Source organism: Magallana gigas, chromosome 5 (assembly GCF_963853765.1).
Source record: "Magallana gigas chromosome 5, xbMagGiga1.1, whole genome shotgun sequence".
Lineage (NCBI taxonomy): Eukaryota > Metazoa > Mollusca > Bivalvia > Ostreida > Ostreidae > Magallana > Magallana gigas.
Window position 1 is genome coordinate 43,770,405 of NC_088857.1, and position 72,089 is coordinate 43,842,493.

Sequence of the window (72,089 nt, forward strand, 5' to 3'; positions counted from 1 at the left end):
ATCCAAAAACAATAACATTAAATGAATTATTGTAAATGAAATTTAAAATATAAAGTCAAAGTAACAACCAAGACTACATGACTGGAGATGAGTTATTGGCAATAATGGCCATGACTGCTTAAGTTATAAAAAAAGTATATGTAGGTATGAAAATAATTGTCACAAGGTGTACCCTGAGAACAGACGTACACCTTGGTGGCAAATCTTTAAACATAGCCGTACTAAAATTAAACCGTCCATATAATTAATACTAATACCGTTATTAGATAAGAAATCAACCTTTATTAATAATTTAGACATACCTGAATAAAGAAGCATATTTATCAACAATTCTACGTACATGTATAGTCGATTCAGGTGGTCTATTACAGGAGCCAGTTTTCTTACCTCAAAGTTTTATTGCTCGTTTTATTCATTCAGTCCATATAAGAAGAAACATACAGATAAAGTATTATCGAGTGTAGATAAACTTACCTGTAGCTGTTTGTCAGTGAAACTACCGGGAAAGTCCAATTTTATCTTTTGGCTTTCCATACAATTTCCTAAATCTATACATGAGATTTTCTTCTGGCTTGTTTCAGAGGATGATGAATCTTCCATCTAGCTTGCTTTAGTTGCTTTTCCTCTTTTATGCAATCTTCGTCTTTTCAGAGAATTATCGGTATGAACCGTTATCTATGAACAGGGGTTAGGGACCATAAGTACTGATAGTACTAAAAAGGCATGGTACGATTTTGCTCAAATTTTATTTTTCTGTTTTTATCATTTACAATGCTTTAGGAATGCACATGCATTTCTAATGATCGAATAATATTTTAGAGTCAGTTATAGAGGTATAAGCAAGATACAGGGCTCACAATTTCTTGTCATATTAACAAGGCTCGTGCCCTGTTTTTGTTTACATATGTTCAATATACCCGTAAAAAATCTTTTTCAAGCTGATTTGTCTATCTTCTTATTCATTGTAAGCATAAATAGTTTCGAACGTTTAACACAATCATTTCAGGTCTAAAACTAGTCTTTTCACTTCAACATTCAAAAAGCTTTGTTTACATAGCAAAGAATTGCATGCTCTGTAAGTCGCTTATATTTCAACGAATGACACTCAAATTGTGCGTGCCTATTAAAAATTCCTTACTGAAGCATTGTAAACATTAAAATCGGGAAAAGAATTTTTGACCAGAATCGTGACCATGCCCCTTTAAATGTATATGAGTATGTATATTCCCCAAACCTATATCTATTCAGAACAATGTACAAGAAATAATCATCATCTACTAGTTATTGATAAAACAAGTTACACGTAATATGGTATGAGATGATACTTATCGAGTCTTGTTGATTTGTGTTTCAATGTTATTCTGGTTAGATTTAGTATGGTGTTCCACTGAGGCCACCTCGACCTTCGCCTTTAGGGCGAAGAGGCAAGAGTGCAAAGTTGCAATGGCGAAAGTGAAAACTTGCGAAAGCGAAGGAGCGAAAGTGCGAAGATGCGAAGGTCGAAGAGGCCTAACGGAACACTATTATTTAGTGTTTATCATGAGAGATCTTTGCGTTTCTGTTGTGCTTTAACTGCACATCTCCCGGGTTTAATATTATTTATTTCACAGTTTAAACACTATTCTTTATCAAACGTATGTTCTTGTTAACTTTGAAAATGCCTTTTTTCTTTTACTAAACATGTCCTCACGTTAATGAAAATCGGTTTGACACTTCCTTGTAGGTATAATACGATATTTTTAAATGAGAGAATAAAATTGAAATTTTGTGAAGTAGGCTGAGCAATCAATAAATTAACTATCAAATTTACTTTAAAATTTGCATATTTTATCCGTAAAATTTTAGTAAGTAAAGAAAAGCTCCAAATATTTTAGGTTTCAAATTTTAATCCTTCCCTGACGGGAAAAGCGGAACGGTTACCCCTTGGTTATTTACACATTTCTGTAATTATAAACAAACCGATACATGTAACATTCATTTTCCCATTGATATCACGAAGCATTGGTGATGGTGTTTGAAATCATGAAATTGAAAACCTGATGAATACTTTAAGAATCAATTTAAAGGTTTGCAACGAAAAAAAAACCGGAATCCAAAAACAATAACATTAAATCAAATATCATTATTAGATAAGAAATCAACCTTTATTAATAATTTAGACATATCTGAATAAAGAAGCACATTTATCAACAAATCTACGTACATGTATAGTCGATTCAGGTGGTCTATTACAGGAGCCAGATTTTTTAACTCAAAGTTTTAAATGATTGCTCGTTCTATTCTTTCAGTCCATATAAGGAGAAACATACAGATAAAGTATTATCGAGCGTAGATAAACTTACCTGTAGCTGTTTGTCAGTGAAACTACCGGGAAAGTCCAATTTTATCTTTTGGCTTTTTTCCCTACAATTTCCTAAAGCTTATCTAATCTAATAATATAGTAACCATTCCTTTTTATGTAAAATTTTCTGTATAACGGCACTTTTTATTTTTTGTCTACATGACCTAATATTTGATAACAAGTGAAAATGATATTTGTCCAGATATTCTTTTTTTTATATTTGTTAAAGAATAAAGTGAAGTGAATAAGCAGTAAATGGTTTGCAGTCTTTCACAAATCAAATAAAAACCAAAAAGTTTAAACACATTTTTATCAAACGCACGACGTTCTTGTTAACTTTGTAAATATCTTTTTCCTGTTTACTAAACATGTCTTCCTGTTAATCAAAATCGGTTTGACACTTCCTAGTAGGTAAATTATGTTATCTTAAAATGAGAGAATTAAATCGACTTTTTGTGAAGTAGGCAGAGCGGTCAATAAATTAACCAGCAAATTTACTTTAATATTTGGTTATTTTAGCCGTATAATTTTATTAAGTAAAGAAAAGCTCCAAATATTTTAGGCTTCAAATTTGAATCCTTTCCTTTATCTTCATACAGAGGTCTTCTTGTTAAGGAGATTGATAGTTTAACTATGGCCACTACCATCAAGCCCTATTAAAAGTCTAAAACTAATGTATATCAGGTTTTAAGAAAAGAGAGCATGCATTCTTTGTCCATATAAGTTTAGCTTTTTCTCTCCATTTGCTAAAATAAAATTAAGGACGAAGGTCTCATGTGCAAAAAGTTAATGTTATATGCCAAATTGCTCAGATGAATCCAAATAATTGCCACTTTTTCCGTTTTTGTTGTTGTTATGTGTGCGAGTTTTGGAGGTTTCATTACTTCTGTTTCATCTACATGTATATAGAAATTTTGTTTATTAAATACTTTTCAGAGAGATAATAACACCAAAGGTAGAATTAATTTAAAAAAAAAATTCATTCCAAGAAAATATTAATCAGTCGTAGTTATCCGAAAGAATTTATTTGCTCAAAAATTAAAAAACAAAGTTTACATATACAGTGGTCGCCTTCAAAATGTCAACCACTTGCTATAAGTTATGATACAAGTTGTACATTTTTGAAGAATACTATTGAGAAAGAAATCTCGACAAAATCGTGGTTTCTCACTATCATCCAAGGACGTATATCTATGACCGTCCCAGTCGGCAATATGCATAAGTGCTTGGTATTGTAATTCTACAAAATTAAGACGGAGACAATGGATCACCTGGGTACGACCGACGGCGATGGGGGTGGTGTAGAGGGTAACTTTACCACAGTGAAACAAGCACGTACTCGTTCGTGAGGATCCATGTGCAATGGAGCAAAGGAAGCAGGAATAAAACCCCGAAACTCGTCATTTTTAGCATATTTTCTGTCAATTTGATGTTTTAATGCGATTATGCAATTCTGTTCTTCATTTTCATTTCGTTTTGACCGGTAAGATGTCAATTTCCTATCAAATGACCTCAACAATACTCAGAAAAGGAAGTTCCTTCGGGATGGTGTTCCAGTAACAAAAAGAACTAGGCCTAGTGTGTTGTCACCTCGTCTTTCCGCTATAACTAGGCACTCTAGACGCTTCAAACGAGTGAAGATGAGTCCTTGACCGATACTGAATGCTTCTAAGGTTCCTCTCACAGACGTCGAGTCATCGCTTCTATCTAAAGGTCTCAATTTCTGCCCAACACCACATGAGGTCGACAAAAAGGTTAGAGAGGACACCAGAGCATTTTTCCGAAGGCTCAGTTTAACGTCACGTCCTTGAACAAGAACATCCCCCACGATGAAGGCGTCGAGGCCTGCAGGGAGGTATAGGACAGTAGAACGATTCAGCAGCCGTCAACTGAATCTCTACTCAAGCTCCTTGAACATGTTCTCAAGCTAAACAATTTCATGTTTAAGGGCGAACATTTCATACAAATATGGCACACATATGGGCACCAAAATGACCCCCTCTTACACCAATATATTTATTGGAAGATTGGATCGCAACCTGTTCCTTAGAGCTGCTTTCAAACCTCTGAGCTGGTTGCGCTTCATAAATGATATTGAAGTGGGTCGAAAACCGAGACTGCCTTAATGACTTACCTTTGCCAACTTCTTCCACAACTCGATTTAATGCACAGTGGACATATCTGGTTCCAAAAATCTGTTATTGGTTACATCAGCTCTTGGAGATGGTGAAATAAAATTCAGTCTCCATACGAAACCCACTGATTCTCACCTCTATCTCCAGCCATCGACTTTTAGAGGAATTTCTAAAGGATTAACAACCCTTATCAGACGGATCTGTTCTTCTCGTAAAATCTTTGAAGAACAGAGCAGGATATTAAAATTCCATCTGTATATTCGAGGCTATAAAGCCAACACAGTCCAATCTGCAATTGATAAAAAGACATAAAAACCATTTTGCAATAGGAAGAGAAAACAGAAAAAAGCAGGGTTCCACTTGTCACTACCTATCACCCGCCCTTAAGAACCATAACAGCATCGTTACAAATAATCTGTCCATTCTTAAAGTTTACGCTAACGAAAGAATGACCGACCTTTTCAAGGATCTGCAAATGGCTGCGTTTAAACGCCCGAGGAACTAAAGGACACGGTAGTGAGGGCGAGAGTAGACAACCTGTTTTTAAAAAACATGTTCTGATGCCAGATGCCTTCTGTGCAAGCACAGCGCCAACACGGACAGCTTTAAAGGCCATATCACAGGTCGCACCTACAAGATATTTGGCAACAGGTCTTGCCGCACAGACAACTGCATGCATCTATCTCATCAGTAGCAAAATTTGCTCAAAGGAATACGTTGGTGTAACAGGTGACCTTCGCAGAAGAATTTTAAAATAACCATCGCTAAAAAAAAATCAAGGAGCCCGTTGGGAACATTTTAATATGAGTGGCCACATATGGGAAATCATGACAGTAGTGGTTGTTGACCGTAATTCTTATTGGACAGACGCGGAGAAAAAAAGTTCTAGATGCACAGACTCAAATCATTCAGACCTGTTGGCATGAACAAGGAAATGGACTTCATTAAAATAATAGTCAGAATGTTTATACATACATGTACCAGTATCTCGGTCGATATCTTTGTCAATTTCATCTTTTCCGGAAACAAGGTCATCCTTCAGCTTCTCCAGATTTCCTGACCGCTCCTCTTGCCTCATGAATGCCACTAAGCCACAGGGCCATTTCATACTAAAGACTGTGTCCGACTAAAAACCAGAAAATATCATTTACACAGAGTATATAAACAGGAGAATTGTATAGAATGAGTTTCAGAAAAAAACACCATCATCGCCAACATCATCATTTTCTTCAAACAATGCCTTTAACAGGCACGTAGCATCATTTTTGAAAAGGGGGGGGGGGAGAGGGGGTGGGGCAGACTCATCCAAAAAATCTTGACAAGAAAAAAAAAGGGAAAAAGTTACTTTCCAAATCCCTCAAAATCCTTCACCGGGGGGGACACTTTTAACTTCAGTGAACTTATTTTCAGTTCTAATTTTTAGTTTCTAAATTTAAGAAAAATCTTTACTGCCCAAAAAAAAATGGGGGGGGGGGCAGGTCCCTCTGATGCTAAGTGCCTGATACATAGGAGCCATCATATGTCTGTGCTTTCTGATGTGTTACAGCGTCTACGTTCAGCAAATATCACAGCAAGGCCAACGAAGTGTTCATTGGCGTACCCAAAGCTTGAATGTCTAGGACATATAGTGGGAGACAACAAACTGCACCCTCATCCCGACAAAGTCAAAGCTATTCGAGAGGCAAATCGTCCTGCAACGAAAAAACAGCTACGGTCTTTTCTAGGATTGGTAAATTTCTATAGAAAATTTATTCCGAATTTTGCTCAAATTGCACTTCCTTTAACAGATCTCACCCGGAAGTTCTCACCTAGCAAACTTCAGTGGACGGAAGCTCAAGAACTAGCTTTTCAAACTTTAAAATCCTCAATTACCACATCTCCGATTTTGAAATTGCCAGATCTTTCTATGGTTTTTATAGTGCAGACAGACGCATCGGATAGAGGACTCGGAGCAGTGCTTCTACAGGAAGAAGGTGATCACAAACTCCCAGTGGCTTACGCTAGTCGCAAACTCAAGACAAGTGAGGAACATTACTCAACCATCGAGAAGGAATGTCTGGGCATCATAGGGTCAGTGCAAAAGTTTCATAGATATCTTTATGGAAAAGAGTTCATCTTAGAGACTGATCATTACCCTCCATTTATCTAAACAAAACAAAGTTAGTGAATTCTAGACTGATGCGCTGGGCATTGCTGTTACAGCCATATCGATTCCGCATTATTGCAATTAGAGGAAAAAACAATGTTGGAGCGGACTATTTAAGTCGTCAGACGTGAGTGACAGTAGAAGTGAGTGTTTCAATGTAAATAAAATGATGAAATGAACAGTTTTATCTTGTTTTTATCTAAAAATAAAAAAAAAATACGTAAAAACATAGTTCATGTACATAAATTGTACATGAAAAAAAAATTTTAATTAAAGGGGGGAGGTATGTCACAATTTACGTCCATAATTACTTTCCATACATTTTGTGCTGCGTTTATAATGTTACTAATTTATTGTCAGAGTTGCTTTCCATAGTTTAAAGCTCCACTCAACTGGTTTTACTAGGCGGGTTCTTATCCCGTGCATTTAAGAATTCAGTCTGGGCGTAGCAATTGGAGAGAGCGGACGTTTTCTACCAGCTCCCTCATTTCATCCTTCATGTAACATATAAGTATAACTGACCAGAGTCCAACAATTCTGGGTAAGATTGTTTTTATTTTAATGAAACAGATTTAATGCCGTATTTATTCCTAAAATGGCCAGATAACCTTGTTTTATATTTTCCGTGAGTAATTTAGAAGTATTTTAGGTAATGTGTGATAATGAGTATTTGCTCATATGAAAACTATTAAGTATAAAGTAAAAGCATATGTTGTATGTATTTCAGAGTAAGGCGCGTAGTAGTTGCCGTAAAATAAATGTATTCATGTAGTACACAAGTATATGAAAGTGAAGTACGTGTACGAGTCTAGTGAATGTGTTAAGTAAAGTATATGTAGTGGAGTAGTAAAGTTATGTACAGCAAAATGTGCAAATATAAGTGTAAATGCAGGAAAATGTATTGAGTAAAGTAATGCGCAGTAAATTGCAAGTATGAGTAAAATAATGTTATCTGTGTATTTATCATTTCATTTATATTTCAGATCCCTTTTTGTACCTTAATCTCAAGTCTGTTGAAGAATTGGAAATTTATCTGTAAATTATCACCTGAATAAAAGCTACGTAAATCTATTGAACGTTATTATTTTGGAGCCGCAAAGCCACCCGGCGACACATACATGTACTATTAGTCCACATTATGTTCATCTCTCTCCTGACGAATACTTCTGCTGAACTTCTTTGATTGCCTAAATCTGATTAGGATATTAAGGTGGAATGGGACACCTCCATGTTGTGACGTACTACTTATCGAAATAAACAAATAAAATCAAGTTTAATTTTACAAATAGTCTCGTTCCTGTACCTACACCTAGCAGCCTAGCGCAGAGGGTAAGAGGTTTCACTACGAATCTGTAAGTCACGAATTCGAATCCCACTGGGGATTTTAAAATTTTAACTTTTCCAAAAATTATTAAAACGTATTTTTTTTGGGGGTAAATATTGTAAAATTTGAAAATTCTAAAATGGTGAAGGTATTCTATTATTACAATATACTTTAATCCACATTAATACTGACAGATGTCCCATACCACCTTAAACTAATTATATTAATCGGTATATTCGAGCATATTATTGAAAAGTAAAACAGCAATAAAAGTGACCTGGTAATATTTTAAATTATTTTCTAGGTAAAGAAAGTACTCTTTTCTTGAAAGGAACAAATACCCTGAAACTTCATCTAAATATTACAACATTAATGTACGTGAAAACAGGTTCTTAATTAATTTCTTTATGAAATTGTATTATAAATATAATTTTTAAAATCCTATGTTCATGCACAAATAATACCCAGAAGTGACCAGTACTAGTGTTTATTTGTTTGAGGAATAGTAACATTAAATGGTCAACTATTTCTTGTCAATACCGGTATATCAAAATTTATTTAAAATAGGAATATGAATAAGTTGATCATTCATAAAATGATGCTTAATTCGGTAATAATAGTTTGCATAATAAAAAATTGAAATAAATTATACCCTTTCTTTTACATAATTATTGATAAATCCTAGTTTTTTTTTGTCATAGGCTTTATAGTAATTTTTAATATGATATTTAAAATTGGTTAAATAGCATAAACTGATGTAAAACTTTACATAGCTATTTTTTTAATAAATAAGAACAGACTTATGGAAGGAGTCTATTCTGGTTTTCGACTTGTCAAAAGTAAATTTGATTAAGGTGGCTCTATACACCACTTTTCGATGACGCAGTACGCAAAAAAGTAAATCTGGAAACATTCATTTCCGGTACAGGCTGATTTAAACTGAGGTGAATTGTATGGGAACCGCTATTTTGAAAAATTTGTTAAATAGATAGATTTAATTTGATAATTGGAAAATTCATTACTTACAAGTAATGTGGTATGTGACACCTGCACGTTGTGTGGTATTATTTATCGAATTAAACAATAAAATCAAGTATAAATTTTTAAAGAGTTTCTTTAGCATCATCGATATGTTACACCGAAGCGCAGTGAGTTAGTGGGTTCACTACAAACCAGTAGGTCATGAGTTCGATTCCTGTTGAGAATAAAAAAAAATTTTAACTTTCCAAATATTTCTAAAACGTATTTTTTGGTTGAATACCGTGAAAGAAAATTCTAAACAGGTGAAAATATTTCAATTATAATATACTTTAATGCACATTAATATCGACACCTAACGGGGATGAGAGGGTTGCTTTGAATTTCTCTCAAGTTGGGATACATAAATCCTATTTGCCTAGTCAATGTTCCCCTTTATTTATTTGCCTTAGTTTTGCATTAAAGCGAATGTATTCACTTATACAGGGCAAAGTCTATAATGAAATATGTATGTATTTATCATTCCAACATTATATATAGGAAATGTTCTTCAACTCAGAAATGAAAAGTCCCCAAGGTGTTTGGGCCTTGGGACTTAAGAACGATAACCCTTACATGAGGAACTTTCATACCAAATAAAATTTAAAACATTTTTTGTGTTTATTTGCCATGGTTTTCATTCAATTTTTTATGTCACATTTTTTAAAATACATTTTCTTATAACATCAAGCAACTTTTTCAGATGATTTATCAGCAGAGTAAGAAAATATGAAAAAATATGTTTTGGGGAAATACTAAAAAAAATTGCAATAATAACATTTTTGAATGTTAAGAAGTGTTTTTTTTTTATGTGTCCGAAGGAAATATCCATCAAATGACAAAATAATTTCTCTCAATTTGTTGATAGCTGTCTTTTAAAAAAATATTTTACAAAAACACGAAAAAACATTAAAAAATTCTTTAAAAATACCTAGAGTATCCCTATCGTCATTTTAATATTTGATAAGTATATGTTTTGTTGTCTTCTATTGAAAATTGGAATAAACTGTGGGTGTATAGAGCCACCTTAAATGTTCATTACATCGAGATGAAAGGAAATTAAAATATCATTTAATTTTTTTACTATCATACAACTTGGCATAAAAATAGTAATCAACTTTCAGAATATATTAACAAGGACTATATTTTGGGCGGAACATTGGCGTAGGAAAATATCAGATGTTTATGCAATTCAGAATTGCTGTAGATTCACGAGTCTATTTAGCATTCTTAGAACAATAACATTTATATTGGATTTTTTCAACAAATGTGAACTAAAGATAATGATTGTTAAGCGCTCATTCTATAAATAGATGTGTGAAAAAATCACTAAAATCAGATTTTCTCTCTTATTAAATGGTCAACATATTACCTTTTCTATCAATTTATATCCTTATATAAAGTCTTCATAACATTAAAAATCAGAAATGTTTTAATATTGGAAGTATAAAAAATAATCAAAATATATTCAAATTATAAGAAAATTATAGGAAATGCAGGCTAAGCAATATCAATTTTAGTTTAAATATTTATTCCAATTTAGTAGAATAAGCTGATAGACATTCTAATATTCTATCATTTCATTGAAGAATAGAAACTTCATATCTGAAACAAATGTCTAGATAGCTGCAGATATCTATTTTTATCATCCTTTAAGTTGATGAAAAAAGGTAGTTACCTTGACCTGACTTTAATGCGTAAACAAGATATTTAATTATGATACAACTGATTAAATCAATTGGTTATATGATTGTTGATTGTGTCAAAATCTCATGAATTTCTTTATATAGGAAGTTTGTCTGATAACGAGAAAACTCCTTCCTTAATCAGATAAATGAAGCAACTATTTTTGTCCAAACCTTTGCTTCAAGGAAGAGATTTTAAAATCAGTTATTGCTATCAAAGACACTTTAATCAAGTCTGAGAATACAAACAAAAGACGCAAACACCCAGGTTTGGGCCATCTTCCTAAGTCTAGGGTTTCGGATCCGCTCCGCTCTACATGGGTTTGGTCTTCACACTATATTTCCTCTATAACTTCTATTTTTTCAGTAAGAAGAACTGTTGAAAAAAATCATTTTTTTGACAATTTATTATGTTTGCACTTACACTGATCACAAAATATTAAGTATCCCAATTTTACATTAAGTAAAAAAATGATGTCTCTCAGACAAAAAAGATCAAAAACTGAAGGACAACATCAACATGGGATAATTCATAGCACAGGATAATAGGACAACTCCACTGTCAGCACAGGATAATAGGACAACTCCACTGTCAGCACAGGATAATAGGACAACTCCACTGTCAGCACAGGATAATAGGACAACTCCACTGTTAGTATTTCAGTGTGTTAATTGGGCCACAACAGACAGAGAAAATAGGGAAGTCAATAGAGAGAGCAAGATTTATAGAATAGACAGCAGTGAAGAGCTTCATTTGCTTTTAATTGCACAATATGAGATGTAATCCTTCAAATACTAAAACGTTATTCAATTAATATATACAAAAAGGGCAACATTTTTATACTGGTCTCGGAGCTGGCAGTTAAAATACTACATGATACATGTAACAAATACATGGACATGATGTAGTGGCAATTTCTTCAGAGAGGAAATAATGCAATATCATTAAAAGTTCATGTACATATCTCTAAAACAAGACAATGCACACAACTGTTGTATTCATGTAGCAAATCACCTTACAATAATGAAGCATTGGTTTTTGAAAAAAAAAACCTTAATCAATTTCCTAATGCAAACAATAATGCAGGCTACAAATTCATATATAGCTTGCAGCAACAAATTATTCACACCAATGCCTTTTTCCCTGCATTCATATTAGTTCTTGCACACTGAAACTGCACAATAAGCCACATTGTTAATTAAATGGCAAATAGTCTTTAAAACAATTGCATAAATAAAGCACTAGCGTGCATGCTAGACGAGGAGTTCCTGGATCAATATCATGTAAAAACAACAATGAAGAAGTCCTCCTCAATCTGTTCTCCTGCTTCCATTTTTCTTCTATCTGTACACAACAGAAAGCATAGATCACTATTTTGTGAAAAGAACACAGTTATACTTGAGTGACCTGGTTTTCAACTTTTGGCTAGCCTTTTAATGCGTTCTAGCCTCATTTTGAGTTCTGACACATCGGTTGACTTGGAACCACTAGATGCCGTTTGGTTGTTGTCTCGATTCTCTGATGAGGACAGCACTGGCTTTACACAAATCTAAAATAACAAAAAATGATAATATTTATACAATGTGGTGATTCAAAATGGAATGTACAATATGATTGAATAATAAATGATACAACTAGAAAACTGACCAGTCAGGAAGGGCCCCGCTATGACAATTAATATAGAGAAGTGAAAAAAACTTTGAATTCCATCCTCTTAAGTTTATATTAACAATGATGAAAAATAAATGCCCGGCAGAAGATGTAAAGAACTGGAATATATAGGATCTCTTGATTTGTAGTTGGATATGATTTTCATCCAACAATTAAAGTGTTTTTTTCTTGAGCCTTAGTGAGGGGATAAAACACACAAGTTGGATAAAAATCATATTATACTACAAATCATATGAGATTCTATTTATCCCATGTTTTATACACCACAATCAATGTTTACACTGTTTATAAAACTCGTCATTATTTTACTTCATTATGCCTACGCAAATCCCATTGTAAAGTCACAACTGTGGAATATCAAAAAAATATCCAATGAGTCATATCCACGGGATAAAGGGGGTTATCATGGGATGAAATAAAATTTGTTAAAAAAACAAAGAATTGATACCGATGCAATGATACCTAGGCTTTAAATGCCTCAACTTCAAACAAACATCACTCGCAGACACATGTGTACGGTAATACATATAACAGATAAAGACAGACCTTAGATTTTCTGAAACAGGCAATAATCTCAGGGGATTAATTATCCAGCTCTCATCCATTTATTGAATTTAATCAGGGCTTACAGAAGGAACATTTTCAGGTACTATTCTTAAATTTCCTTTAATATAAACATAGCAACCAAAAACAACAACAACACCAAAACATCCATTAAAAAAGAAAAAAAAAAAGAATCAAAAAACTGATATCTAATAAATTTTTTTTTTTTTTTTAATTTATTGTACATGTAATTCATATATTTTTTTTATTTTACAGAATATAAGTATTTGGGCTAGAATGAAATATATTCTTTATCAAATACCATCCTTTAAACTGAGGGGTAAAAATATTAGGGTGCAGCTCATGGAATGAGAGTTTAATTTGCTTCAAAGCAAACATCAGTGCAGACAAAGGTGTTTATTAATCTCGATATAACAGATAGAGATAAGCCTCTAAATTTTCTGCAGCAGGCAAGATAATTAATCCCAGGGGATTAATTGTTCTGCTCTCTCATCCTTTTCTTTTAAATTTACAATCAGATTTTTTTTCCAGAAATGACAGAATGGGGTTATCTGATTACCTGTTAAAATTACCGGTAACAGCATTAAGGCAGAAAAAAATAAAATAAATAATTAAAAAATAAAATAACGAAAAAGGATATCTTAATATTAGAATTCAATAAAATTATCATAAATCATTCTGTACGGTAGTTTAACCAAATTAAAATATGAATATTATATTTTAAATCCTATTTCAAAGAATGTACACAATACTACACATCATTCAAAATTGACCTTAAGGTGTAATATCCCTCTGCTATTAATTTTGCCATAAATTTTTTAAAATATTTCATATTGATTTTCATCAAAGTCAATATCAATCGATTCACATGAAACAAATTTTACGTGATGAAGCGCTGCTATATTTTTCAAAAATTGATAAAATGTCTAATCATGATATGAAGAAAACTAGACATAGTGATTAGAAAAAACAAAATTTTACCATCTCAGCATAAAATTAAAAATCCAAAATGTATATGAAAATAATGTATAGTTATATACATTTTCAATTCATATTAGAAAACATAATGAAGCGCTGCGTTTTAGTTCAGAATAGCACTTTGTTGTATAGGTTTGCAACAAAAATTGCTTCAATCAGCAAGAGTTATCTTTCTTTATCATAGACTATTGAAGGTTTTACATACATGTTTTACATACAGTGCAAGTAAAATTGCCACAGTTTCTTAAATTTCAGAAAAGGTTATCTTTTTTAAATTTGGATAATAGTAAATGGATATATATATTTAAGAAATCCTAAAAATGTAAACCAGAGCATTTTGTTATGTAACACAAAACGGGGATCAAGTGAATAATCTTTCAGTATGATATCAATACAGGGATATACTGTCTTGAATCAAATGAGCTGAGATATTAGATTTTTTTTCAATTTGTTTTCCCATATCTGCTCCCTCAGAATAGAAAAGCTTTATTCAATTTTAAACATTTGAAATGTTATAAGTTTTAATTAAACGATTTCAACTAAGTCTAGAATTTGTAATTGTCTTGGTCACATTTTCCCAATTATAATTCTTTCAGCTCTGTGAACGAGCTATAGATAGAAAAATAAAAATATTCAATCCAAATATTCTCTGGCCTAAAACATCAAACATGTACCGTACATGTACTGAACAAGTACATAAAATTTAGTTATATTTAAAAAAAGAATAAATCCATCGGGAGGGGGAAGTGGAGAGGGGGAGGAATAGTCATGAAGATATTGCCTCATAAATACTTTATCATTATGATACATTTCTTGTAATATTTTGTAAAAGTTTTCTGTACTTTTTTGCCCCCCTGCTTCAAAAGAGCCATGGGGTTCAGTTCTAATTTTCTTTTTCTATCCTTGAATTCAAAAAAGTGTATCGCCTTCCAACATAAATTGGGACCATGCACCACTTCCCTTGTTGTTACATGCATTAATAATTGTGAGTTAACAGAAACAAAGTGATATTATTTTCTACAGAAGTTATCTCTCTTATCAGAGGGACATTCCACCTTAACTTCAAAACAAAGTTCATTTGCAGACACTGGCAGTGCAGTAATTAATCTCAATGTGACAGATAAAGATAAAGCTTAGGATTTTCTTCCTGTGGAAGGTTAATTAATCCCAAAAGGACAAATATTGCACAGCCTTCCATGTATATTATGATAACATTCTCAGCAGTTAACTCTCTTTGCCCGTTCATTCTCAGTCGTAATCTCTCTTTGCCCATTCATTCTTATGCATAGTTAGGAATCTACCCCACCACCCCAGCTCCAAACCAGAAGACATAGAGAACCAAACTTGGCATCAAAATATGTATTTCTGCCTACTGAACTACCATACCAAATTTGAACTTGATTGAGCAACCATAACAAATGTTATTAGAAAAAAACAGGAAATTTGTGGATGGAAGAGTGACAGACGGACGGACAGAAGGACAGAGTGATTACTATAGGGCACCCGCAAATCCTTGCGGGGCCCTAATAAGAGATTATATCAGTGTCAGTTTTTTGTTCAATAAAGTGGAAGCAAGTACATATACAATGTAATCAACAACAATATATTATACATATTTTAGATCCTTTAGAAAGGCACAAAGGAGAATGTTAAATTTCTGGTCTCTGAAGATTGTACATTTCCAAAAAAAATTGTAAAAGAAACTCGGTCATTAAAAACAAAATATGATACAACAGAATCACATGAAGCTTAGCCTTGATACTTTGTATGATGATTACTTATTATCTGTGATTTTGTGTAAGTTTTTGATGTAATAGTTATTTGACCTTGACCAAATAAAATTTGGTAAAGATCAATATACACCCTACAGATAGGACACCGTCTGTATCTGATGTTAGCTTTATAAATGTCTGTCAAAATTATAGATAATTAAATCTGATGTAACACTTTTTGCTATTTCTTTGAGTGAATTTAACATTTCCAATAGGTTATCACACTGATCACTAATCAAACTTCGATCATTTGTTAGTTTGTATACTGTGGTTTCATCAATATTCATTGAATACCAATTTTGGTGGATTTCGTTGTTAAGTTGATCCCCGAAATTAAATGTTCATTGAAGTGCAATTTCTATTAAGATTTTGTATTGATAGGGTCATTGGCCTCGAATTTACGTATCCTTGAAACTGTGATTTTCACTTTATCCACGAAAATTGATACCCTAGAATATTAATGAATCCACAGTAATCTGTATAATCTGATATCATACCTCCTCTTCCATCTCTCTATTTTCTTTTTCTACCTTTTCTGGCATGTCTTCTTTTTTTGACATATTTTCTTGTTTGGAAGGCTGTAAACAGATTAATTCTAAAGTAATCTAAATTCAGTATATAAATGTACTTGTAAATGTAATTCATCAATCTGAACGTAAATAGTTTGCTACAACAATTCTGAAATTCAAAACACAGAAAATCTTGACTGGTTAAGAGAACAAAACTCACATCTGCATTCTCCAGACCACAGTTGGCTCTGATGGTTCGTAACTTGTTCATGTAGAAATTGATGTCCAACTCTTCTGCTGATGTGGGAGCAGGTGTGGGCTTTGTCATCCTCTCAGTCATACCATAACCTGGAATCCAAACAAAAAACCATAAAAAAGGTACTTATCTTACAAAAAACCAATGCATTTATTGTCAATTCTTCCAGCCATTTCTCTTGTGGACAGCACATTTTTTTTCAATAATTGTAGAAACTTTTCCAGTATACATTACAATGTAATTGTAAATTCCTCTAGCCACTTTATAAATAACAGCTAGAACTTTCTATGATTGTGGAAAATGTCCAGTAATACATCCATTCCTGGAATGTAAATAATGGACAGTTCAATTCTTTTATAAGTGTAGAAACTGCCCCGTAATACATGAATTGTGAATTCTTCAAGCCATTTCTCTAGTCAACAACTAAATTCTTCTTTCCTTGATCAAAGACTCAAATGATTGATTCCCCCATACCATGATTGTTACTTGAATTCCCCTTTTCCCATGGATTTCGACCGAGATGGTTATTTGATTGATTCAGAACCCATGGGTATTGACCAAGATGGTTACCGGTAGTTGATTTACCCTGAACAAGTGGTTTTGAACTGAGAAGGTTATTAGATTGACGCTGTCTCCGTTGGGTTTGAACAGAGATGGTTATTTGCTTGCCCCTGTACCTGTGGGCTCGGATTGTGATGGAGCCCTCCCCTCCCGCTCCCTCTCTATATTCTTCAGGCCCCGCTCAATGTAGTTCTGGAAGTACTGGGAAGACATCTTCAGGAACGGGTCAAGGTCTGCCTCAGGGTGCTTCTTCTTGAAGTCGTACAGGTTGTTCAATCCCTTTGTAACACAAACAATACATTTATCATGTTTCAGCTAGTACATGTGAAATTTTCATGCAAAATACATGTCCATGCAATCTATTTTCATTTACTGACCTCAATGGTATTTTCTTTGGATCCAATCTTCTTGAATATTTCAGCTAACATGTCATGTGTACTTTTGTTTAACTTCTTAGGTTTTTGATGACTCTGCAGGAATAAACAGCCAAGATTTACACTTTATTTTCATTCCATGTACCATTACTTATGAAAAACTGCAGGCAAATTGTCAAATTCCTTGTTTCCTCATTCTACAATCCCTATTGACATACATGTAATTACCTTGACAGAATCTGTGTCATCAGAGGAACCATTCATCTCATTTCTTGAGTTTGGATCTTTCTTCAAACTTTTTTGTAAAAACATCTTAACTTCTGAATTCTCTGAGGCATCAATTAAATTCAGCTGACCAAGAATCTTTAAAAGAAAAATACCAAACATACAAAGACCATCTATAAGACATCAAAGGAGTCTTTAACACATTAAGCTGTATTCATAAAGAGGTCACATCCATGTATTTCATTTATCATTTTAATCATTATCAGAAAAAACAACTGCATAGCAGGTTTGTAATACACAAATGAAATACTCTCAATGCTTTTTAAATCCTATTCTGAATAATTTTCTAGAACTATTTGAAAATTTCCAGTTTGTGGAGATGTATTTTCTTTACCTTGATACTTTCAAGGTTTTCATTATTATTCCTCACCCTGATAAATATTTATAAATAATTTCTGACCTTGGAGCCCTTGAGCATGGCCAGTGTGTGTATCACAGTCTTGATAGTTCGGAGCGGCAGATCGCTGGTCCGGTTCTTCCACGTGCTGGTCGGGAAGTTCCTCAGGAACAAGTGAGTCTCTAGTAGAATTCTGTCTACAGCCAAATCATTGATGATCTCAGGGACCATCTTTATCATTTTCCAGATACACTGTCAGAAAAATAATAAATAGAACTTTCAAAAAATTGAACAAAAGACTGCTTTATAACAAATATTTGTACATACACCCCTTACATTTACTAATGGAAGAAAATGAATAGCAAGCAATAAACTTTTTGTGCATTACATTAAGTAACACGTTTTACATTTGTTTGCATACCTTTTCAGTTTAAAACTTTTGATAACACCTTAGTTAACATGACAGTGTAAATTTCATCATTTTGTAATTGACTAGAATATTTGCTAGCCTAAATAAAGTTGCATTAGATGCCTACCTTCATGATCAGTTCAAGGAACTTGGGTGAGCAGGCTTCACTGGACACACACTCCTGCAGCGATTTAATCAAGGCACACAGACTGTTGGTGTAGTCAGACTTCTCCATGATTTTGACGATCATCACATTGACGGACCGCACGACTTGCGGGCCATCATGTAGCAGACTCAGGCGCTGGTCAAGAAGGATTGTAATCAGGCTGTTAAACAGATCCTTTAAGATATCCTTAGATGTCTTTGTGGCCAGAAATGGATTTTGTGTCAACTGAAAAAGCCATCAAAAATGATTGTACTTGAATAGGACTGAACAGGATTTTAAGTGTAATTGAATAAATGGATAAATATGTATACATATGTAACAGTGTAATAAACACTTTAAATGCTAAAAAATTTCCACAATAACTCAACCTAATGTAAAAACGATCATGGATAATCAATACCTTTATTTTATAACTTATCTTCATTCCTGAATGACAAGACAACTAACTCTGTGTCAATTTCAAACAAAACTCAAGTACATGTTAATCCCCAAACTTCACAAATACAGTAAACAACTCTTTGTTGATTTCAATAGGCACGTACAGCAAGGAGAGTTCCCAGCAGGCAGCGGTAGAGGCGGACCACTTCCTCCTTGGGTACGTCATCGTTGTTCATGTGTGTGGACAGGGTCATCCGGAACTGCATGGAGATGTGCAGCATCAACTGATCAACATGGCCACCAAGCAGATGCGCTCGCTCCTCATCTTTCAACAGTTCATCAATCTAAAAACAAAGAGTTATATTACTGACTGCTTTTCCTTCATAAAAGACACAGGTTTGTATACAGTTCGATCAACTCTTTAACAGTATTTATTGAATGTTTTGTATACATTTCTGGCTTACTGTACAAATGTTTCCTACCTGAGCTAGAGCCTGTATACAGGTCAAGATATCAGTGCTGGTTATCTGTGCTATCACTACACCTATCGTGGCCGAGGCATCGGCCGGACTGACCCGTGTCATCGGGGAAGGATCCCTGGCCCGGCTATTGATAAAAATAAATGTCTCGTAAGATCCATTTAACAAGGAGGTTTCTGTAATCCAAAAATCTAAACATTTTCCACATGACATACAGTACATTGTGTTGCTCACTTGATCTTAGGCATCTCCACTGGTTTAAAGAGCTCATCCAGATCAAACTGATTCAGCTTTGGCATTTCCATCTCAGTTTTTTCAAACTCAAATGTTGTGAGGTAGGTCTTTTTCATGGAGCTAGAAGAGGCAGACTTCGGCAGTGCTGTGGCTGGTCTCTGGATCTGTGATCTGTAATAGAGAATGAAGTAAGTCTGGGTTGGGAATGGATGATCTGCACACGTACTAACTAGGTGGCAGATCTTGGGAAGAGAGGTTAGGAATGAATGATGTTTACGAGTACATTCTATGAAGAAGACCACACTTGAAATGGGGCTTGGGATGGATGAACATACAAGTACTTATAATGGAGGCAGATCTCTAGGATTTGGGTTTGGGATGAATGATCTTTACATGTTCTTACATGAAGCAGACCTCTGGGGCCGGGATTAGGGTTGGTTAATCTTTACGAGTACATGTACTTACTGTGAAGCAGACCTCTGGGGCTGAGCCGGTGCTGCTGTTTTTGGTCTCTCCTCCTCTTTTGCTTTTGGTGCTGGTTTATTTTTAAGTGATCTCTTTATTCTTTCATCTAACAGGCTCTGGTCCTTGTCATTTAGCTACAAGCAATAAATATTCATGTAATATGAGTAACTATAAGTACTGTGAGCAAGCTCACAATTGATACCCCCCGCTAAGATAAAAATCATAATGCGTGTATTTTTCCAATTGGATGAATCTATTTCACCATCCATTTTCTATAAATAACAACTGCTCTATTTTTTAAAACTGCTGGTCATAAGCAATATTTGCACTTTTTCTGCCAGTGACCTTGACCTTGCCCAAATGACCTTAGGTCAAGGTCATGACACACCCTTAGTTCATAAGCAATCTTTGTGTGAAGTTAGATCATTCAATGCTTCTCCATAAGAAAGATAATGACCGGACACAAATTTTGCACTTTATCTGCCAGTGACCTTGACCTTGCCCAAATGATCTTAGGTCAAGGTCATGACACACCCTTAAGTCATAAGCAATCTTTGTGTGAAGTTAGATCATTCAATGCTTCTCCATAAGAAAGATAATGACCGAACACAAATTTTGCACTTTTTCTGCCAGTGACCTTGACCTTGCCCAAATGACCTTAGGTCAAGGTCTTGACACACCCTTAAGTCATAAGCAATATTTGTGTGAATTAAGAACTTCCAATGTTTCTCCATAAGAAAGATATGGACCGGACACAAATTTTGCAATTTTCCTGCCAGTGACCTTGACCTTGCCCAAATGACCTTCGGTCAAGGTCATGACACACCCTTAAGTCATAGGAAATCTTTGTGTGAAGTAAGAACTTCCAATGTTTCTCCATAAGAAAGATATGGACCGGACACGATTGCACAGACAGACGGACGGACAGATGGACAAGGTGATTCCTATATACCCCCCCAAACTTCGTTTGCAGGGGCATAAATATAAACAGTTGTCTCATAAAAATCAACAATGTTTTGAATGTTATGATAGATAAAGAAATCCTTAGACACCCTAACAACAAATACTGTAATATATTTTTAAACTTTGCTCTGCCAAAATATTAAAAACTAAAATTATGTTTTTCAAAGACTATCAGCAATTTCTACAACCACCGACAATACTTACATCCATAAATGATAAGTCAAAGGCGTACTTAACTTGCATGTTGCTGAAATGCATGTATCATAAACTTGGGTATTTCTGTTCTTTCTAAAACTTACATTTCCTGTTAGCTTATAAAACTGGTTTTCGCCCACGTCCATGTAAGCTTGCACTGCGGCGTTCAGGGCAGCGTTTCGTACTCCGTTATCCCGATCTCCGATCTGACCGGCAATGTTTTTGACAGCCACGTTAGGACTGGGCTGACACACAGAAATACCATAGGCCTCAATTAAGTTACCCAACTCCTCAATGCATTCTGTAAAAATCAATGCAAACAATCCAATTTAATTTCTAATCTGCTTCTCTTTCACACTCTACAAAATCTAATGGCTGAAAACACTGCAGTGTAAGCATTAATATCATGTTATGCACTATTAAAAACTCTTCATAATACATGCAAATGAAAAAAATTGCCTCATATCATCACTTTTAAGACAAAAAAATCTAATGTCTAACCCATTCTCTGTTTGGCATTTTTGGATTTAATTCCATCCATGAGGAAAGTAAACATCTTGCTGACAGGATACAACTTGTACAGAATTTTTATAATACCCCGCACATCTTTTCTCACATTGTCCTTCGCATCTCCAACCTGCACAATAAGTGACGAAAACACAGATGAGAAATAATCGATGTTCCTCATCAAAATAATAATCATTAATTTCAAAATCAAGCCTGTATCAGGCACAGGCATCATTGATTTAGTGAGTTCTTCCCAAATTTGACAGAAAGATGGCTACCAATGAACAGTCTTCAGTACATGGACAATTCGATCAAGTCTTTAAGAGATGAATTGTGGAGGTACACAAACAAATAATTTCTGTTTACTGTCCACTGACCTTGATGATCAAGTAGGGGATGAATGAGCTAGCCTCGTACTCATGCAGACTGTAGTCCATCTCAACAAGCATGCTCAAGACAAGTCGCAGGTACTCGAGTGCCTTGTTGAGCATGCTTGGATTGGTGTCCAGAAACCGCACCGTGAACCACTTCAAAATAAGGTCAAGGTTACCAACCGTCTCATCAGGCAGCGTCTCCAGGCTCTGAGGAAAAAAAATCAGGGTTACAACTCTGGATCATCTGAGATTGTAGCATCTACACACATTCATGTTTGAGGTACTTTCACATTGTACATTTCTCCTTACTGAAAGGCTCTTAATTCACAAACTTAATTGTTGAAAATTATTGGAAATTAAAATCAAGGATTAAGATAGGCATTAAAACACTTTGAAAACACTTTTTACTACGACTATGATTCATAACATTGACTTTGGAAACTAAAACTAAAGGACTAAGTGCGGTTTTATGCAATTTTTGCCCCCCAAAATCAAAGTTTTAGAAAGAGCTTTAAAATAAGGTGAAAGATAGTTAAAATCATATTGAAAATAAAGGTGTAAAAGGTTATCACCACAGTGACGTCATAATGTAGAAATGACGTCATGAATATTGCATTATTTTGATAAATTGATGTTTTGTAGCAAAATATGGGTGTTTTCCGATGGTTTTTCGACTGGGAAACATCGAGCGCAGGCTTGCTCAAGTACCATTTTTTAGTATAATATGTATAACTATCTGAAGAAAAACATATGTTAAAATCGCACTTGAGCAGACCTGCGCTCTATACTTCCGAATGCAAAATATAGAGCAAAAATGAGAATATCTTCATTTGTTTGCAAATGTGCGGGAATTAGGTCATTTAAGTGACGTCATAGATAAACAGCGAGTGAGCAATGATGACTAAAATCAAGATTAAAGTTATAGGCATCCTCTTTACAATGATTTGTGAAGATTTCATTTTCATACGATACTATTTAAAAATTGGTTGAAATCGGGGGCAGATATTTGACCATACCGCACATAGTCCTTTAAAGACTGCATAAAACAAAAGGAGATTTTACTTGGATGCTGAATCAAGTTTAGCAGTAAGAGTGTGCTATTTTTTTCCAACCCTACTTTTGTACAGCATATGTACCTTGATGAGAATCTCTATGGCCTTGATGTGCTGCTTAAAGTCCACATTGAACATCATGTCCATCATGCCTTTACTAAAATTTTTCTCCATCTGCAGGGTAAGTTGTTCTACATATTCCCCAGTTAGTTGGAGAAAGTTCCACTTCAGAATCTAAGTAAACATATTCATAATATTAAACAAAAACAAACAATTCAAACCAACATTAGAACCAATCCCATTTAATAAAGGACTATATATGATAAGGGCCTAAAATGGCCCCCTAAAATGAACATCATCATTTTACTTTCATTCTTTGTTTTCTTAGTACAGATATGTATGTGATGTGTTTACATAATATTCATTTTGGTTCAAGTGCCCACAATTTAGAAATACGACATTGTAAAGACAACCTTTTCCCGCCATTTTTGCATTTTTAGCGTAAAACAGCTTGTTTTCAAGCAGTTTTTCCTTCCGAAAACAGAGAGCGCATTTTTGAACAAATAAAACATTTTAATCAGAGATGTATCTAGCCAAGACTAATAAGTGACAAAAAAAATTTCCTTGTTCAAGCATGCGCTCTATATTTCCCCTTCGTAAAAAGATAAGAAAAATGTCAATTTTTGGCTGATTTTGATTGAATTATAAAAATGGCGTCACTTCTTACGTCATATACTGCCAGTGAGTGCAAATAAATCAAATAAATAGATGAAAAATATATTTTATATCAACTCTTCTAAAAAATTAGTTAACATTTTATTGTACCCGAAACACTTAAAAAATGGCGAATTATGGGGGCCAAATTTAACTCTTATCATATATAGTTCTTTATACAAGTATAGTAAATACAAGTATAGTAAAGTGGAAACACAAGTGACCTTGAGACTCTTCTCATCCTTGAACCTTCTCTCTTTAGGCACGGTCAGATTCATCGGGGGACTAGTGTCCTCCTCTGTCTTCTTCTTCTTGCTTGGTGCTGGAGCCTGTAAAAAAGTCAAACAAAATTGTAATGGTTCATCTTTGTGGGGAAAAAATATTATCCACATAATTTACTTTTTTACAAATATTCAGCTGTTTAATGGGCCAACTTACAGCCTTAGCCTTTCCCCTGACAGTTCTGGTCTTGGTTTCTGTCTTGCCCTCGGCCCCTCCCTCTGATGAAGCGGTAGACAGGGGCCTGCTGGGGGCTGCCTTAGGCTCATCGTCCATGTCATCCATGGACACATGGACAGCTGCTGCCTTAGCCGAGGCTCCTTTCTTGGTCTTTGCTGGTTTCGCAGGAAGATTTGCTTTAGCTTTCTCGATAATAGCCATTATTTGATCTTTTGATGCAGGCTGAAGCAAACATAAAATAGTGCTCCGTGAATACCATCTATACAACCAATAATGAACAATGTACATGTACTATCCCATCCTGTACTAACCAATTCTCTATGATATCTTAAGCATTTTCAAGTGCAGACATCTATATGTTTTTTGCATCATCCAATAATTGCAAGTGAATTTTAATAAAATATCTCTTGCAAATTTTCTAGTTGAACTACCAGTAATGTACTAATAAAACAATGTCAATGTTGGTAGGGATGCAACTTGACAAAAAGAGTCTACTTAATCATGAATAAATTGGAATAAGAAAAATCAAATCTTGCTTACTAGTATTTCAAAATTCAATCAGTGATTACAGAGGTTTTCAAAAGAATACTTGACCGGGTATCAACTACTGACCTTTAGCTTGGAGCAAGCTCTAAAGACTGACTCATATCCAGTGTGAATCATGAAGGGAACGACCGCTTCCTGGGCCTTCTTTCTCACATCTCCATTACGATCCTCGAGGCACGTGAGTAGGTGGGGGATACACAGCTTGAACTCTGAGGGTAGAGGTTTGTGGCTGGGCAACTTCTCACTCAGCCAGCCTAGCAGCTGGAAAACAGAACCAATGTAACTTTCAATTAAAACAATGGCCATAAAAACTATAAAAAAATGTAATATTAACTCAATGAATTTCCCTGTAGAAGATAAATGTATCTTCAATACTAACCTCCTGTCTTAGGTTTGGGTTCTCCAGTTTGAGTGCATCACTTAATGTTTCCTGCTCCACCAGTGGAACCAAATTACAATTCTCCATCCACACATTAAGTGCAGACACTGCAGAAGCTCGCAGATTAGGCTACGATTGGTAAAAAGAAAATATTTGAATTTATTGTCATAATTTGTGAAAGGGGTGACTAAGGCCAAAAAAAATTAATCATTAGTTTCTCGGGCCAAAATTTTGAAATTTTGATGAGGCAGGCAGGTATTTTTTTTTTTTTTTAAGACAAAATTTACAATGACGCTAACCTATATTTTATGATTTATTTGTGTACTCATCAGCAGATATTCATCAAGCTGATACATTGGCAAAGTTTAAATATTTGTTTTAATTTGTTCTTTTTAGCTGTTTCTGTTTCCTTTTCAAAGGTTGAGTTTTGGCAATTGAACAAACATGACAAATGGTTTGTGCCCCTGCTTCCATTTGCGGCCCATCTTCCCCCTCCACAGTAACAACACATTAGTCTGAACTGAAATAGGGGACTTTCTATGGCATTTCACTTGTTGAATTTGCCATATAAAAATTTATCAAATAAAGCATTCATTTGGGGTTTTTCTTATCAATCTCCAGTGCCTTGAGGACAGAAATCAAGAAAAAGTAAATTAGTCATCATAAAATTCTCAAACAATACAATTGTCCTTTATTCCTGCTACTAGGCAATATCACAGAGGCTTCAATTTCTTAAGATAACAGAGAAATTTCAGTGGTAGTGTTAACAGGGACCAACCTAGAGCAAACTTTCTGAAATTCTCCCTCACAGAAAAATAGGGAAAAATTTGATAAAGCAGGTAGACTTCCATTCTTTGACAATGGCATAATGCTAATGATAATACCGTACATGTATAGAATATACAGATTCAATCTTAATTTGAATTGGATTAAAAGCAAGTAAATTAAAAATAAAACAACTCCTACCAAATTTAAAATCTTATCCATTTTTTTAAATTTAATTTATTAGGTGTATTCATACATTTTGTAGATGAAATGTTTCGTAATTGTGTTGGCTAAATGACAAATGAAATCAGTCTATGTGTTTCAGTGTATTTTGGAGGTATTAGTCCAACCCTTTGACCCAATTACAACCGTCTTATAGTTGGATCTGTTTTATTTTAAAGATAACTGTAGACAAACGGTTTTATGATTATTTTAGCACAAACTTGGCAGAGTTATTAACTAATTACAAGTTACCCACTAATTGTAATATCAGCACCTAAAGTTATAAACATCAGTAGTATTTTTCAGTGCACAGTATGAGAATGCATCAACCGTATTTATAACTTCTGAAAATAGGACAGTCGCTAGTTATTAATCACAACAGGATTTAACTTAGGCTATGAAAATGTCTTTTGAATTAGATGATTATCATTTTATTGCTTTTGGGGTTAACTTTCACGATCGAAAACTCAGAATACAGGGCAACTTCAACCTCTCTTTCTGAGGAAATTCTGGCGAAGTTACCGACCACAAAGATAGTACTTATATTTACATAAACTTGTATTTAGCCCAAGTAGCCCCCTAGGTTGGTCACTGGGTAGATGTGTCAGATAAAATAACGTTTTTTACTGACAGAGACAAGCCTTTATTCTGAGCGTTTGTTTACATTGATTTTATAACAGAGAAAACCGATATTGATAAGATATGAAAAATCCGGAAAAATGGCGATAAAAAAGTTTGATGCGGCGATGATTTTACTGATGCGGCGGTGCCTGAGAAACAAATCATTAATTTTTTTTGGCCTAAGTAAATAAAATCAATATGAAGAAAAAAATAATAATCTTCTCTGACAATCATAATTGACTTAATCATATGTAGGTGGACTAACTAAGAAAAAAATAGCAGACCAAAATCAAACTAATAAATCAAGAAAAATTCTTTTTTATTTTAAAAACAATATGAAACTGCCACCAAAAGACAAGAAATGACAAATTTTTGTTGGCTTGCAAGTTGCAACCATAAAATAGTGAATAATTTGTTCACATGAGTCAATGCAAAGCCTTTACTTACTTTACTGTCTCCAAAACAGCCAATCAAAGCTGGTCCTATTATTCTGATATGAGCCTTACAATGGGGCCCCAGTTTTGTTCCCAGAGAGGAACAAATTCCCAGTGTGGTAGCAATCTGTCAAATCATACACAGAAATCTTACAGCAAAGTAGTCTCATTAACAAATTGGTGAAAGTTAGATGGACAAAAATATAAGAACAATTTTTCGACTTCATTTGAAAAATTGATACTAATAAATTTCACAGATTTCAAGGATCAATTCTGATGGGAAACATGCATTATATCATGGATGGAGGTTTTAAGTTTTGTCTTAAAGGCTGAACATTTTATGAACACCCCCCCCCCTCTTTTTTATCTGTACAAGTTTCAAAATGATGCAGCTTTCAATCAAGTTTAAAACAATAGCACCCAGTTTGATTGACGTGATCAATCGAGCGTGATCTGACCGGGTCCGGGTATATCTGTTTACTAGCAATTAACAACGTTCTATTTGATAGCTTCAGTCATGTATTAAAAGGGGAATAAAAAATTGAATTTTTAAAATTACCAGTAGTAAAATTGATTTAGAAAAATAATTATTCAGTGATTGAAAATATGCACAATTTATATTTGAATTATGTTGAATGAATTTGACCGAATAAATTCAGCAAAAATGCATGAGCAGCTCCAAAACATATTAATTTTCTTTTTACCAAAGCTATATTCACTGGTAATTCACTCAAATGGAACTTGGTGCCTGAAAACGTCACTCCATGGAAAACAACTCCATTAATTGTCATCGTATAATGGCTGCCTTTACATTCCACATTCTTATTGATCGTATGGTTTTCTTATACAATTATAAGTGTTAAAATTAACTTCTTAAACAATATTAAGTGCTTAACATAATGTACTGAGTTATATTTTTATAGCAGAATTTACTGCATTTTTTAAATTGTACTTTACACACGTGTGCTTACAGAAAACTCGTCGGACACATAACACAACAGTAGAACAATAGGATATTCAAACTAAAACTAATTCTGACTAATTCTTTATTTCCTGTGTATTAATTGGCTTCCTGTGCATAGTGATTAGCAGCGTTCACGACCGCTAGACTGCAAACCCCAGAGGCTTTCACACCTCTAATAATTAAGCCCTGCCCTCACCTGAGCTTTACCACCTGGTAAAAATGTTTAGCCTTTAAGACTAAAATAAGCTTTCAAAAATATGAAAAATTTAGAAAAAGAAAGGGCATTATACAGAGTACTTATATGGTAGTTAAAAAATGGATTATCTTTGAATAAAACAAAAATGTGTTACATTACTCTTACCAAAATTTTGTTGTTGTCATTCAGTCTCAGTTTCAAAGCTTCTGGTAATAAACCTAAGTTAGGGGCCACAAAGGGGGATTCTTTCAGAATAGTCTCTAACTTTTCTAAGGCCGCTTTTCTTATCTTCCAGTTCTTGTCTGCCATCTCATTGACTAGATCTTGTGTTATCATCTCACTGCAAAACATTCAAACAAGTATAGAAGAATGTAATACATAAACTATGAAACAAAATACAAGGACCAAGTCTTCAACTTAATCATGCTCTAAAACTTTCTGGAAAAAAAAAAAAACACATAAAAATTATCTATTTAGATGGATGCCTTCAAATAGTAACATACATTTCCTAAAGGATTCCAAATTTTTGTTTCTGATGTTTATTATATTTCAAGGAAAATACAGCCAATTTAACTATCACATTGCTTGATTTAAGAAATAAATTTAATAATTTTTTTATTGATTGATCAAATGAGAAATTGACCGGAAAACTTCATCAATGCGTGTAGCAATGTTTGTTCATTGATCAAAAATGTAAATAATTAAAACAAAAAAGCAGAGCGTATGAATACAAAACAACAACAGCAACAATATTCAAAATGGATGCGCCTTTAGCTGATGCAGAGCTATTAAGCTGAATTTAATGGATTAAACACAAATAAAGAGTTGAAATCTGAACCAGCTGAATTGGAAGCTGAAGGGAAATACATGCAATGACTTGTAATATAATTCACTGTACAGCAGGATTCGTTAAAACTGGCTTTAATTTGAGTATAAGATCGCTGGAATAGGCAACTTGGCATAACCGTGCATGGAGACCCGATCATGGACAAAATATTGGATATGTTGACAAATGATCAGGGTTGTCTCTAAAAATTGAAGTAGAAGGAAGATATAAAAAAGTAGAAGGGGGTCTGGGGGTCTATCTTATAGCTAGATTGTGTTTGAAATCCAAAAATAGCCGGGTAATTACGTCGCTTTAGGTGGGGAAATTCCCCGCTCCCCGGGTCTTAGAGACAACTCTGAATGATAGTATGTATTTGCGCCTTTTGTAAATGTTGTGGTAACTATAGTTAGCCAATGAGGTACATACATGATATGTCGTTTGGAATACGCCGAAGGAGTTGATGCACTTCTCATAGCTTTGTTTTACAATGCTTATTCTGATGACTAATCATGTGCGTGTGTTAATTTAAAACTCATCGTTAACAAATTTGAGCAGCAGTGAAAGTGGATAGACCAATATATTCGTTATAATTATTCCTGGAATTGGAACAGACAGCCTCGCTGTAAATGTTGATTGTTAATCCCAAGCAGACGAAATCGTGAAAAGATGCCTAACTTTCTATTTCGTGAATTAAAAATGTGTTTTGTTTATTTTTGAAGGTAAAACTTTCAATTTTTTGTGTTTATAAAGTTGTATTTTGTTTGCTGAAAATAAACTGACACAACTTTACATTTAGTTGTCAGTGTTTATTTTGGAAACTCCCATTCTATAAATTTTAATGTTAGATCACAACAGTTAAGAAAAGTTGATCCGGCAAAATTTTATTGCTGCAGATATTAAAGAAATTTTTCGACCAATCAGAAGCGCCGATATCTTGTCAAACGAATAAATATTAAATGATTTCCAATAATGGTGGGTACCTAATATCTGTCCTGGGCAACGAGTCATCAATCTTGTCATCGTCTTTGTCATCAGCGTCTACTTCATCTTCATCATCGTCAGCATCCCCACCTCCAGAAGCTAATCCTCTGGTCGGTGCTGGGGGCTTCTCTCCCTTCACCTTCAATGAACAACACATGTAGTGAAAGATGGTGTCCAAAAATCAATAATGTAGAATCATTAAAATTCGTGGGGGCCAATTTTCGTGGATTGCTTAAAATTTAGAGGTTTGTGGGGACGTAATTTCGTCTTTTATTTTTTACCTACATGTACAAAAGGAAATAGATTATGCGACCCTAATTTATTAATTTGTAGAGGATGTTAATTCGTGGATAAGAGGTACTCATGAATTCCACGAAAATCAAGCCACCACGAAATCCAATGATTCCACAGTACTTCTTTCAGTGCAATCTATATTTCTTCTTTTTTTTTGCACTCGCTCATTGACATACTTTTTCTATTTCAGCGTCCAGTTCCTTGAGTAGAGCTGGTTTTTCGCTGTCAAACATGACCCTAAAGTTCTGACCCATGTACATATAGATGACCCCACACAAGGAAATTCCTGCTGATCTCACGGCCTACAAAATTAATTATAATAAAATCAATATTACATGTACATTCTTTCTCATCCATAATAAGTTTTTAGAGAGATTCATTCTTAAAACTTAAATTCACTTATATAATTGTATTGATGTTTAACTTACAGGGTTTGTATGGGCGAATGATTTCTTTATATTTTCAATCAGCAGCTTCACATTCACTCTGAAAATAAACACATCACAGAATATGAATACTGAATAGATGAGCCAGCTCAGCCACATGGAGGAGTACCATAGAAACAGAGAGGAAGGAAGCATTACCAAAGGCATGTTCAACAGAGCGAGCGTTTGCAAGCGCTTGCTCTGCTAAACACGCCTCTAAACTGCAAATGATAGAAGTGAATGCAGAGCCCTTTTTGCAGCTTAATGTGCAGAAATGCATAAAGAGGATTACCAAATAAGATGAGCAAAAATGCTAAATTTGGTATATATTTAATGCACTGTGTGCAATTTTACATGAATTTGCTCTGTAAATTTTGTTTTCATTCAATTAAATTTACTTACTTCAAGCCAAACTCCTTTATTGCATTTGTCAGCCAGTTGATCGCCTCCGATTGGTTTTTGGGATTCTTCTGCTCAAAGGCCATGGTGATGACCTACATACAAGTGACAAAGTGTATAACCAGTCAGATCACTGCACACTGTGTAGGGACTAAATACCATTATGGTATATCATCTTTTTAAAAGATGATCTGTATTTTTGGGGTTTGTTTTTGCAACTTTCCATATTACAAAAAATTTAGTACATGTAATTCATGCATAAAATATAACAATTCTTTTGTATAAAAGAGATCTTAAAATTAGGAAAATACTGAAATCTGAATACAATTTGAACATAAGGAAAACACAAAATAAAATTTACTTTAATTTTGCAATGTTTACAGCAAGTGAAAAAGAACCCCACTGATATAGGGATCACATACTCATAGTTTCTGTACTCACCTCCTTCCCCACAAACTCCAGTGAGCAGGACTCGGCTATACAGCTGAGGGCCTCCTGGACGCCCGAACCATTCTTCACATCTCCCACTTTATCCACAAGGTCACTGAGTACAAAACCGGCCGACACCTTGGTGAACACTGTGTTCTTACCAAGATAAGCCAGTAGGTCTATCTTCAACTTCAGCACCTGTTCAAAGAAAAAATAAATGAGTCTACTTCCTAATAAACATTTTTTTTCAATGAAGAACACTTTTATCCTTGATCAATTTGTCTTTATTGAAAGTGTCCGTAGAATTTTTCAATTATTGTCTTACCTGGAAGTTATTGTCCTTGATTCCTGGTTTTTTGGCCAGAGTTCTCACCACAACCTGTGTCTTTAGTTCCTCTTTGCTCTTCCCCTTCACAATCTACAAGTATCTACCTGGTTTATATCTACGTAAATCTCTCCTTACAATGATGACACTACTGAATTTTTTTTTTTAACTTCAATTCATAATTTTTTTTTTTAAGTTTGTGAACTTCTAAAATTCAAATTATATTTGTTGTTTTGAACCAGTAGTTTTGAACTTATTCTGGGACAAGAGAAAAGCTGTCAGTGTGACAACAAACCAGGTTTTCTTTTGTGTGAACAGTATCCATAATCCATTTGTCAACTCTGAATTGAGAAACACTACCTATCTAGAGAAATCGGGTACTTTATATGCAATATTTTGCCCCACAAAAACATTAAGTTCAATAATTGTAACTTTTTCATAAATCAACAAAAATCAAAATCCAAGTAATATGCACATCTCTGATATATGTATAATTGACCTGCAAAACAGCAGCTTCCTATCTTAAACTGTAGGAGGAGCTACCAGTACAATGGTAGGAATACTCTTTTGGCAGCCGCTTGCCCACCATTTTCACCATTTCAATACATGTACCTGGATTTTTCCCTTGGAAAACCCACTTAAAAACAGCTAATCAATCCTAAAATCAATTACTTCAAAAGTTTTTGGCATTCTGGACTTGAGTAACATGTACAAAACCAATTTATCAGTACACATAATCTTTATAACAGTAATTGCTAAACCTCAAAATTGTACCACAATTTGTAATTGTAAAATAATTTTAAGAGTTGGTTTACTAACATCAGTCATTTTCTGAGTTCCCTCTAGCCTCTCTTTCCAGTTGGAGCTGGACAACTGTTTGAGAATATCAGCAGTAAACAATGCCTCAGCCTTCTCATCCACAGCTTCATCCTACAAACATCACTCAAGTCATACATATACAATCACAATTTCTGTCAGACTAACCAAGAGTTTATTAATTTGAAATTTGTCAAAATTAAATTCTTTAAAGAAATTGACCAACAATTCCGAAAACTGATGAACTAAAAATCAATTCTTTTCAAATCTTTATCTCAGCAAATCTTAAACTTAAATACATATTCATAAAAAAAAATTATGACGATCCATATTACAGGTATATCATAGATAAGAAAGGCAGACTTTGCACTTACAGATAACAAAGGCTCTGTGACCTCCTCTTTGTTGGCCCCAGCAGGACCCTTTTTTGCTCCTTTTCCTTTGGCTGGAGCTTTCCTTGGGGGACCTCCACTCTATAAATGCAGTTATTTATCTAAAATCATGTTAGCGAAGTCACAAATACACTATTGTGATTAAAAAAAGACTAACCAATGAGTAAATCTATCAAACTATATTTTCATTTAGAGTTGTCTATATCAGAAATTTATATCAAAAAAATGTAGCATCAAGAGCTGTTTTGATGACCCTACCTTGCTTTTACCAGAGGGAGCTGTAGAAGGACGAGATCCTGGGGCCTTAAAAATGAATAAGAAATATAAAAAATAAAATTTACACCATTTAAGTTATGAAATGTCTAAATCATCTTTACCTTTCTTACATTTCTGTATTTTTCAGAAAAAAACTAAGAATTATTCTTTCTGATATTTAGCATATCACCCCATTAAATCCTAATCTGGTTGTAGATGTATGAAAATTTCTAAGAGTTATCTCTCTTTCTTACCTTGGCCGCTGACGGGGCAGCAGTGGCAGGCCTTTGAACTGGTTTGGGCTCGTTGTTAGCTGGCTTACTGGCTGTCTGTCCAGCTCGTGGCTCTCCTTTCATATTCAGTAAAACCACAGTATCACAAGCCTCCTTAATCTGAGACCAAAATGAACATTTATTAAATACATGTACGTATGAAGTACACTGGCTATATTTCTTGAATATCTTTTTTCCTTTTAATGTCAGCAGCAACAACTTTCGTTGATATTAGGTACTGAATAATATATCAAATATAGAACCTTCTGCATCTTAAGATTGTCCACGTCTACTAGGAATGGCATGATGTGTTTCTCTGACACGACTTTCATTGCTGTGCCCAGGGCGAGGAAGGAGGCATCTCGTACTTCTGGGGCCGTGTCTGCAACAGTCTAAACAACAGAGAATATCCATTTCAACATCTGAAATAATCACACCAAGGCTAGGGCTGGATGGAGATAAACTTGAACTAAAAACTGACTTCTTTTTCATTAAAACAATGTATATATCTGACATAATAGCATAAGATAAAGGTGGCTCAATGGCTGAAAATTTTTCTTAAATCAGCAGAAAATAACTTGATTATACAAGATAACATGATGCATATGAAGATACATAAGTCAAATAAGCAAAAAAAATTAGCAATTTAATATAAAACTTATGATTTGCAAAAATTTAATTCAGTAAATATGAACAAAAGCCCAATGCCGATTCAAACTCTTGATCTGTGCATCACAAGCCTGATACTTTAACCATTGAGCTATGATGGATATAAAACCAAATCAATTGATGCAATTTTACAAAACATTCATACTGCCATCTTGTGACAGAGTGTCTTAAAAAGTATATGTCTTAATGTAGTAAGATGTTTTAAAGAACAAGCATACTGCATTATTTACATTTGGCATGAAAACAAAAAACAGCAGCAAAAGAGGTATAGCGCCTTTTCCTATTATTTCGCCTACACCTGTGTTTGAATAGAAAGTACCTGTTACTACAAATAGCTTCAGGTACCCAGCTGTCGCAATATGATTTTTCGAAACCTAGATACTGGTTTTATAATGGTAACTGTAGCAACTGATTTGTCATAAATTCAGGAAACTCTGTGTATAATGTTTATTGATATTTTGAACCGTGATAAGTTAAAAAAATTTATTTACTACTTGGTGGATTCGATCCCGCGACCACAAAATCAACAAGACCTCCGTGTTACCACTAGGCCACGCATCTAACATTTTCTGAAGATGTATTTTCATTATGTATGGCTATATACATATTTGTAGGAGAAAAGACACTAATTGAAATATTTGTCTAATTTTCAGTACGAAGACCACGTTAAACCGAAACTAATTCAATGTAAACATGCACTACAATACCTGTGGAACATAATTCTAATCGGATTTCTTTGGTTTAGAGTGGTTTAAAAAGTCAAATATCCAATTTTTTATCGCATACTAACAATTTTCCTATATATCTCTAACAAAACCTGAATATTTAAATGATGTCGTGTAAGATAGTTAAGACTCTTCTTTTGTGGAAATTGTCGTATTTGCGTTTCTTTGAATGTATTTAAACTAAATATTGTATAATATTAAAAATGTCTGATATTTGCAAAAGTCCTATATATGAGGCCAAATCGTATATTAAGTGCGCTATAATTCTTTCATAAGATGTATCCAAGTAAGCAGCCAAGTTAATTGATAAAGGTTTACCTTTATCAAACTTGTACAAAATGACTTGAGTAGTTTCTTTGGCAGCGTGCTCATGGAGCTTTTGGCGAAGCACCTGGCCAGGAAACTAGCTGTTTCAGCTTTGATGGATGGGTTTTTGTTCTCCAGGGCTGCTACAATGTCCTCTAGCACTGAGTCCAACGTTATCTACAACATGTCCAATTTTTGTTAAGAATCAAGATCAAATCACATGTATTACCTTGTACCTACACTTCTTCTAAGACATGTAAGTATTTCTGCTCAAAACCTTACATAAATGAAGCATTCCTTAAAACCAGTGAAATTTAAAGTAAAAAATTGTTTAAAATTATAATTCCCACATTATTTTACATATGACATCACAGCTAGAATTAATAAATCTGGTTCTTACACATGGGAAGGCAGCATCAATACACTCTCTCAGGGCAACCACTACCATCTGTTTCTTCTCCTTAAATTTCTCCAGGACACATTGCACTGTCTACAAAACAAAGCCAACAAACCTATAATCATTTTTGAAAGTGTTTAAGCTACTTTTGTTTGCTTGTATAGCACTATAATGTCAGACTATTTCTTTGAAATAGACTTATTTTGTAATTAAGTATACTTGAACTACAGTATACTTGATACTGCAGTTATGCAAATACCAATTTCTAAATCTACCTATATTCATGCTTTGCACTGGCAAAATAATAAAACATTATTAGATTAATAAAATAACATCAGCAGACAAAAAACGATCCAAAAAAAAAGAGTTGAACCAAGTTGAAAGTTACTTACACTGACTGCATAAGGGGTGAACTTTTTACGTAGGCCATTGGCGATTCCTGCCATACACTTTCCCCCCAGAGCTACCAACATCACATTTGTATCTTTGCTGATAACCTGGAATTAAATGTAACATTGTGTGCCTTATAAGGGGGACAATGCTGAGTTTATTTCATTCTTGGCAATTTGTATTGTAGATATCTCAAATAATACTAAATTTTCCAATAAATATCTCATGTGAGTTTAATTTAACAAGAATTATAAAATTCCTTAGATTATTGGTTAGGAAGAATTCTTTTATAACATTTAATGGCAATGAAATTGAAACAAACCCCTTTTTAAACTAAACAGAGCTTTCTCACCAACATGCAGTGTCTACCGGTAGTTTAGAATTGTCAGTTAGTGTCTTACCTTCTGTAGAGCTCTGACAAGCTGTCCATAATCTCCGCCTTCTAGTTTAGGATTGCTGGCAAGCTTTTCTAGGGCCTCTAATGCTTCTTTCCTCTCCTGCCATTTCTTTGCTTCCTGCAGAAACAATTCAAAACTTCTGTCAATATGCCAAAATTTGAGTGAAAAAACTCAAAACTCCCATGTTTCTTTGAAGTCTTGATATTTTTTAAATTAATGTAGATGCTATTGAGAATAATTTAAAGGACCCCATACAATTTTATCATAGAAATCTTTGGGTAGCATAGCCAGAATATCCACAGCCTGCAGGAGTTCATAAGCATCTACTTCATCCTCGACCTCTTCTGAAAAAAATGTCATTTGTATCATTTAAAAAAGTGTATCTTTTATGCAAACATAATTGTACCTAATACTAAAAACTTCAATGTATTCAACTGAAATAAATTGAACTCCATGCATATTACATCAAAGTATCCATATTGCCTCTGCATTTCAAATGTTTCTACACTACTTCAAAGCTACTTTCACAAGACATATATTGTTCAGATACCCCTTTAATCAGGTTCAGTGTCCCCTTCCCCCAACAATTTCCTTTTCTCCTTAAAACTCTTTCTTCTGTCCCCTTTCCCCCTCATGTCTCATTTTATACCCCTACCTTCCCCTTCATTTGCTGTTCCCCCTCCAGCGGCTGCCTGCTCTTCCATTTTAGCCTTTAAATCTTGCTGTGAGCGGAGAAACCTCTGTTGTTGTGGCTTCTCATTTCCAACTTTTTCAAACTCAGCTTCAAGTTCAGCGACCTGTATCGTGTCAGTGAAATTTCAAGATTTACAAATTGGATCAAATATTTTTTAAAAGCTCTGCAGTTAAAGACATTAAAATCTTATACAAGTAAATCATTCTATGCCATTTCTGTATCATACTTAGTAAAGATGTGCATATATGTATGAAATATTTTAAACTAATGAACCATTTAAGCACAATGAGCACTCAATAGACATATTTCTTAACCTGTATAGGATTGAAGTTAGTCATCTGCGGCTTGATGGCTTGTTTAATCCATCGATAAATTTCTATAATCAACGTTTTGGACTCCTCTCTCACAGTCTTGTCACGGTCTTCCAAAAGTTTGGGTAGTTTGGGAACAAGAGGTTTAATAGGCATGATTTTATTTCCAAAATTCCTATTAGAAAACAAAAATTTCTTATATATATTATATATCAATACAGATAATTTGGTATCATGAAAGAAATCTGTTGGCATAACAAATCAGCATTTGTGGAAAAAACACTGCAAGTCTTCAGGGATTAAAATTAGCGGGAAATGCTTGCAAAATGCAAGCTGATTTTGGTGTTTGATGTTGGCCCAGTATTGTAATTAATTTCAATAAAGCATGAAAAAGGCATTTAACCTGTGAATTTATATGTATAGGCTAAAATTAGCCTCTGATTAAAAAAATTAATTTTGATCTGGAAGTCTTATTTTGAGAAATGATCAAACCTTAGAGCCAATGTGATTGTCTGGACTGTGGTGATCACTATTTTGGGCTGTTTGTTGTCTAAACCAGCAAGTAAGCATTCCTGTAACAATAATCATTGTTCTTATTGAAGATTTCATGTCTCTCAAGATATCATTAAAATATTGATTATACATACATACAGTTATTGCAAGAATTTGAATTCTTAACCTTTTGTCAAAATTAAAACATTTACTCTGAATAGAAGTAAATGTTTTAATTCTGACAAAAGGTTAAGAATAGAATTGACTGTGCAGTATTACTTTTAAGGTTTGTAACTGACTGACTGGCACAGTGGATATATATCTGGTTGGTAAAAGACTTCATAGAAGACGCGAATGCTCGTTGTCAATGATTTATTACTCATTAACTAAATATAGACTGTAACAATGACATGTTTCATCTAATGACAGACTTTTTTCTCATCTGAGGCAGAACAATGATCAGTACTTCATTTGTAATACATGTATTTCATGTATTTCACTTAGATCAGCTAAATTAATATCTGATTCATAAATAGAACCTGTTTGATATTGTTGTACTGACCTGAACTATGTCCTGTTTTTCTGCTTCTATGTACAACATAAAAACCTCCATGGCTTTCTCCTTAGTTTTTTGTTTGCTGCTATTGAAACACTTTGTAATGACACCTTGTAAGACATCCTGACACACCCTATATAACAGAAAATGAAAGACATACAAAATATAGCTTATATTCAATAAAATTTGCAATTTCTTATCAGAAAATTATACATAGTAATATGAGGCTATAATCATCTGTAAAGTGATACTTATCCACCATAATAACAATTCTAAAAGCTGAATTTTTAAATTTTTAATCTACTTCAATACGTGAAATGTTTCAGCAACAGCTTCAAGTACATTTTCCTCACCTTCCTGCTACATTAGCATTTTCTATAAATGCCATTACTGCATCCAATCCTTTTTCTTGTGCGAAAGCATTAGTGTCAGTGACAAATTTCTTCATTAAACCAGCATACTTGTTAAATTCAGGTGACTTTTCGTCTGTTATAGAACTGAACAATTTACAAGCTTCCTCATACCCAGCCAGACGAGCTTTCCACACCTGCAAAAATTTGTGCAATATAATTTCAGTTCATTATTTTTTCCACAATGATAAGCATCAATAACTCTTTTAACATCTTCACATCTTAATCAACAGAAAATATCTTCATGAATCTGGTAATTATTATAATAGAATTGCCTACCTTATGTTGGACTTTTTCATCCGTTGGCAATTTCATCCATTCACTATCATCACCCATTTTGAATCAATATTTGTAGTCACACCCAGTCCTGATAAAAATAATACAAAGTTTCAATTTGCATAAAATGGCAGTAACATTCTTCTGTACGATAATAGGTAAATAATTCAACATCGAGGAAATTCGAGATATCTAGGCTCTGTGCTTTTATAGACAGACATCAAGCTGAAAAATCGTCCACAGTATTAATATAAGAATAATTTCTGTAACAACATTATAAATATTAGTTGGGAAATACCACATCTCATAGATTTTTCAGAATGACAAGACGTTCAAAACAGACATTGACATGTTTTGAATTTCATTTGCCGCTTATTCAGAGCAGATTATTTTTCCAAGCGTATTTAAGAGTTAACGGTTACATGGGTTTAAACGTTACAGTATATTAAAACTATCACCTTAATGGAATCAAATATTCAATAAAAAATCAAACTTCAATCACATATGAATACACAGTCCAAGTTTTGAAAACTACATTTTCCTCCATTGGATTGGACGATTATTACAAAATACAGCGCCACCACGCGGGATTACAACATATTTGTTGGATTACGCCCCTTTCCATGCATAAAAAAGATTCGTTGCAGGTATAGTACAGGTGAATGGATAATATCAACAGGAACGTATTATTTATTAACTGTAAATTATTTTTAAAAATCGGACCATGTTACTTAAATTTATCAGGAAATAGATATCATATTTGCAATTTGTGGAATGAAATTTAATTCATACTTTTTATCAGACGAGTATGAATTCATTTAAAATGTCAACATATTTTATATTGATACAAATACATTTTGTTGACTGCATGTAAAGTGGCTGTTTAAAAACTAATTGTGTAGTATCATATACATCAGTGGCGTCGGAAGCAAATGCATATCGCGTTCCTTTAACTTCATATAACATCAATTTCACCGTTATTATTCTCCCATTCAATATTCCATTTTTATATACTCCCCCAAAAAGGGGGGGGGGGGAGACTCCATAATAATTTACTTTTTTATAGGTAGATATAAAAACGAATGTTTGCTGCGAGAAAAAGTGTGTGTGTGTGGGGGGGGGGGGGGGTGCCCCTCCCCCACCCCACCGATGCTATGTGCCTGGATTTAGACGGGATGGATGTACCTTGTTTATAGCCTAATTCAGTTTGAGTTGTATCTACATATACACACCCTTGACATTGAACTATAACTACCCCTTCACAAGAGCTTAACTTAAGAGGACTGTTAGCCTACTGTGTCCTTTGTCACTTTGTCATTTTAGATATATCAAATGAAACACTTAAAGATAAGTAAGTAAATGTATCACTACAATATTGTTTTGCAAAACATTTAAAGGAAGGAGTGGGCTTTTACATCAGTCACAAGTATTAAATTGTAAGCGGCTGATCATTACTGCAGTTACCGCCATTATACATGGCGATGGCCCAAAATGGCACAAAATTCTAAGGATGATAACTTGGTTAGGAACAAAGTTATTTCATATTTTTTAAGCCCCTTTCACAATTGGCGCACGAGCACTTTACAACACTTTGCAATCGGAATATTTTAGATTCGCATGAGCCCTCTCATACGTTGCACGAGCTCTCGCATTCGTTGCTTGCGTTTTAGTGCTTGCATCAAGTCTCCTCAAAATAGTGGACTTGTACACTATTCAGAAGCGACCAAATGCAATCCAAATCATCGCAGTGCAATGCACGAACATTAGTACGAACGTTTTACAACGTTTTGTGTATTCGCATGAGTGATGCACGATTTTTAAAGGTCGTAAGATGAATCTCTGCTGTATATGCGTGTGTTTTGCGACCATGTGACTGTTGATCAACATGTCTCATGTAATCTTACAACGTTTTATTATCATTGGACGACTTGTCAGCCTCAATAACCATTGCCTTTCCACTAGTATATATACCCTGTATATAGACCACAACTCAACAATTATCGTAAATACATTTTTTGCATGATGATGAGGGAAATGTGTAGATTTTTTTCTCCAAGAAAAATCATCGCCCAAGGAAAATTTGGTTTTCTGGGGGAACAAATCTTCATATTCCCTGAACATTAATGCAATTAAAGTTTTATTATACCGAATAATATATGATTATACAAAATACGTTGATTTCTAAAAATTGTTTGACTTTTCAACAGCAATAATGTCGTGGTTGTTTGATTTCCTCTGTTACTGTCTCACTTTTCTTTCATATTTTTGAATCATAGATATAGTTAGTTGGTTTTGTGATATGAAGAGAATCATAATGATTAAATATTTCGCATTTCCATTTTATCATATTTGTCTACATCATATGCTCATATCGGCTTTTATTCCTACACGTATGAAATCGCCATGTCACGAGACTTTCTAGACAAATCGGATATATTAGAATAATCATATTGAGGTACAGTACCGATCAGACCCAACCTAACAGAAAGAAACCCCAACTAAACCCTGGGTTTACATTCTGGGTTTACTTCGGGTTTACTAGAGTGGACCCAGGGTAAACTAGGAGTAAACCCAAAGTAAACCCAGAGTGGACACAGAGAGTAAACCCCGATCAGAAGTACATGTACACCACTGAAAACAGATGCTAACTTCGGAATACACAAGGGGCAGGAATTACAGACAGTAGGATTGTAAGATAAATTACGGGCCTGTTTCACACTTCAGTGCGTACAGTTGACCAAAAAAGCAATTTCCAAGTAAACCCCAAGTAAACCCAAAGTAAACCCCGAGTGGACCCAAATTTTCAAATAGTAAACCCAGAGTAAACCCAAAGTAAACCCCAAAAGTAAACCCAGTGTTTAGTTGGGGTTTACTCTGGTGTTGGGTTGGGCTGATCGGTACTGTGTAATAATAAATGCCGCTGCATCTCTGTTTCTTCTTGGGCGGTGTAACGAAGAATTTTGACCCGGGTTGAAAATTGACCCGGGGGTCATTTTTCCACGTTGAATATTGAGACCAAAGGTGTTGAATAAAGACCCTAATCCGTTGAAAATTGACCCGCATCGTGGAATTTTGATCATGAAACCGGTTCAAAATTCAACAGCAAAGAAGCACAAAATAACGAATCAATATTATAACTTGAGTTTATTTAATTAAAAATTATCAGTTTTTATATATTTATTCTTTAGATTAACATGTTTACGTTCACCCAGTAAATTGAAACTTTGATATTGTTCATTGTAAATTTTCTGAGTGGGTGTAAATAAAAAAAAGTAACAGTATGTCATATTGAGATTTTTGTGTTTGCACCCACTCAGTCACTGAATTTTGTATTCACGCCCATCCAGCCAATAACAGTTTACAAAATTATGATATGCTAACATGATTGTACTCTTTCATGAACAATGCTGTAGTAACTATATCTTGAAAGCCGATTTTTGGTGTTTTATTTGTTCCGTTAGAATAACTTTTGATGTAACTAAATATTATCAAACCGCTAATTTTTCTATATAGGCATTAACAATTCTGCTTCATGGAATCTGTAGCAAGTTAGCAACCTAATTTTTGTACAGGATGACAATAGAATTTTGCTTTTAAGTTTCTAAATTGCTTTGATCACAAACATTTATCATAAATTTACAAACAGTAATTGTTTTCGTCAATAAATTGGTAAATTGCATTTTTGAATAGTAATAAGTAGTAGAAGATCATCCAGCAGCGTTGGAGTAGATGATTAACCTTCCTATCACAGCCACCTACATTATTAATTTAATTTAAACGTGTTAAATGTGTATATTATGTGTATATAAGACATGAGGTACTTGAATATTAAATAATTATCTGAATATTTATCATATATGATTGTGTGACATATTGTTGGTAGACATGTTGACTCACACCTATATTAACAAACATATCACCTTCATTTATACCTGCAGAGATACAAACATAAGAATGAGATTTTCATGATCCAGCCCATTTGAAAAGAACAGTAAATAAAAGGGAACTGTATATATTAAGTCAATATACAGGTATAATACTTAAATAGGTTTAAACAGTGTACCTTAAGAGAATCAAAAACGCTTTTGAGATCTAATATAAGTATAAACATGGGATACAATTTTACAATTTTATCTATATGAAAAATCAGAACTACCATAAAGTATATAGTTCATATAAAATGGTACACTAATGTCAATAAGTTGTTTAAAAAGTTCGTCTTTTTGTTGAGTGTATCTTGGATATCCAGGAAAAAAAATCACATTTCCTTCAGATTCAGACCCACAGTATAAACATCGACTCACATCAAATAAAAAAACCCTTAAATAAGTAAGCTTTACTTTAGCTTTATTCCGTAATTGACGTAAAATAATATTTCCTATTGTCTTAACTGAAAGGTTTGTAAGCTCTAGGTATATTTTGTTTTTTAAGTTTTGACTTAAAAGAAAGATAAAGTTGATGAAATTTTCTTTTCTGCATGAAGATTATTCCATAATTTACATGTAGACGGAGCAAAGCTATTGTAATAAGTATATAGTGGTAGATAGTAAAAAAGCTAATTCGATCTATGATTATATGCATGTTCAGTAAGAAAATATGATTGAATTCAATCTAACATATCTTGTGGTGCTAAACCATTTATATTCTTGTAGAATATAATTAGTTTATGTTTACCCCTTCGAGATTGCAGGGTTTCCATATTAAGCTCACTATATAAAATTATTTTAGAAGAATTAACTCTGATTCCTGTCACTGTCCTGGTTGCTTCAATTTGTACATGTTTAAGCAATTCGGATTTTTCCTTGATACAGCTGCTCCAAACAACATATATATCAGTTGTATACTTTTCGCATACCTTTTCATGTATATACCATTAATATAATTAGATCAACCATCCTCCGACTGTATATTTAGATGCAAACCTACTTTTTTTTAATTGATAACATTTTTGCTGTTGAGGGTATATGTTTTTAATTTTGAGAAAATATATTACGTCAGTTGCCTGTGTTTCTAATTTACAGGTAAATAATAGAATTGAAAACTCATAATAATAGAAATAAATTGCATTTTTAAGAAGAACCATGACTGTATATGCAGAAAATTGGATGGTGTTTCAATAAAGTTAATCAGACAAGTTTATGAAAAATTATTTTTAAGTCGTAAAAAATTAAAAACATGTGTAAATATGTATATGCTGTATTTATACATATAAAAAAACCAGTATATATGAAAAAGGATAAAAATATGACAACCAATCATTTATTATTTTGTCAGTAAAATATTCTGACTTCTTCAAATTAAGCATATGTATCTGACATTATATCCTTTGTCTTGATATAAATATATATACCCTTTACCCAATGAAGCAGTATAAAGGTTATATTTTCAATTATTAAAAAAATATACAACGTCAGGTGCCTGTCGAATAGAGCTCTGTTGAACTGCCTTAAAAGTGACGATAACGGGGAATATGTTTGTTAGATATATTTATCAGAGATTGTGACAAGTTTAAACTTTAAACTCTGTCACATGAGGGAATGAAAACCATGTCATCTATGTCAAAAAGTATTCTAGCCCTACTCGCCTGCTCCATTCCGAAACAAACGGTCATCTTCTTAGCTTTTATACATAGTATTGTAATAATAAATGGATATCATATTTTCAATCTAAAAACTAAATGATTAATTGGACATATCAGCCTAAAAGAAATTAGCCACGTCCGCATATGTATCGGACAGTATGTACATTTTAAAACTGAAACTTTCAAATATGTGCATTATTGTACATTTAAACCGTGTAGAGTAAATTCCGGTTTAGATCAAAACTCTGAGGTTTGGGTCAATTCTCAACAGGATCAATTTTCAACGGGTCGAGGTCATCAGAGTTTAGAAAAATCTTTCTCATACTGTTGAAAAATGACCCCGGGTATAAATTTCACGATTTTGGTCTCAATTTTCAACGTTGAAAAATGACCCCCCGGGTCAATATTCAACGTTGAAAAAAGACCCCCGGGTCAATTTTCAACCCGGGTCAATATTCTTCGTTATAGCGGCATGTTCTCTCGCTTTCAACCATGTCTACTAAAGAGCTTCGGAAACGGGCGATCCTATCGCATTATCTTTCAACAGTCGCTTCTATTGTACAACAGTCGCATATAGGCGCAAGATATATTGCAAGATTTCATGCGTTTACATCGCACAACGCTCGCTTAGATCGTGCGAATTTCGTACGAATACTTTTCCAAATGCGATTATTTCGGCAATAGTTTACGATTCATATCTATTTTTTTTCGGTCGCACGAATATTTTGTCGCTTCTGCTCGTGCGCCAATTGTGAAAGGTGCTAAGGTATAAAGTGATATAATAGTTTACTATTTCTTTGGCAGATAATTATAACCACACTGTCTGATAACCCTCCCCCAACACATAGAAACAACACGCATAAGCATGTATTGAAATTTTGTAAATATACGTATATGTACATGTATGTATGTTTTATGTCAATTATTCAACTTTGAATTCAATTGTACGTAACAGTAGAAGAGGTTAAAAAAATAAACATCAATTGTCAATCATTAAAAATAAATCAAATAACTAACGCTTTAAACCTGAATCATGTATAATTTTACATGTAAGTACATGTATCTAGTATACTTATTAATTAAGACATTTTGCCAGTAAACTAAAAAAATGCCTGCACCAGAGTAACTGCTTACACGTTAAATTTTGATATTTCAACACGTGTGATATGATGTTCGTAAGCTATTATACAATTGAATTTTACATGATAAGTAATTATTCTAAAATTATTTAAAAACTTATTTTCATTTTCGATAAACAAGCCCGGAATAGCAAAAATGAGAGTAAGGTATGTGTTGGACACACTTGGGCGTATCCCATGCAGGCAGTGGCGTTTGCATCAAAATATATGCTTGCAATGAAATAGTATTGAATGATTATGTTGTACATGTAGTGTACAAATATTTCATCTTTGGTGTTCCATAGAATTAAAGGTATTCTGTTCAATACATCTTTATCGAGAGATATACTCTGTCAGCCAAGCACGATAAGTTTTTATTCGCTACTTTTAGTTCTTTTAAGCAAAATCAAAACTGTTGCTATAGGGTAAGATTGAAAATGAAATCGTAGAAAGTTTTAGTCGTATAGAACAATATCATACTATAATCAAAGTACTGAGAGTACTGAAAGACGGGGTCTTGAAAGTTTGAATTTGTAATTGTCTTGGATTTCCTCGAATATGCTTCCAAAATTTATGAGCTTGAATTAGTTGTTAAAATCTATTTTTATTCGGCTTTTTTGCAATTGTCTGATACTTTGTCTAAATTTTACTCAATCCCGGCCTTTATAATTGTAGAAAATTGACAAAACGGTATATTATGTAAAATAAGACCCTAAGGAAAAATTTTAAAAATTACTATTAACCGGGAAAATCAAACAACTATCTCAAAGTAGATAATATATTAATCGTTAGATTTTTCAATTTTGTGATCCAAGGGAAAATCTACAAGTCGGATGGTATCCGTAATAAAGTTTTATGAAAACCCCGAAAACTCTAAAACTGCTGAATTAACAAACAAATTGAACATTTGTATACCAATAACAAAAACAGACACCTCACGTTAAAAATATTTTTTTACAATAAGATTCCAAGAACTTTGACAATAAAAAGATTTGTCACGGTCTCCATTTTGATTTTTAAGACCGACTTATCTGACACGATTTTCTTCATTTGCGATTCATGCAAAATTAATAGGTAAAAATAAATCCGTTCGCCACTTACTACTTTTTTGTGTAAACTCGTGCATCACCTACACGAATTACGATACAACCGTTCTTTTTATTAAAAATCATACTCCGAAAATCATAGACATAAATAACAGAGATTGTCAACTCCGCCATTAGCGTGTAAATGTTACGGGACCAACCTTACTTTGAGAACTACAAGTGCAACAGCAATCTTGTATAAGACATTAAATTTGAACCTGATAGTGAACATGTACATGAACCTGTAAATATTTTATGTATGTTTTGTTTATGAAATATTTACAAAAACTCTTTATTTGGTTTTTAAATTAATTTTTAAAAACTTATTGACTTTTCACAAAGTAATGGTAGTGCATTACTTTACTCATGTAATGGTAATGTAATGCATTACTTCAAGAAAATTAAGTAATGGTAATGGTAATTTAATGCCCTAATTCATGAAGTAATGGTAATGTAATGCATTATTTTACAATGTAATTCACCCCAAGACTGATTCCAACTAAGCCGGAAAACATGAACATCAACATTTAACTTGGTTCCTAAATCGATAAGATAGTATATATTATATGATGTATAAGTCTTCCAAAATGTATAATCTATTACAGATTTTGATTACAATGCATTGTTTAAAATTTAATTTCAGTTTAATCAACTAAAGAGCCAACGAACGAGAAGGCAAATTCAGACTTGTTTTTATTTTCTTTGTACAAAATTCTTATAGAGACGAACAGCAGTCATACCGCAAGTAGACTGGAAGCCAATAAAACACCTATTTGATTTGTAAAACATCTGTGTATAACCCGTCCCGATTTTAACTTCGGCTTGCGCATGAAGTTTGGTAGTATTAAGGTGAAAGATTGTCAAAAAAAAAATTCACAACTTTTCAAAAATGGCACATTGCGTTTGGGAGCTTTAATTTCGATTCCCCCCTCAATCTCTTCTATTGATTAATGAGCTCGTACACCAACTGAATTGTCAACGGCGCTGTGCATTCAGTTACGTAACTCATTCCACATTTGAACCCGAGCAAGAATATTTTTATCAATAAAACTATTTGTTTATTTTCTAAATAGAATTTTTTTATACAAAGAGGACTTAAAAAGATTTAATGTGTGTTTTTATAATACATATTTACTGTAATGCATGAAAACTTTCTGCACTATTTTCTAACGCGTAGACTCAATTCATGTGTTCTACGCATGCCTTCTGGTTTGAGACTTCGTCTGACAGTAAACCAATAGACGGGGTCACGTGACCCCCGTCTAAAAATCAGAGGTTTGCTTATAGCATTTTTAAAGTATTTTAAAATTTAGACATCAGTTCATTCAGTTCTACATAAACATCTCCAAGAACTTTAGAAAGGGTCATCAGAAAATTTAAGCCATTCTCAAGCAAGTAAACTCCAACAAATACTGACTTAAGGTGCCTCACTACACCTTGAAAAAGTTTCTCAAATCAACAGAAAAACTCTTGATTATGATAGATAGCAAGATGGATAGGAAGTATATGTGTCAAATAGGCAAAAATGTGCAATTTTAGATAAAGAATGATATTTTCAAAAATTTCATTTAGTAAACATGAACAAAACCCCCAGGCGGATTCGAACTCATGACCTGCGGTTCACAAGCCTGATACTTTAACCACAGAGCTATTACGAAATACATCTGAATCGATTGATACAAACAGTTAACAAAATATTTAAATCGCCATCTTGTGACGTAGTGTCTTAAAAAGTATAAGTCTCGGTGTAGTGAAGTACCTTAAATTTAAGATATTTGTGAGGGTATTTTCAATCAAATGTTGTTGAACACACACTCTACTCCCCCGCTCTTAAAAAATAATCGGAGAAAGCTACCGTGCCACCAATTCAATAAATTGTTTATTTTTTTTATTGCGCACAAAAACGTGCGCTAGGTTTGGAATGATTAAACTTATTTATACGCAAATCCTGTGAAAACAATTAGTATCATTAAATTCTTCATGCCATTTACTACAGATATCGTCTATTTACTTTCCTCAGACTTTCTCTGGAACACGCAACTGACCCCAGCATGCATCAAGTATGTCAAATTACATCGAGATCAAGAGTCGCCATGTTGAAATGTAAACAAACTGACCACTTCACTTCACTGGTGATGGTGTTTAAAAGACTAGTATTGGAGGCAACTTGAGTTAGGGACGATATCAGAAGTAAATTGCACAAATTTAGTGGCGCTACTTGTTTTCACAGAAGTTGCTTATAAATAAGTACAAGAAAACATACTGCAGAATTGACACAAGCTCAAATGGTCCGCAAAAATGATTGCTGTATGAATCATCATTCATTTGGTTGTTTACATAAAAGCACACCACAAAAAAGAAAATAACGAGTGGGTTGTACATGTACTAGTTTTGATGGTTAATTCTAATGTATTTTCAATAACACGTTTTGAAGTTTTAACATTTTACTGTTATTTTTACAGGCACGTAGCATCGTTTTTGAAAGTGGGGGGGGGGGCAGACTCATCCAAAAAATCTTGATAAGCAAAAAAAAAAAGGGGATAAGGCAGTTTCCCAAAATCTTCAAAAACGTAACGTAATCCGGGGGGGGGGGGGGGGGGCTGGCGTAGATCTATAATTTATAACTTACTACAAGTAATAGCTTTCCAAAAAGCTTGCCTGACTAAACAAAATTATTCAATGGAAGCATACATGTATCAATTAGGCTATCTTATCAGAAATTAATTTTAATTTTTGCTGCTGATCATAAATCTATAAATGGAACACGGAAATTTAAGATATATATACATGTATATCACTTGAAATTCTTTTATTTTATTAATTCAATTTTTTAGGAATGCACACTTATCATTTAAGTACAGGTAAGTTTGAGAGCTGGAGAGTAAATAGTCGTTTTTTGCAAATTGTATTTGTTATATTAATTGCAAAATCAACTGAAAGGCATTTTTTAAAACTTCCAACCTTATGAAATATGAGAGGGTATACAAACACGTATTGTTTTTGAATGTGTGTGGGCAGCTTCATTAAAATCATCTTGACAAGCAATTAAAAAGGATGAATTCTCAAATTCATGAAAAAAAACCCTAACTGTAACTTCAATTCAATTAGAATTCCTTATTTGCAGAACTTTTCATTATTGCTTGCTCCTACAAAAGTGGAGGGGGGGGGGGGTGGTAAATCCATGATATTTCCATTTATTCTATAAAAAGAGGGGAGAGGAAGCAGCCTCCCTCACCCCAACCCCCGATGCTACGTGCCTGTGATGTAAACACATGGTGGGGTCTGGGGTATTTGCATGATCCCAACAGACTCGTCAACTAATCGACGCACAAAAACTATGAATGAGACATTTTGGCGCGAAATCCTGCTTTACCGTTCACGCAACGAATGAACTCATCCATTGGCAGAGATCCATGGGGGGGGGGGGGAGGGTTAGATGAATTTTTTTTTACTTTTGTTTTGTAACAGCTACATATATGTACATTATACTTTGGATCGGATGTTTTGGAAGAAATGTATCGAATTAAGAAACACCTTGATTAGTAAGTTTTAAATGTGGTAATGTACATTTAGTAAGACATGCGAGTTATGTTCTCTTTTCAAGATTAATGAAATCGCCCAACTAAACGAAAATGGGGTCACACCCCGCTTTGGCGATTTAGTTCCTCCAGTAAACATTCCAGCTGTATAAATATTTATTTGTTTTAATCCAAATTGATGACTCTCTTGTAATAATGATAATCCAACACCAATTATTTCTTACATTGTACCGTAATAGACAATATGTTACAACTTGTTGCGGTGACCCCCTCCCCTTTCACCGTTCAAATATGGTGGAATGCTGATCTATTTTTAAAGCAGGATTACACACGTGGTCTGCATGGTGACCGTCCCTTTTACTTGAAAACTCTTGCTCGCTGTTGTTATTACATGCCATATAACATTTTCATCAATTGTGAATGTAAATGCTGACATCTTAAACATGCATCGGTTAATCTTTTTTGTGAAATATCATGATACTGCTTGTCCCATTGTCTGCACTGTTTCGGAGATTGCAACTTTTAAACCTTAGATATGCCTGACGTCATGACGTCAGGCAATAACTTCGGTTTCTCTCATTTCTATTCCAATTTTTCTCATTAAGGTCTTCCGTTTTCAACGGAAGACCTTGTACTGATTCTGTTGGTAATTCTTTTTAGGGTTTTCCGTTTTTCAACGGAAAACCCTTCTGTTATTCTACTGTTTCTTATTATTATTTTTTTTTTTTTCCCGCAAATTTTGTGCACGAGATTTCTCGAACATTTTTTGTCTGATTGCTATGAAACTTTCAGGGTATGTAGATGATATTTATATCTCTAGACGTTTTTTTCAAATTTTTAAAATTCACTTGCGGTTATGAGTTATTGCCCTTTAATTGAAAATTGGGGGGTCTTTTGTCCAGAGTTGATCTCGGGAACTACAGATGATAGATGCATGAAATTTGGCGAAATTGTCGGTAACATTTTATAATTTTGCTGGCATGAAAATTTTTGTAATTTCTTTGTTAGTTTTTGAGCTATTTGTCGCCAAAGTTTAAGATTTTTTCGGGGCTGAAATTTTGTTGCTTTTTGTATTATAACCTTTAAACTAAAAATATTTTGTTAATACATATAGAACAAAAGTTGTTTAGAATAACGAGAGCTTTCATTTAAAATTAAGAAAAAAGGGCTGGCCCCTATAATTAGGGGTCAGCAGCTCATACACGTATTTTTCTGATAGCAAAAATCGTTATCATTTTATGAAAAAAAATTAATTTAGTTATTGTTGATATATTAAATAATGTCATTTGGTATCAAATTAAACAAGTTCTGTCCTATATTTTTTTTCAAATTTCATAAAACAAATATGTGAGAATCGTACATGAACGAGTTAATATGTCTACATAGACACACAAGCGAACAAATGCCACATTAAGCATGTTAAGGCCCAGGCATTTACTGCATTACGTTGTGTTGCGTCTTAGATAAATTGTTGAGATTCAATTTCATTTTTTTCATCTATATCATTTATGAATTCAATGAACACACATTATTTAAACGTTCTATGTGCAACTATTTGTCGGGGCGCCCCTGTTTGTGACCCCCCCGCGCGCGCGCCGAATGTAAACAGTAACGAACGGCATTGTAGAAAAGAGAGAGCCGTAATGCAGAAGAGAAGTTGTGTATTCTTTCGGTGTACACATGCATTTTCAATTTGCTGTGAAACATATGAACATGCACAGGGAACAATACTACATATTTGTTTAAGGAGGATATTTTTCTCGTGTGAATCGTTTACGAGGAAATTCTGACAGCCACACTTCTGTCGACGATCAGCCGTTGATAAGCTACGAGTAATAAAGGAGAAAAGATGGACATTAAAGTGTGTGATTTATGTGGATGTTACTGAAGAAGGTGAGGCTTTTACTCCTTTTAAAGTTTCTTGTTAACTGGTTAAAATTTAGTATATAGTATAAATGTACATGTAAGTCCGTGCACACTGTTAGATGTTTTTGTTATGGTGTGGGTGTTTGTTTACTAACGTGTAATTTTTACATGTTTCATGGGTGTTTAGATTCGCTCGAGGTTCATGGGGGACTGGAAAGGGTAACTTAATTTATCTATTTAAAAAAATAACAGATTGTGAATTTTCAACTCAAAATTCAAAGCAGGGTCTAATTAGAAACATATCATATATTCTTGTGCAGAGGACTCCAAATGTAGTCATGAATACCCTGTAGACATAACTTCAAGTAAATAAAATTGTATACTTCAGACTTCAGAGTTAAAACATGACTTTAATATCTTTATGATGCCGATCATTGTATCATAAAAGAGGTTTAGCAGACCAACGGATACCCGGTACATGTACTTGTACATGTAGGTTACAAGTTAGAACTATGCCTACCATTCTACCAGTTCACATAATTTTTCTTGTTTAGCAGTTATGATGTGTACTTAAATTGTCCTTGTTAATGTTTTAAATGTAATTTTTTATTCTCTTTTTTTAATCTGACTACTGGCAGTACTGGCGTGCGAGCAGTTCTCGCAGAGGACCATTTCTCGCTGGTGCACTGTTACATCATATTTTCGTATATAATTTTATGTGTTGATAAAATGACGTAACAATGCACTGGTGAGAAATGGTACTCGGCGAGAACTGATCGCACGCCAATATTGATTAATTACAGACAAAAACTGAAGGTTGCGAGTGTTATTTTTAATTGAACAACATTGTTTAAAATAATTCTTTATATATGTGACGATCAGACCGGTTTGAATACCAGTGCCAGATAGCTCAGTTGGTAGAGCACCTGACTAGAGATTCAGGGGGCCCAGGTTCAAATCCCTTCATTATTTCTCCCATCCTGTTACAATATTGGTGTTGTGACCAACCCCTGGAACTAACAGGTTAACTCGATCCTGCCAGGGATGATCTTCGAGGGTGAAGATCATTTAAGGGGGAGGAATGTGACGGTCAGACTGGTTTGAATACCGGTGCCAGATACATGTAGCTCAGTTGGTAGAGCACTTGACTAGAGATTCAGAGGGCCAGGTTCGAATCCCACTTTGTTCCGTCGTTATTTCTCCCATCTTTTACATATACATGTATATCAGATATATGACAGATGATTAAGGTCATCACATGTTTTGCAAGATGCAATAAGTGTTAAAAACCTTTACTTTACAACAGAATACATTTAAGTGAATATTTATGTTTCTTGTTATTATTTGGTGTGGTTTTCTTGACAGTGTCGCATAAACAATTTACCTGCTCCTAAAACACAAACTTTCTTTTTGTGGATTCAGCTTACCGCTGATTGGCTGCTGTTGCAGCAGACAAATAAGATATGCACACACAAAACACAATGAACTTATCAGAGAATGAGTTGAGTTTATTTAAACTGTTGGAATTTGGGTATTTTTTTTTAAAATGTATACTTGTGACAAAACATATATGTGGTACATACAGCTGTAGCTTTATGAAGAAAATTTTGGTTAGACCATATATACCTATCATGCAAGTAAATGATATTTACAAAAAACTTGCAATTTATGGCGCACGAAATATACGCTAGTTTTATAAAGATTGACATACATGTAATGTACCACATTCTTTGAAAAATAATCTATTAAAAATTCTTCATTAAGTTTACTCATACATGTTTTATGCTTATTACACGTAGTATTGTTTTTAAAACATGTAATTTATAAGAAAATAAACAAAAACCCTCGCTAAATTTATTTGCAAACAAAAAATACACAGTAGAATTGATAAAAAATGGTATACCAGAAGCTAATATCAGTACATGTACTTTGACGCTGTTCGGTGGGTAATATTTGTTTGTAATTTACGAATTGAAATATTGACTGTTGCACTACAAGTATGGTAATAAACTCTCTCTCTCTCAAACTCTCTCTCTTTCTCAATTTGATAAGTGTTTATACCTATGAAAATTTTTTAATATTATATTATGACTTGATATGCAAATTTTTGATCTTGTACTGCCTAAATGTTATGTAATGTATTGGGATATGTCATACTTATTACACTGCATGGTCAGTGTATTTTTTACAGAAATACTATGCATATGTTAATGTAAACACAGCTATTACTAGTACATGTATGTAAACACAGCTAATTATTTTTTTTATTTATTTCAGCTCAAAACAGACTCTTGTTACCACATGGCTTTTACCGGTACCTGTTGATTCTTGTGGGTCAGCTCCTGAGATTAACCTGTCACCTCTATCCACATGCATATTCCTTGTGTTCTACAGACTATTTACTGGTAATTCAAATTAAATCCGATAATGCATGAACAATAATGGAACTTGAAGAAAGCATCATGCCATGTTGTGGTTTGTGTTTGATAAGAAATTATGAAAACAAAATTAAGGCTGTTTAAAGAAATTCATAATTGCTGTGAAAATTTGTTTTTCAATAAAAGTATACAATTATGTTTCCTTTATTTTTTATTTCATAAAGATATTGAAATGTGTTTACATAATTGAAACCCCCCCCCCCCCCCCCCCCTCTATTTAATTGTCTGCATTAAGATTACATGTAGGATATGTAAATGTACATTTGACTTTGAAATAACATCTGCTATGATAATTACTTTTGAAATGAACAAGAAACAACCTATTTCTACCTTTCTAAGGTATATATGCATAAAAAAGTAGAAAAACATGTCAAATTTGAACATTTTTCATTGAAATCAACTCTGTCTCCAGCTACCTGGGTGTGTTTGAATTTAATTCTAATTTAAGGCAGATGTCTAACTTGTAGGTTGTAACTTACTGTTTTAGCATGGTTAGAAGAAGACTAGAAATCAGAATAGATTAGATATTCACTAAATATGATTGTTAGCTTACTTTTTTCATGAAAACAAGAAATCACAAGCAGGACAGCTGTCTATTTGTTAATTAAAATGGTACAAATCATACAATAAACAAATAAAGATCACATTTTAGAATCATTGATGATTGTTTTCAAATATGTGTGAGAAATGACTCAAGGAAATTGCCACATGTTTCATAAAATTAGGTAAAACATTTCAAACCATGACTTTTTATGAAAATCAAAAGATTGGGGGGTGGGGGGTATACATGTAAGGGTATTTCTAAGTGATGTGAAGCTTTTATCATGATTATATCATGTAGGCATATGTTGTATTGAATAAGGTTTCTTTTTAAAGGTGGTTGAACAAAAGTTGACCTCTAAAAGGTCAGATAAAGATGTTTTACTATGGAGAACCCTGTAAATCTGTGTTTACTAAAGGAAATTGGAAATGGTGGGTTCACTTAAATGGCCATATTTTTATTAAACCTCAATGGAATTGGCAATATGTGGTATTCTTTTTCTCAGAATTGCATTAGCTTTCTTATTCTAAGACAAACCGTCTTTTCATAAAAATGTTAGTGTACTAAGTTAAAGATACAAGGAACAGTTTCGGATAAAGTACCGTCAATATTTTTGTAAAATTGAGAGTGACTGTACTTGAAGGTTTATCATTGTTGCGTAGATTCATGAAATGAATTTTAATGATTACCAATAGTTAGAGGGATGTCTCTTGTTGGAATTGGTAAGCAATATTAAGGCCCCTAATTTTAAGTACATGACAAGCAGAAATAAATTGTGAAACTTGCGGCTATGACAGATATGTTGACTTTACAGTGAAATTGAAGGTTACAAACGGGAGGTTATATAACATGAAATGTAGGTGGATGGGATATTATATGCCTATTTAGTAATTACTAGGTATGAGGACAGTAGCAAGTTTATTGTCCCCCAAGACAGCAAATATTTAATGAGGCAAAGCCAAGGGAAATAGTAGCTGTTGAATGGGACAATAAACTTGCTATTGTCCGAATAGTCAGTTAATTGGTATTTCATTATACAGAAGAAAACTTTATTTGTCAGCGATGCAGAATTTCTTGATGATAAACAAATTAGAGTTAAATCAAACTTTGTATTTAATGCGGCGATCTTATTAGGTCAGAGGTGTTCCGAGTTTAAGGTGATATGGGACACTTCCATGTTGTAACGTATTGTTTATCGAAATAAACAATAAAATAAAGTGTAATTATATAAGTACATGTAGTTTCTTCTCAAAAATGGTCACCTCACTCCTTAGCACAGTGGGTTAGAGGGTTTACTAGGAACTTGTAAGTCATGAGTTCGAATCCCGCTGGGGTTTTTACAATTTTTACCTTTTCAAATATTTTTAAAAGCTATTTTTTGGTTAAATATTGTAAAATTTGAAAATTCTAAACCGGTGAAAAGTTTTCAATTATATAGTACTTTAATCCACATTAATATCGACAGATGTCCCATACCACCTTAAAAAGGAGGGAAATCAAATTCTGCTAATGAATGGTTTTGATGACTATTCACCATGGGCAGATAGCATGGATACTATTTTAGATAAAAAGGCATGTTTATGCGGGCGCCTTCTAGTGATCAATTTGTCGGTCTGTCCATCCGAGATGGCTTGACAGGAGCATAGCTTCTCTCCCCTTGGCCCAATCTGGCTCATACCTCATCCACAGGGTTCCTTTGGTTGAAGGATGTGCAGTGACCTTGAACCATGTTTTTAGGTATAAGGTTAAGGTCATAGCAGAATTATATATATAAAATCCTTGTCTGGGGCATATCTTTTTTCCCTTTGGTCCAATCTGGCTAATACTCACAGAGTGTCTCTATGGTTAAACGATGTGCAGTGACCTTGCATGAAATTTCTAGGTAACGGGTGAAGATCATATCGGATCATGCAAAAATCCTTTTTTGAGAGCATATATAATTTCTACTAACCCCTATTTGGCTCAGACTTCACATAAGCAGAGCTTTTGAGTAAAGGGTGAAAGGATGTGTAGTGACCTTGAACCTATTTTCAGTGAAAAGAAACTGTGAAGGTCATATCAGAATTATATTTTTAAAAATCCTTGTCCGGAGTATATCTTCTCTCCCTTTGCTCCATTCAGCCTCATACTTTACGCACATGATGCCTTTGTTCAAAATATATGCAATGACCTTGAATGATATTTGTAGATGAAGAGTCAAGGTCATATCAGATCACACGAAAATCCATATTTTAAGAGCATAGATATACTCTCCTTTTAGCCCCTATTTGGCTAATATTTTACCTTTACAGAGTTTATTGGTTAATGGCGTGCAGTGACCTTGAACCAAGTCTGTCAATGTGAAGGTCATAGCAGATCTTTTTAAAATTAGTTTTAAATAGTAGATTATTTTCCAAATATGCTTAATCTTGGTCAGATTGAACAAAAATGCATGTATGTTAGGGGGAATGAAATTGAATTAAAAGTTCTATGCCAGCTGGAAAAATTTCAAGTTATAGGTCAAGGTCAAAGCAGAATTCTCTGAAATAACATAAGCGGGGCCCTTTGAAATGTTCACCATTTCAATGTTGTCTGGTTCATAGTAATTTTACATAGAAAATATTCACAGAAGTACAGTAAAGTAAACTTAACATCAATAAGTTTCTGACAATTAATGACGCAACGAGCACACAGTACGAAAGGTCAACCTTTTGAAAAGCAGTGAAGAGGAAAAGTTGCTCAGAATTATGTTTTAAACAAAATTGATTTTTTACATAAATTTTAATTTTGCATTCTGGGTTAAGAAAAAAGATGTTAGTTCAAGGTAAAGTAAACTTGTACCTAAAATGAAGTCAAATTTGTTAAGTCGTACTTAAACACATTGGTTTTTTTGTTAAGTCGTTCTTGAAATGGTTAAGGGTTTTTGGTTAAGTCGTACTTAAAAACATTCGGATCATGTTAAGTTGTACCAAGAATCATTCGATTTTTTTTTTATCTTTTTGTACTTAGGTTTCTTTGTTACTAGATTAAGAACTCTGCTTCTTAGACGTACTTCTAGCGTTGCTTTCGACATTAGCGGAAAACCCACTCGTTGCTTTGCAACGAGCTTTGCTCTAGTTATTCTTTTTTTTCTTCTAGACGTTTTTTAAAACTCAAATATCTTGCTTGTTCGTTGTCCTATAAAGTTCAAATTTGCAGAGCTTATTGGTAGTTACTATTTCTCAATATCTATGGAAAATCGTTGATATCGACACTTCCGGTACCGAGTTATTCCCCTTTTTCCCCAAAATATAGGCATTCTTGTGCACGCAAAGGCTCTGAAACCGCTCACAGCCTGTGTTACAAAGTCACAAATCTTCAAAATAGAGAGTTTGAACGTTGTCCTCCGAGTTTTGTTTTTACAATTTTCCTCCTTTAAAGTTTCAAAAAATTAATTTGAATTTGTGTTTCAAAAAAAGCTGATTTTTTGTTGTGTTTTTGTTATGTAGCTCTTTAGTTTAAAATTTCCTCTAAACACATATAGAACAAAATATGTGCAAAATGTCAAGGGCTTTCACTTGACACCATTGAAAAAGGGCTGGCCCCTTAAATTAGGGGTCTAGAGCACTTAAAAGTCTTCGCTTTATAACTCAAAAATGGTTAATATTTCGCTATAGCTGTCGATAGAAAAGTTGTTCATTATTGTGTTATCAATGTCGTTACAAAACTATTTTGTACCGGTAATGCGTATTATGAGTGTAAAAAACTTGTCTTGTTAACATGTACCTGTATTCATTTGGCAAGTAAGCGAATCGTCTTCGTGCGAATAACGTACATATATTAACAGCTGAAAGTGTTCCAGCATATACGGGATGCTTTGATTCATTTGAAAAAGTGTCTAAAAAGTATACGTGTACATGTTTTTCTTACAGCCTTTGTTTAGGTCCTATAGTGGACAACCGTTAAGAAAAACAAAAACGAGAAAATATAAACGTTCTTTTTCTTATCTAGTGAGATACATAAACTAGATTTTAAAAAAAAAATAACTTCCATGAAATGGATTTGAGTCATTTTACTGCAAGCATTTCAAATCGACCTAAATTCTTAGTTGTGTGCGTCATTCCATAACCCATCTCGCCCGCGGCCGAGAAATTCGATCGCCAAGGTCGCGGCTGGACTACCTAGCGGTCAGCGGTTATCTAATACACAAGAATCGCGTCTGTCATATGTGATTTTACTTAGCAGCAAACACAAGAATCGTACACAATAACATTAAAGCTTACTCTTCTTAATTTGAATTAAACGATAGAATAAGAAATCGTTCTGTTTAATCATAAACTCGAACTGAAGCAGTATCAGACAGATAGATCAACTGTGGGATTAAAGGTGAAAAAAACTTATATTAATTAGAGTTTATTCATCATACTACAAACATTGTAAATCTTCCTGGGTTCTGAGCTTTTTATGTGTGTTTTAACTTTACGTAAGTTATCCGATCCCTCATCCGCGGCCGAGGAAATCGGTCGCGGCTGCACTACCTAGAGGTCAGCGGTTATCTAATAACAAGATATATATACAAGAACTGTTTCAATTTTATGTTCTTTTTGTTCACCTTCAATTTATTGAATGAAACATGAGAATGTGAATTGAGAAGCCCCTCTAAAAATTGATAAAAGCGATATTGTTCCAAATCAGAAACATCATCAGACATAAATCAATAGTGAATTTGTAATTCTAAAATGTTCTAAAAACTATACATGTACTAATAATGTTATAGATAAACAACGAAAAACCACAAAGATTAAACCTTCAAATGATCACCCCTAGAACATAGCCAAGGAGATCCCGCGCGAGTGGACAAGTGATCCGCGGTAGCTCGTGTTCTTCTGCATGTACTTGATCACACGTGCATGTTTATTGATATTTTGTACGATTCCAACTATTTGTTTATTCGAGATTTTGACCGGTACATGTAAGATTGACTTGTGTTTCAATTTAAGATTTTTTTTATTTACCCACGAATATTTCCGCTAGATACTGCTGAGAGGTTTTATAGATATCGTAGAAAGTAGTTGACGTCTTCATAAGGTTGCACATAAAATGAGAGAGAAGGAGAGAGAGAGAGAGCGCGCTCAAAATTGGAAGCATTATTTAGCCGAATTAAGAAAATGAAACAGTCTCCAAGCGTTCAAGGCAGGATAAAAAAAATCAAATATCAAATTAACACATGCGGTAGAGGCAATTGCAACTTCTCTGGCCTTTCTGGCAAGTCTGGAAAAACACCTCGAATGTATTAACATCACCGGATGTTAGAATATTATACAAAATGGAGTCGCTTCCCATTAAAATAAGTACCGGCAAGAAGTTTTGTATGTCGTTTCTGTGTTATATTTTAGTGTATATTGATACCTTTAATGAAATATAGCTCACATCTCAACAGATCATAAAATGTGTTGTAATTATATCAAGTTTTAAAATCAAAGGCCTGAAGGGCCACAATGGCGTCGAGTTAAAGTTAATTTGAAGAAAAAAAATAATTTTTTTTAAAGTCAAAATAATCTCCACTATTACAAAAATGCATATATTTTTTTATTTTTGTTATTTATGATTCTCCTTCATTGATCAAATGCACACTTAGGTACTGTAGATTAAAAAAAATCCTGAAAACAAAGTATGATTTTGTAACTCTTAGTAATGTGTGTACTTAACATGAGACCAACTTTTCTTGTTGTTTGCTGGAGATTAATTTTATAAAAATTGAGTAGGGCGGTCAATTGAACAAAAATGAAATTTACAAATGTAATATAGATTTTACGCAGTCAACTAAAATAATAGAAATATTAAAATTAAATGTGATTTTTTTTTTAATATTTTCAAAAATCAATCTGATTTGGTTATTGACCATTCATTTAGAAATTGGTATCAATTATACTTACTTTTTAAGAACAAATATAAAGACAAATACATAAGTCAACTTTCAAAAATAAAATAAAATTATGTTTTTATCACATAACTAAAAAATTACAATTCTTTACAAATTGACTCGCCTAATTCTTAAAAAATTTTGAATGTTAATTAAAAATCTAAGTTTAGAAATATCTTAGGAGTTAATTTTTTTTTTTTTTAGATATTTTTCTCTCTATTCATGTAGAATTAAATATTTAAATTATTATTGTGTTTATTTCTATATATTGTAATTTGTATACTGCTGATAAACACACTGTCTCTTATTATCAATTTGATTTAAAATTCACATGGGTCCAAATGACACGGGCCGAAAAGATCAGGGGTAGATAAAAGAAAGCACCCATTCCCGTTGTTTACAAAGTGAAAGTAGTTCACTACTTGGTTTAAAATAACTATTGGTTGTAGATATACTTATCGCTCAATGTAGGAAAGATCAAACTTTTGTGCACTGTCAATATTCGATATGGATACAAAATAATCTGCTTTGCAGGCTGGTATATTTCATAACCAAATTGAGTATGTAGGCCTAACTATCGCATGTCTCCGTGCAAGTGTATTCGTCCGCTGAACTGCTGAAACCCAGACATATTGTTTACAATAAAATATGAACATTCTCAAAGACATTAACCATTTCGTATCTGCCAACTCATTTTGTTGACGTACAGTTCTGCTCGAAGTTGAAGTATGTCATCTGGTTTTCTTCAAACACGTAAGAAAACTTTGCACTCATTTGAGTTGTTTGGCTCCTTAAAAATTTGCAAACTTCCGGACGTACGATCCCTAGATGGCTTTCGAGCTTCGCTCGACGCCATAAAAAGGGGGGTCGTCATGGACGCCTAGGTAATACATTCGAAGTGTTTTTCCGAGCGTGCCAGAAAGGCCCGAGAAGTTGCGATTGGCGGTAGAGGCTGACACGATAGAATTGAGGGATTTAGTGATTATTTTTAGAATGTTCACATGAGTTTTTAAACAAGATTTGTTGAGATTTTATCGGTTTCATGATCACAGTGCAAGGGATTTTTTTTTCAAAATATGGCGAAGACCCATTTTTGGCGACTGCTTAACATGTGTACATTTTTCTCCTCAATGTATGTCACCTTCCCACCCGTGTGTTTATTCGGTCAGTCTATGCTAAGTCAAATGAATCCGCTCCACGTGCGACCGAAAATCTCGTGTCGCGTCAGCGCACATAGCCTAGAATATTGCCCCTGGGCTGCAGATCAGCAATTGATAAATAATTGAGTAACATTTGGAAGGATGCTTTCAATGCAGCGGTAAAACAATAAGTGTTTAAATATTCGATGTCAATCAACCTCACATTAAAGGTGCGATATCGTAATCTGAGAATGTGGCTAAAAAATTAACCTGTTGAACACGCTAAACTTCTATAGTTATGAACAGAATAAAATATATATTATCAGAGACTTAAATAACTTAATAAGTTATTTATGTCTCTGGTTTTATAAGTTAACAGTTTTAAGTCAAATATTAAATAAAATTTGTTCTCAGGATTAGAAGTAATGATATACGACTACATTAAGCAATAAAGTCGGTCGATCGTCATTAAATCATCAGAGTACTGCAAGTGTCGACAGTTTCTTATTTCTTTGAAATAATTGTAGTAGTTCAATTGACTTGCAGACTATAATATAGCGACTTTTCTGCCTCCCAAAAATGTATGCATTTAATTGCGATAGATATTTGTTCTTGGGGATTTTACTTATTGTTATATGCACATTGATAAAAAAAATCATTGAAGTTGTGGAATATGAGGTTGTAATGCAGATTAAAACTCAGCTGAATATTTTATTTTTAATCTAGCTTGTCAAAATGGGAGATTGTTAACTTGTAGCTTGTTAACTCTGAAAAAGTCTAGAACAGAAGAAATAAAGTCTTTATAGCTTTCGCTACATCTTCTTATTTATGTGTACGCGTACATAAAGCTATTTTAGATTTTTTTTTTTACTGTATAAAAAAGTGTTGTTTTTCCTAACCTTAAATTTAAATCTATAGAAATTCAATATCTACATGTAACATCTCAATGGCTTTGATAGCTTATTACCGCTTGGAAATCATTTAGTGATGCAAATTGACAAATGCCCATGAAAAGACATTATTGGACCCCAAGGGTTTCTTATCCTTTCCGACGATGATGAGAAGAACTCAAATGTGCATACAAATCATACATTTACATGTATATTTATATGTGATATGATAGAAATAATTGAAAAATATAGGTCTTTTTTGTGCCGCACAAAACGGGCGAAAAAGATTTTTAAACCCCACGAAAAAAAATTGAGGGGGGGAGGTTAAATAAAAATCACCTTGTCCGTCCGTACGTCGTGTCCGGTCTATATCTTTCTGATGGAGAAACATTGGAAGTGTTCTTACTTCATACAAATAATGCTCATTAACTGACGAAGCTTCATGACCTAAACCCAAGGTCATTTGGACAAAGTAAAGGTCACTGGCAGGAAAAGTGCAAAATTTGTTTCCGGTCCACTTTGGAATTTCTTACTTCACACAAAGATTGCTTATGGCCTGAGGGTGTGTAATGATTTGTTCCTAAGTCATTTAAGGAGAAACATTGGGAGTTTCTATTTCATGTAAAGATTCCTGATGACCGATGATGTGTCATGAACTTGACCCAGGGTCAGTTGCGCAAGTTCAAAGTCATATTAAACATGTGTCATATCTTGTATTAATGGAAATGAGTAAAAGCTAGAGTTTGTCATAAAGATCACTTGTGACCTGTAAATATACCCTGCCTTGTCTGACTCACTTATTAAAGAAAACGAACCATCCATTATTCTCTAATAGAGAAATACGTGAGTAATGACTTCTTTCTTAGCGGGGATATCATTTGTGAGCTTGCTAACAGTACCTTTTAGATGGTCCAGTGGGAGCAATGCCCCCTTTCTCTCAACCAAAATTTCCCTTAAGTTAACGCTTAGAAAATTGATTTTTTGGTCATTTCCCCCACCGCCACATCCACACTTTTATTATAATTAAATTAATTATATACATGTACATTAATGATGTACTTTTTAAAGTTATCCTAAACTTGAAGTAAGTTAAACGAAGAACTTGCCTGGTATGAAAATAATACTTTGAAATTGAGTCTCGTTTTCGATTTCTTGAACTTACTATTATCATATTGATAATCCAGTATAATTAAAAACCATTTCCCTTCTCCTTACACTCGCCAGGTTCTGATAGACCTGTATCAATAACAGACTATACCCACTTGACCTCCACATTTGCATACAAATTAAATAAACACCTACTTAGCAAAGATATGCCTTTATCTGTTTAATGAGTAGTGCAATACTCAATCTAGAGGTTACATAGAAAACAGGTATGAATTAATTTTTTTTGTCTCCATTTGAAGAGTTCCAATCAATTTTCTAAAGCTCTAATTCGTAAGAAGAAATTGTCATGTAAAGATGACCTTTTATCAATACAGGGTCTGTCATGCTCTGACAAGTGTCAGGAGAAGGAGGTATTTTAATGAGACTGATGGACAATCCTTTCGCGACACGAAGTTGCGACGGAAGACCTACTCGTTGCTTTGCAACGAGCTCGGCTCTAGTTTCTATTCCAATTTTTTACATACTCCCAAAAAAGTGGGGGGGGGGGGGGGGGACCTACATGATAATTCAATTTTTACTATGTAAATTTGAGAAAATTATTTGGTGCGAGAAAAAGTGGGCCCCCCTGATGCTACGTGCCTGTTTTAAGAATCGAGTTCGATACTGTACGCATTTCTAACTGTAATTGTATGACCATTGCCATATTATGAAGTAATGGAGAACACATTGATTTGTACGTTATTCAAATACAAAGTTCATCTCATGATTATTCTCTTGCATGGAGATTATGTATTTCAAACCATTTTTATTTTTTGTTGCATTGTAATGAATTTAAACTTAAAGCATTAGTTTATATGATTTCAAGGGACCACATAATAAAATGGATTATTTTAAAGGTACATGTAATGTAAGATCATGCTCATCCGGTAGAGACTGCACAATTTGAAAGGTAAAAAAATAAGCTGGATATTTTCCTAAGTGGAATAATAAATCTTATCTACACTTCAAATTATGAAGATAATAATGGTTTTTTAATTGCATGAGGTTCTCAAAAGAATAAAAAATAAATCAAGTCAGATCAAATTTACAGGTCATTTCAAATTTTCAGGTCTTTCATATTTTTGTAAATAATTGATAGAAATGTCATTTCATGATATTTTTCTACCACATTGCACATGGAAATATAATAAATACACACATACAATCATTTTATTTGACGCAGAACATATATATTCAAATATATCATTCAAATAAAATTTCATGTCATTCAGGTCTTTACTGTTTCAGGTCTTCAGTATGTCCCGTATTCCGATCTCGATACAGTATTTTGAAAAGAATGAAAAACTCTGAAATTTTCCGAATTGATTATTGTCTAGATAAAAACGCGCCTAACACCACAGTTTATGACTTACCTTACATTTACGAGTAAGACAAAAAATATGTCATATTTTTTAAAGGCATAAAACATATTTCTACATGCAAATTTACTTTCAATTCATAAAAATAAGCATGATATTAATTCTATAATGAATAAAACTATCCCACAGAAACGCAGTAACAATATCTAAATGTATTTCAAATAACAGACCGCCTTCTGGCGGCCAGTATTATCAGTCCAAAACAAGCGCACGTTTTTGTGCGCAATAAATATAAAAAAAAATTTAATGGGAGGCACTGTAGCCCCAAAGTCGTCCTTCCGATTTTTTTTTCAGACTGGAGCTACAGACCTGCAGCTAGTGAATCAAAAACTATAAAACCTCCCTTACGTCGAGTTCCTATAGCTCAGAGACAAATCGTTAAGTTTGAATAAGCAGGCTCGTAGTGGTTTTGTACCTTAGACTTAGCACTCAGGTTATTGGCATTGTAAAGTTTCTGAACAAGACAAACCAAAAAAAACACAAAGAAAAAAAACCAAAAAAACAAAAAACAAACCCCCCCCCCCCCAAAAAAAAACCACACACAAACCCCCCCCCCCCCCAAAAAAAAAACCCCCAACAACCCCCCTGTAACGTGCCCGAGGTATATCGGGTAACACAGTCTTGGACTGTATTTAGTTTTTAATAAAAACCGATATTTCAACACCGCCGTCAATTCATATTTCCAAATATAATAATGTGTGACAATCCGAGAGAGAGAAACATAAGACTTGGTAACATTTCAAATAGATTTTAATCAATAACAATGCTATAATTTAAGACAACATAAACAGGGGAGATATACTGCCTCGTAAACAGTAACACAAAATATCCACCCTAAATGTATAAAATCCAATGGGGAAAAAGGGGGGGGGGGTGTGATAAATATATAGCAGACTGGCACCCAAATATTATCTTAAAATCCTAGTAATGAAATAATTCCTGAACAGAGTATATGGTAGGTCCCTGTACGTGCTATAATTTGCTAATCGTACTATGAATCTCACCGTTTATGAAGGTGGTCTGATTAGTGCGAGCGATGCTGATGCTCTGGTACCCCAGTCCCAAAAAGGGGGTGCATATAGATAGGTTTTCTACCGGAAATACCAAGTTACCAATGTATACTGATGACGTTGTATATTACTGACGTCACGATTGGTAACATTCACAAACCGGAAATGCTGCAGCCCCAACATGATTATATAGGGAAATAAAGAAATACGTTTAAAAGGAAATATATCAGGTGCCAGTGCTAGAAAAATAGGCAAGATGTTATTAAAGAACGCCAATAATATACGTAGGTAGGTGATGTCTATAAATAATACGTATTGCTGCTATAATCGATCAACTGATGCAGCCAATCGCAACTTCTCGGGCCTTTCCGGCAAGCTCGGAAAAACACCTCGAATGTATTAACATTACCGGATGTTAGAATTTTATACAAAATGGAGTCGCTTCCCATTAAAATAAGAATCGGCAAGACAGCCTTATAAGTCGTTTCTGTGTTATATTTAAGGGTATATCATTTACTTTAATGAAGTCTAGCATACATCTCAACAGATCGTAAAATGTGTTGTGTTTATATCAAGTTTTAAATAAAGGGGGGTTGTCATGGACGCCTAGGTAATACGTTCGAGGTGTTTTTCCGAGCTTGCCGGAAAGGCCCGAGAAGTAGCGATTGCCGATGCAGCCACATGTGCATTCTAAATATAAACCAACATGGCGGAATACGCATGGAATACGATCCCGATCGCATGTAATGACAGTGCCATGTGCTCATATTTATATATGGGCTTTATAACGGATATTATGCGTTGTATTACCGACAGTCATCGTAATATGTAAACAAAGATTAATAATCCAGATTCTATTTAAATCAATACGGTAAATAGATATTTTAATCAGGTCACAGTTTTGATCTAACTCGCAGCAGAGCTGTCACATCACCCCCGACGTTGAAAAAGCGTTCGTCCTCGAACGGTAAGTAACTATTAAACATACAGTGAACAATAAATAGCAAACAAACTTACCACATGTTTTCAAGGAAATATCATCAACAAATATTGTAACAACAACAGTGAGAAATGATAATTAATACATGAGATATCATTATACATGCATGTATAGGTATAAGTACTCACATCTGAAACATGGCAATGTACTTTATGTACATACACCATGGATAATAATAGATATCTTATGGCATACATAAACAATATACATAAAATAATTGTAATAATATAATAAAACAAATTCGATACTATATAACAGCACTATAGATATAGTGAGTACTATATATAGCATCTCAGAGATTAAATGTTCTCACTTATAAATACTAGAGTTCCAATCAGATGGGATGGGGCAAAGGAGGAACACACACAAAGATGAATCAGCTAATCTCCCAGGGTGAAGGTCTGGACAGTTGAAACTTGTGTGGAAGCGTCACATCTGGAAACAGGGGTAGGGATGACACGGGCGGGAACATCGTCTGTTTGAGTACATTTCGAATCCATGATGGAATATTCAGTGTCTCTAACCAGTGTTGAGTTCATTTTGTAGACACGACCATCTGGAAACGACAGTTCTTCCACACGAGTGACACAGCTGAATCCTCGAGGGATGAAAGATACCTTACGGTGAGAATTACCCAAACTCTTTGCCTCACGGTTGGCTTTCTGCATTATTCGCGCCACGAAATCATCTTCCTGGGCACTGGGAGCTCCAGCAAAGAAAAGCCTGGGGTCATTGGCCAGATGAGACAATGCCAGGGCTGGATCCAACCTCTCACATCGATGAAGAACATAACTCGGGGTGTTGATTGGTTGACAACTAGCTGTTGTTAGGTCGACGGTACTAACAGTATTGACATCAAGGGAGCTCTTCTCAGGAGATGAGGAAGAGGGATACAAATCAGGAAACAGTTCCTGGAGCAACGATTCCGTTGATGCCGAAAAAGGAGTTCCGGACGTCGTCTCATTGGCCAAAGACACAACTGGAGGTGCAAATGGAGGCAAAGTGGGTTACAACGAAGATTCAGCAGAAGAAACAGCTGGTACAGTGGAAGAAGATGGTGGCTCAGGTGCTGACATGGGAACGGAAGACGTAGTCAACAGGGACTCAGGGCATGCAGACCAATCTGGCTCTGAAAAGACGGGTTCAAGATCTGGCGCAGTAGAAGCCAAAGCTGGAACGGGCCTGGTCAGCAATGAAACGGCTCTTGAAGGTTGGAGGGGTGATGGAGCTCTAGCTGGTCTGGATGCTACCGAAGGCTTTTTGTTCAGCAAAACCTTCCGAGGTGGAATCTCCGCTGGCCCATCCAGTCCATAGAGATCCACCTCCATGGGGCTTCCCAAGGTAATGGAGATCGAGGGAGACCTCAGTGGTGTGATAGGTGGAGGGACGGTTGAGGTGGCTGGAGAATCCTCTGGATACTTTCGTCGAGGATGAGACGAAGTGGTTGACGCAGTTCTAGATGGGGATCTCTTAGAGGACGATCTCCGAGGGGACTGGCGTCGTGGAGACCTGTGGAATGGTCTCGGCACATAACCAGAGGATGCTGAAGCGTCATTGTGGAAAGACTCTCTCCGCTTCACAGAATACAAAACAGGTTTTTCTGGGTGCTTGTTGTTGAGATGGTGGACCATTAAATATTTCCTGGTACCTGGTAATGTGAATCTGCAGAAGTTACATTCTAGGTAATCGCCAGGCACTTCGGCGAAATGACGGTAGAGTTGCCTCCTTGTTTGGAAAGACCTGGTGCAGGCTCTGCAGTCCAGTATCATCTGAGTAATTAAAATAAATGCAGGTAAGGACAAAGATTTCAAATACTCTTTTTGTCAGACAAATACTATGTACTTTATGTAGAAGTATACTGAATCATTCTGTTTTTACTCATATTATAGCTTAATGAGTGCCACTCTTTCAAAAGTAAGGCCTTAAAAGGTTATGGTGGACAATTTTCAGGACCCCAGAGGAACCTCGCTGAATCTCATAAGTAAGATCTGAAATTTTCTTAGTAATGGTATATGGACCCTCCCAATTTCTACAAAACTTGGGGTTCAATTTGCTAATACGTTTGGCGTTAAGCAAAACTAGATCTCCTATTTTGTATTGGTTTTGTTTTGCATTATGGTCATATTTCTTCTTTTGCCTGGCTCCAGCTTTTAGCATTTGGGCTCTTGCAAGCTCGTGAACATCATATAATGTAGCTTGTAAGTTTTTGACATACTCACTGTAAGAGTCACTAGAGAGTTTTGGGCTATCATTCCGTCCAAATAACATATCTATGGGGAGTTCCACCTCTCTACCCAACATCAGCAAACTTGGTGTCTCACCAGTACTATCGTGTACAGATGATCTGTAGGCTAGCATGAGCAGGGGCAAATAAGTATCCCAATCTTTAGGGTGCTTGCCTACATATTTATTTAACATACACTTTAAAGTCCGATTGAATCGCTCTACAAGACCATCACTCTGGGGGTGGTAAGGAGTCGTCCTCGTTTTATTTATATCTAATATTCTACATATCTCCTTAAACAGGTCATATTCGAACTGGGTGCCTTGGTCAGTATGGACCTGACGTGGAACACCAAATTTACAGATGAACTGACATACAAAGGTATGAGCAACAGTAGAAGCTTCTATATTTGCTAATGGGTAACTCTCTGTCCAGCGAGTAAAGTAATCACTTATGACCACAATATATGTTTTTCCTGACTTTGTTCGGGGCAAGGGACCAAAAATATCCAGGGCAACTCTCTCCAAGGGGGCTCCAACATGGTATTGTTTCAAGCAAGCTTTTGGTTGTTTAGTAACTGGATTATGTATCTGACAAGTTGGGCATTCATGGCACCATTGTATAACATCTCTCTTGACATAGGGCCAACAAAATCTCAAGCGAACCCGATGTAACGTCCTTAAAATGCCAAAATGACCAGCAGATGGGTCACAGTGAAGCATGGTGAGAGCCTCTGTACGTAAAGAAGTAGGTAGGACAACCTGTAGCACCTGCTTATCATGACTTGTGTCTGACCACTGTCTGTACAAAACACCGTCGTCTATAATTAGTCGATCCCATTGTGACCAAAAGATTTTACGTTCTACACCTTAATGGGAAATCTCTTGCCATGAGGGGCGAGTGGATGACTCTTTCCACTTATATACTATTGAAATGATGGGGTCGCTAGTTTGAGCGGCCTTTAACTCAATTTTCCTAGTAGCTTGCCATTGCTCAGCTATAGAATGATCATTATTTTCTTGTAATTGGTCACCAATTTTGTTATATTGATCAATAATTTGAGTCACAGACTGAGCAATTTGCTTTTGACTTCTTACAACACAAATGTCATGAGTACACTCATTTTCTTCTTCCACAACTTCACGATTTTCTTTTCTTTTACAGTATTGACACTCGCCACAAGGTCGTCGAGAAAGACCATCAGCGTTCCCGTGGGACTTACCAGGGCGATTGGAAATAGAAAAATCGTATACAGAAACTACTTCAAGCCAGCGGGCCATTTGTCCCTCAGGATATTTGAACTGCATCAACCAGTTTAGAGCACCATGATCAATTCTGACAGAAAAGTGTTGGCCATACAAGTAATGGTGAAAATGTTTAATTCCCTCGACAACCACCAGAAGTTCTCGACGAGTCACGCAGTAGTTGCGCTCAGGCTTTGACAGTGACTTACTGAAATATGCAACCACTTGCTCTTTGTTATCTTTTACCTGGGAGAGGACAGCGCCAATAAAAATGCACTGGCATCAGTATCTAAGATAAACTCTTGGGTCAAATCAGGGTATCCCAATATGGGGGCATTAGTGAGGCAATCTTTCAATGTATTGAAAGAGACTTGGCAGCTGTTTGACCAGTTAAACTGGGAATCTTTTTCTGTCAGTTTGTAAAGAGGTTTTGCTATGTCGCTGAATGATTTAATAAATCGTCTGTAATATGCACAGGTGTCAAGAAAACTA

General features: G+C 34.4%; 1 protein-coding gene and 1 long non-coding RNA gene across 2 annotated transcripts; one reads left to right on the plus strand and one right to left on the minus strand.

Moving 5' to 3' along the window:
* Nucleotides 1-11,037: 11,037 nt before the first annotated feature.
* Nucleotides 11,038-40,111, minus strand: LOC105321427 (cytoskeleton-associated protein 5-A). Its single transcript, XM_034481775.2, has 45 exons — nucleotides 39,975-40,111; nucleotides 39,520-39,607; nucleotides 39,184-39,377; nucleotides 38,837-38,963; nucleotides 38,275-38,354; nucleotides 37,786-37,957; nucleotides 37,433-37,574; nucleotides 37,033-37,121; nucleotides 36,781-36,894; nucleotides 36,382-36,486; nucleotides 35,993-36,082; nucleotides 35,605-35,769; nucleotides 34,156-34,284; nucleotides 33,875-34,012; nucleotides 33,624-33,668; nucleotides 33,348-33,446; nucleotides 32,977-33,087; nucleotides 32,158-32,250; nucleotides 31,845-32,030; nucleotides 31,407-31,498; nucleotides 31,008-31,065; nucleotides 30,756-30,881; nucleotides 30,285-30,424; nucleotides 28,644-28,818; nucleotides 27,332-27,445; nucleotides 25,277-25,405; nucleotides 24,964-25,158; nucleotides 24,331-24,573; nucleotides 24,117-24,221; nucleotides 23,263-23,412; nucleotides 22,130-22,333; nucleotides 21,747-21,882; nucleotides 21,350-21,546; nucleotides 20,088-20,221; nucleotides 19,623-19,793; nucleotides 19,392-19,515; nucleotides 19,074-19,253; nucleotides 18,493-18,756; nucleotides 18,020-18,208; nucleotides 17,563-17,697; nucleotides 17,338-17,430; nucleotides 17,077-17,239; nucleotides 16,364-16,491; nucleotides 16,132-16,212; nucleotides 11,038-12,198 (listed from the first exon to the last, which is right to left on the minus strand). The coding sequence occupies exons 2-45, from the start codon at nucleotides 39,574-39,576 to the stop codon at nucleotides 12,064-12,066; spliced, it is 5,997 nt and encodes a 1,998-aa protein (XP_034337666.2). The 5' UTR covers nucleotides 39,577-39,607; nucleotides 39,975-40,111; the 3' UTR covers nucleotides 11,038-12,063.
* Nucleotides 40,112-52,282: 12,171 nt separating this feature from the next.
* On the plus strand, nucleotides 52,283-55,279 carry LOC136275823 (uncharacterized). The gene is made up of 2 exons (XR_010714316.1): nucleotides 52,283-52,732; nucleotides 54,983-55,279. It is a non-coding gene; the product is annotated as an uncharacterized lncRNA (long non-coding RNA).
* Nucleotides 55,280-72,089: the final 16,810 nt, after the last annotated feature.

Coding starts and splice junctions, on each gene's coding strand:
- LOC105321427 (XM_034481775.2), bottom strand. CDS start 39,576: ATGGGTGATGATAGTGAATGGATGAAATTGCCAACGGATGAAAAAGTC. Junction 38,964..39,183: donor AATGCTAATGTAGCAGGAAG/GTGAGGAAAATG, acceptor TCTGTTATATAG/GGTGTGTCAGGATGTCTTAC. Junction 38,355..38,836: donor AAAAACAGGACATAGTTCAG/GTCAGTACAACA, acceptor TTATTGTTACAG/GAATGCTTACTTGCTGGTTT.